This window comes from Onychostoma macrolepis, chromosome 22, assembly GCF_012432095.1.
Source record: "Onychostoma macrolepis isolate SWU-2019 chromosome 22, ASM1243209v1, whole genome shotgun sequence".
In the NCBI taxonomy this organism is placed as follows: domain Eukaryota; kingdom Metazoa; phylum Chordata; class Actinopteri; order Cypriniformes; family Cyprinidae; genus Onychostoma; species Onychostoma macrolepis.
In genome coordinates, this window is record NC_081176.1 from 27,763,103 (window position 1) to 27,826,858 (window position 63,756).

At 36.0% G+C, this 63,756-nt stretch overlaps 2 protein-coding genes and 1 long non-coding RNA gene across 4 annotated transcripts; all 3 read right to left on the reverse strand.

The window, feature by feature from the left end:
* Positions 1–6,459: 6,459 nt before the first annotated feature.
* Positions 6,460–8,245, reverse strand: lsm3 (LSM3 homolog, U6 small nuclear RNA and mRNA degradation associated). Its single transcript, XM_058761197.1, has 4 exons — positions 8,095–8,245; positions 7,790–7,900; positions 7,160–7,255; positions 6,460–6,772 (listed from the first exon to the last, which is right to left on the reverse strand). Exons 1-4 carry the CDS (start codon positions 8,113–8,115, stop codon positions 6,692–6,694), a joined length of 309 nt encoding a protein of 102 aa, XP_058617180.1. The 5' UTR covers positions 8,116–8,245; the 3' UTR covers positions 6,460–6,691.
* Positions 8,119–17,189, reverse strand: LOC131530758 (uncharacterized). 2 transcript variants are annotated; one of them, XM_058761195.1, is made up of 7 exons: positions 14,991–17,189; positions 14,585–14,917; positions 14,269–14,385; positions 14,002–14,096; positions 13,179–13,269; positions 10,036–10,153; positions 8,119–8,245 (listed from the first exon to the last, which is right to left on the reverse strand). In XM_058761195.1, exons 1-6 carry the CDS (start codon positions 15,013–15,015, stop codon positions 10,059–10,061), a joined length of 756 nt encoding a protein of 251 aa, XP_058617178.1. In that variant the 5' UTR covers positions 15,016–17,189; the 3' UTR covers positions 8,119–8,245; positions 10,036–10,058. The 2 variants fall into 2 exon arrangements, 1 of the variants encoding a protein (XP_058617178.1); XR_009268477.1 differs by having other exon boundaries at positions 8,151–8,245; positions 9,698–10,153.
* Positions 17,190–18,179: 990 nt separating this feature from the next.
* Positions 18,180–50,190, reverse strand: LOC131530760 (uncharacterized). Its single transcript, XR_009268478.1, has 3 exons — positions 50,047–50,190; positions 18,396–18,436; positions 18,180–18,277 (listed from the first exon to the last, which is right to left on the reverse strand). It is a non-coding gene; the product is annotated as an uncharacterized LOC131530760 (long non-coding RNA).
* Between the last annotated feature and the right edge of the window lie 13,566 nt (positions 50,191–63,756).

A 63,756-nucleotide genomic window follows, 5' to 3' on the forward strand; every position in this document is an offset into this window, starting at 1 on the left:
AAAACGATTATATGTCGAGGAATCCATTTCAATTAGTTTTTATTGAATTTTTTTGGAGGAGAGTAAAAAACAAGCAGACCACAGAAGCTACTGTTGTTTGACACAGCAGAGATGTAAATCTCTGACTTTATGGGAAAATAATTTGTTTACTCCATTTCTTTGGATGCAACACTGATACAAACACTGTCTGGATGCTTTAATGGTTCCACGCTGACAATTTACGAACATATTAATCAACAGATTCTGACAAGTGAATAACATATATGGAAGCAAAAGATACTCTGTAAAAGCAATCACGTGTGCGATATTTATATGAATATTAATAAACAATCAAAAATAAAATCTAAAAATTTAAATTTAAAAATCCCACTTAAAGAACGAACAAATGAATTGAACAAAAAAAGAACAAATGAATTGCTTTTGTTTTGTTTTGTTTTGCATGGTTGGTTGTTTGATTATTTTAGATTCTTGCTTTTCTTTTTTTTTTTTTTATCAATCATACTGAACAAAGAAATACAAACAAAAAGGCTGTGACCCTAGATTATTTGAGATAAAAGTGGGTTTAACTATTTAACCATAAATAATCTTAAAGTCTGAAATACTATAAGGTTACTATATCAAAAAGAGCAAAACATGTTTGGTTGCTTTGCTTTGAACACAAAAGGAGAATGTTGTGGTCCAAACAAAATTGTATCGCAAACGTTCATTGCTTGGACAAAAAACATTGAGACTTTTTTTCAAAATATCTTCTTTTGTGTTCCACAGAAGAAAGCAAGTCATAGAAGGACAAACAAAAACTTTATTATTATTTTTTTTTTTATATTTATATATTTTGTTTCTGTGCATATATACTCATATAGCCAAAATAGACAAATGGACTATGCGCTGACTTGCCAACATCTTTCTTTGCACATTAGTATAACATCTTACAGTCCATGTGTCTATGTTTAGCGCTGCTATTTCCAGCTTAGGAGGATTGCTGGACACTTCAGCCAATCTAAGATTAGAGCCGCAGGTCTTTGATGTCACGTCCCTCACGGCCGTAAGCCATTTTCAACAGCCCAAGACATGCTTTTCACATTAGTTCGAAGGAAAAAACTATCCTGAAAGGTGATGTGGATTCAAAGTTCTCAAGAGAAAGATATGTATTAAAGAACGATTGCAGGTTCAAAGAGTTAAAGTCAATCAGCAACACGTATAATGTTGAGTAATGGTCACTTAATTTCTTTGTTTTATTTCTTTGGGGTACAGTGAGGAAGTGAATGGAGCCCATTTGTAAATACTCACTCTTTTATTATATGGCTACAAAACATAACCAAATATGAGTGTTAACATGATTTTACTACGAAATTACTTTCTTTTATTTGTGTAAAGTAACATCCAATTTTACCCATGATTGCCATGATTTAAACAGCTTTACAGCTCAAATAACAGCCTACATAATAAATCAATTCAAATTGCTTTTATAAAATGATAAGCTTTATCCTTCAATAATTGGTCCAATTATAGCTTCCTCACCAATGGACAATAATGTTCTGGTTATTATGTGTTGCACTTCGTCGTCTCCCACTTTAAATGCTCAAGCTTTTCAAAGTCTGGTAGATTCTGATTGGCTGTCAATATTTGTATCATTCATCAGCTGGAAAAAAATATCCAATGATATCGTTCCTCTATATTGTTATCATTATAGTTGTGGTATGGACTTCCTTGTAGAATTAGAAAGATTTACAAAAAAAATGTAGCATTACATCACTTGCTCACTAATGCATCCTGAATGGGTGCCGTCAGAATGAGAGTCCAAACAGCTGATAAAAACATCACAATAATCCTGGAGTGGTGTGGGTTACTTGTGGATTATTGTGATGTTTTTATCAGCTGTTTGGACTCTCATTCTGACGGCACCCATTCACTGCAGAGCATCCATTAGTGAGCAAGTGATGTAATGCTACATTTCTCCAAATCTGATGAAGAAACAAACTCATCTACATCTTGTATGGCCTGAGGTTGAGTACATTTTCAGCTAATTTAATATTTTTTAATAAACTATTACTTTAAATCTTTATACATTTAGTTACTGTTACCATTCTTTGTAAGCACAACCCTTCAAGATTGAGTTTTTGAAACAAGGTATGATAAATTATTGTTTGTGGTAATCTAATCAAATGGTGTCGACTGAATTTCTGCAGCAATAGCGTTCACTTAGACAGTATACAGACAATAATATGCACACGGTCTTTATGACTTGTATATGTAATGATTTTTGTCATTTATGAGCATTCACCTGGAGGCCATTCTTATTGAATTGTTTCAGGTTCAGCTAACTGAATGTGCAGGGAACTGCTCCAGTGTTTATGTAATCAGTGCAAAGCCCAGGAACATGTTTGCAATATGAAAGAACACACTAATAGAGGAATGCAAACCGTCAGTCTTCCTTTCTCCCAGAAATCTGAGTTTACTTACAGGATTAAATGAAGGTGGCCAAACAGAGTGAATTGTCTAAGAGCAAAAATACACCACAAATTCCATTTTAAAAATGTATCCACAAAAAGTGATCCAGTGTTTCCAGTGCATATTCCAGCAAAATAAATTTAAGACGCATTTGGTAGAAGTAAAAAAAAATATATATATATATATTTACACAATCTAGAGGCCATGGTTATGATTTTATCCAAATATTTGAAAAATATATTTTATCCAGTATTCGGTGGAGGAACTTTCCTCAGTTCATCCACAGAAAAGCTGAAATAAACTCGTCGATTAGCACGTCATATGTTTTGCAATTTTTTTTTAAACGTACAAATAACATTATATCAGTAATATATAACATTTTATTGTTCAAAGATTTCTCTTTTTCTCCATTTTTGCACATGACCACCAGCCTGATGTTACAATAACACTATTCTGAGTTGCAGCCAGATTTTGTTACATTTGTCAGCTGTTCAGAACTGTGTTCCCTTTGGTCCGGTCCCAAAACTAGCTATATTTGGTTATCAACCACCTCCAGGAGGCTATTTTAGGCTGTGGGAAAAGTTAGGCCATCTTCATTGAGAACTCTGCGTCACTGTCCTGCTAATGGGAAAGACCCATATCATGGGAAAGTGTTATTTTGGTGCTCTTCTCCAAACAACTGCTCTATTTTTGGAGTTGCACTTTTAGATTTGACCCAAGAGACCGTTTAATATACATCATTGAAATGGTAACTGAAATGTGAATTTGATGTCAATTGGGGTGAACATTATTACAGGAGATAAAACGTTTCCATGCGGAGTCACACAGAACAACAGCGCCTCCCACCGGAACAACAGATCGTCGGGTTGAACGTAACATTGGCTCCATCTGCTGGTCATAACGGAGTATGGCACAATCAATAGGAAACCTACATGAATGAACCCTAAATATTTAATTTACTAAATGCTAAGCAGATTTGTTATTATTATTATCATTATCACATTTAGTTATTTATCAGACGCTTTTATCCAAAGTGACTTACAAATGAGGACAATGGAAGCAATCAAAATCAACAAAAGAGCGACAATATGCAAGTGCTATAACAAGTCTCAGTTAGCTTAACGCAGTACACATAGCAAGGTTTTTTTTAATTATATAATAAATAAAGCGAGAACTAAGATAGAATAGAAAAAGAATAGAGCAAGCTAGTGTTAGAGGCCTTTTTTGCTTTTGTTAATTGTATAATAAATAAAAAGCTTAAGCTTTTTTAAAGAAAACAATCAGCAAATTAATAGAGTGCGAGTCTAAAAGGGACAAGTTTTTATTTTTTTTAAGAATAGAATTAGAATAGAGAGAGTTAGAGGGTCAAATAAAGATCATACTGATCTCAAGATCATATCAAAGTGTTTTTAGCCGATTGGGATTGAGTTGGGCAGGTCATTGGGCAGGCCACCAGGTGGGAACATTTAATTTAAAAGTCCGTGAAAGTGATTTTGTGCCTCTTTGGGATGCAGCACAATAATGCGTCATTCACTTGCAGAACACAAGCTTCTAGAAGCACATAAGTCTGAAGTAATGAATTTAGCTTAAGGGGTGCAGAGCCAGAGATGGTTTTGTAGGCAAGCATTAATGCCTTGAATTTTATGTGAGCAGCTATTGGTAGCCAGTGCAAATTGATAAACAGAGGTGTGACGTGCGTTCTTTTTGGCTGATTAAAAATTAATCTTGCTGTGCGTTCTGGATTAATTGTAAAGGTTTGATAGAACTGGCTGGAAGCTCTGCCAAAAGAGCATTGCACTACTCCAGCCTGGACAGAGCTTGAACAAGGAGTTGTGAAGCATGTTCTGAAAGAAAGGGCCTGATCTTCTTGATGTTGAATAAACCAAATCTGCAGGACCGGGCAGTTTTAGTAATGTGGTCTGAGAAAGTCATCTGAACATCAATCATAACTCCAAGGTTTCTGGCTGTTTTTGAAGGAGTTATGGTTGATGTGCTTAACTGGATGGTGAAATTGTGATGAAACGATGGGTTTGCTGAAACTACAAGCAGTTCTGTCTTGGCAAGGTTGAGTTGAAGGTGATGGTCCTTCATCCAGCAAGAAATGACTGTTAGACATGCTGAGAGGCGAGTAGCTATCGTCGGATCATCAGGATGGAATGAGAGGTAGAGTTGAGTGTCATCAGCATAGCAGTGATATGAAAAGCCATGTTTCTGAATGACAGAACCTACTGATGCCATATAGACAGAGAAGAGAAGTGGTCCAAGTACTGAGCCCTGAGGCACCCCAGTAGTTACATGCTGCGACTTGGACACCTCAGCTCTCCAAGATACCTTTAAGGACCTATCTGAGAGGTAAGACTCAAACCTATTGTTGTTGTTGTTAATGCCTTGGGTATGTGATTAGCAACAACAACATTCATTTTGATGCATCATTTTTGTGCAGTGTCGGATTTAAAGTAGAGTATTTTCTCCATAGACCAAAGCTGACATCGTGCTATCAGGTGGGAAAATAAAAAAATATATACAGTAAAAGTTTTGAAGCTGAAAAACAATAGTGATCTTTTTCTTATCATTTATCGTGATTTAAGTTTAAATAAAATAATTGTGTCATTTAACTTATATGCACCATGTTTATGATTGGGGGGAGGGGGGTGTGAAATGAAATGAAAAACAACAACAACAACAAAAAAATATATATATATATACATATATATATATATTATTCCCTGGTATTTTCCAATCAATCAATCAATCAATCATTAAATAAAGTTTTATATGACATGAGAGTGGGAAAAATAGTGACTGATATTTCATTTTTGATGATGTTATGATACATCTTTAAAATAAAAATTGATTCTTGATCTGACGAGAGTAACTACAGCCTAAACGAGTTATCAATTATTTAATGATAAAAGTGCCACACAGACATATACATTTATAATAATAAATAAATAATAATAATAAATTAATTATAAAAAAATAATAATACATTAATAATGTAAACTAAAGAGAGGCCCTTAAAAAAATGTTATAAAAAACTATAGCACCTCTAGCAGGATCGTCTGATCAAACTACGGGTAACTGACCTGAACAACATGACTTAAGCAAAAAATTGTTCATAAATCAAGAGTTTACATTCACTTTTTATGTACCTTTACTACCAGCATGCTCTACAAATATAAACCATTCATATACTGCCCTCTACTGGCTATAGTTGCTAATCAACTACAAACTGCACACAGCTGCTGCAAGATTCTTCAGGAATCAGTTTATTTGCAACTAAAGTTCAAGTATGATTTATTATATCATCCTTAAGTGTTCAAATCAACCACAGCACAGCTCTAAATTGTTCTAGTATAGAATTAAGAAATTGGTCTATGTCAGTATGGGGGCTGTTTTGGTTAATGTGTGTTTGTCATATTATAAAATGTGTGTCCCTTACGAAAACAAAAAGCCGCAAATCTTTAGAACGCTTTATTCAGCAAGGATGCATTAAACCGATCAAAAGTGACAGTAAAAATTTTTATAAAGCTACTAAAGATTTAATTTCAGATTATTACTTTTCATTGAACTTTCTTTTCATCAAAGAATCACAAAAAATCCATATATGCAGCAAAAATTATGTTCAGAATTCATGAGAAACATTATACATATTTGCTCACTAACAATAATTGAAAATTAAGCACCAATTACAATGTAACGACTAATAATATTTCACAGTATTACTGTTCTTATTGAATTTTTTGATCAAATAAATGCAGCCTTGGTGAGAGGAGACTTTTCAAAAACATACTATAAAAAATACATGCATTTTGCAAAATATAATTACTCCTATAATATCCCATCATAACCTCAATCAGAATATCGTTCAAAAAAAATTCTGTTCTAATGTCTCAATGTTGAGTTAATGATGCACTTATTGTACATAAGGAGATATTTTGTAGAAAAGTTTCTGCATGACAAATCAAAGATTTTATTATATAAGGGAAACCAGCAGCCATTTGAAAAAGATTGAACTTCAAGAATTTTAATGACAGTCAAAAACATATTGCGCAAATGAAGTGCCAATACAGGTTTCCAAAACGTAAAACGAAAAGCCATCTTGAAAAATAAACAGATTTACAGCTCCGTGGTTCCAAAAAAAAAAAAAAAAAAAACGTCATCCACTTAAAAGTCCACCCACTTGAAGAATTTAGAGTCCAAAGCATAATTGTGTAGATAAGCTGTGTACAACTCAAGGAAGTTATCCGACCCTCAGCGGCGGAGCCACTAACACAACTCCATCCCCTCGAACAAACAGCATGGGGATGTTCCTCTTCGTCGACTGCAAAACAAAAGTGACAAGCATTTGAACACAACACTTGATGGCTTAGAATAAAATATAATTAAAAAAAATCTAATTAAGTGTCATTAATTTAAAAATAAATTGACAAAAAAAAATTTTCTTTCAGTATTAAGGATGAGTGCCCCAATCCTACAATTAGACTACTGTTTATTCTTATAGATTTTTATTTATTTATTTTATTTTTTTAGTTGCTGCTCTTAGATTGATTTATATTTGTCGCCAAAATAAGGTTTATCAGAAACCATCTAAACACAGATTTTTACAACAAAATGATGCAAAACCCCTTAGGATTTATTACTGACATTGTGTGACTAAGAAGAACACAAACACAAATTTTAAAAAAATGTGGATTACAACAGCAGTTACCTTATAAATCTCCTCATACGTCTCCTCATCGATTTCCACAGTCGTCACTGTCTCTTCAACATCTCCGAGGATCATGTTTAAGTGCTGGTCATAGGCCTAATGTGGAAATTTTTTTTTTTTTAAATAAATAAATTGTGTGTGTTTATGTAAAACGTTTGATTAAAATTAAAATTAAAGATAGGTACTTTGTTGTCTACATCCTGTTGACTAAAACAATAAAACTGAAATAGCAGCAAAATAAACTATTATAAAAACAAAATAAATTCTGCAGTACTAAAACTGCAGTAATATTAATTAATAATAATTAATGTCTCAATAATAATAATAATAATATTATTGAATTAATGATAGCTATTTTTTTTAAAGGCAAAACATAATATAAATAAAACAACTTACCTAAAAATCAATTCATATTATACTGATAATACTAAAATAATCGTTATGTAATTCAACTTTGAGCCATTATGATCTACTATACAGTGCATCTTCACTATTGGCACGTCGTTAGCGTTAGAAGATAAAAAGAGTTTAAATTCGTTTCGCAGTGTGTTGTTCTGCACTGGTAATGAAGTAAGTAAGCTGTCCATGATCAATAGACACACAGTCTGTGGAGGAGAGTGTGTTTCTCACATGCAGTCTGCCGCGCAGCTCTCGGTCGTTCCTCATCTTCACATAGATCCTCTCATCCAGACTCAGCCGGATCAGATCCAGAGGCTCTTCTACTGTGTTGGTGGTTTGTTGCTGCAAATTACATTACAGTCATATAAACTGATGAAAATATCCATATAAACGCTGTTTATTAACTGCCTCGAAATACTCGTGTGTTCGGTGAGACATACATGAAAACAACCGCTTTAATTCAGCTTCGCGATTATCAAACTAATAAAAATATTCTCTTACGTATATAAAACAAACAAACAAACAAAAAAGCATACCTGCTCAGCGTCGTCCGCCATCTTTCAGAATTACCCAAAATGCTTTTCGTTTGTCTCCCACAAATCGTTGGGCGGGAAATGTAACAGTTTCCTGTGTTCCTCCGGTGTTCCTCCAGGGGGCGCGCGACGGCCCACAAAACTGAATCCGCAACTGTGAGGCATTCAAACTTTAGTACGGATTTTGTCTTGTTGCAGGACACATTTGTACACCAAATGTGTACTTTTTTAACATTAATAAATTCTAAGGACAGTAACTGACACATAAGTGAAAATCAATCTTTAGGCTATAAAACCATATTCTTAAACAGCTTCATACAGTGATGGTATATGATTGGTCCATTCTGGCCAGCGGTGAGAAAAGTAACATCTTTGAAGGCCATTCTTCAGCAGTGATTCTGGTTATTGAAGTTTCTCAATATATTTTGATAACAGTGTTTTCACGTCTATTTTGCAAAGGCCGTTGTAATAATGTAGGCTAGCCTGCACTACACCTCTGATTTGGTTTTCTAATTTATTAGCAAAAGAAAGACGGTTAAAACGAGAAAAACAATATTCTTACAAACGAGTCTTTTCTTAGCCTACAAAAATTCAATACAACACACAAAGCACAATACACAGTAAAAATGCTAAACATCTTATTTTTCACAATGCATAAAACAAATGATTTACAATGACGCCATATAGAACACCTTGATTACTCAAAAAAATAAATAATAAATAAATAAATGAATTCATTAGGCCCTTCTCCTTGCTAGTTATTCCTTTCAAAAGTAATATTATGTTACTTATTACTTTCTGGCAACAGTATAATTAGTTACTCTACTACATTTCTTTTTCTTCTCACCCCACAGAAGTTGTAGCTGATTGTAAAAATCTTACCCAAAAAAATTCTTCTGAAATGTAACTAACAATATTTCTGCTTCATCGCTTGACCAAAATGCACATTGGATTGCAGTCAGAAGTTATTACAAACATTTAATAGTGATTGATAGTGACTTAAGTAAAAGTGTTGTATTAGGCTAACCTCATTAATTGTCATGTGTAGCTTGAAGCTAATTATATAATAATACTCATGTACATTTATATTTCATGATTATCAAAAGAAACAGCATAAGTTTGCAAGAATTTTTTATTTTCTAAACTTTATATCGGGATCAGAGGGATGTGGGTGGAAAAGTAATGCCAGAGTAGAGTAATGCCACAACTTATCGGTGTTCAGATCATCATTTCTCCTGACGAAATAAGTATAATATTTCTATGCGTTGAATGTAAGCCTTTCCATATTCCAAGCTTGCCTGCTGCTCTATGAAAATTATGAAAATAAATCTAGGAATTATTGGATTTCTGGACAGAAGGTGAAAGTAACTAGCGCTTTTATGGATGGTAGGCTAACTGTAATATTATTACTGAAATCTTATTGTAGTTACATTACTAGCTACTGCACAAATTAATATTATTACTGTAACTAGTTACTGTCCAACACTGGTTAGGTAACACTCTCTTGCAAAGGTGAGACTTTGTGGTTCATTACTCGTAACATAAGCAAGACCAGTGGAACATGTTTCACAAGCATCTCGAAACACTTAACATGAGGTAAACTTACTAAAAGAGGTGTTAGCCACAGGTGAGCAAAGCAGTGCAGATGTAGCTTGAGACCATGCTATGTTGCTGTAAGCTAAGTGAAGAAAGTTAGCGAAACACTGTGGTTTGTTACGTCACCTGATTTGAAATGAATAAACATTTTCAAAAAGGACATTTGACACTATACTTTTGAGGTGCTTTTTTTTTTCAAAAAGCTATGTTTTGGGATTGTATTGTTTGGATTTCAGCCCAGCTGTACATACAACATCTGTCTGAAAACCCAACATTTTTAATCAAGCTGAAATCAAATCTATATGTATTAAATGCACAATAATAGCAGCAGTCATTTCTGGCGAGTACCTGTAATTGTTCATTAAGGTCAGTTATGGTTTAGCGTTGTTGATTTCAGCAGATGTAGAAGTGCAGAAGTGCTGGACTGAAGCCTTGTACATGCTGTGGAAAGGTCCACCACAGGAAACTGAAAAAGCAACAGGAAACCAATATTGCACTGAAAACAAAATGCATTGCTGTTTAAATGGACCTTCTTTAAACTGTTTGTTGGACACAAAAGAAGATTTTTAAAACTATATCTCAGTTGTTTTTCTTTCTTTTTTTTTTTTTTGCCAGGGAAAGTCCAATGTTCCAATGTTGTTTTTAGGACAATGAATTGTCTTTCATTGTATAGACAAAAGTTGAAACATTCTTCAAAAATATCTCCTTTTGTGTTCTGCAGAAGAAAGTGACGGTTTGGATTGGCAAATTGTTATATTAATTATGCTTTCTCTTGGTTTACCTGCACTAACTCTTGAATTTGTTCAAGATCCATAACTTGAGGCTGCAGTAGATTTGTATTTTGTTTTGTATTTGGTTTCAAGCTGTCTCTGGTCCTCTTGCTTCCAAGAATAAACTCTTTGAAACTCCTTTAATGATCGAAATACCATTCAACTGAGCAGATATGAGGGTAAAAGTCTGGGTAAAAAACTTCACCACTGTATGATTCTGGATCTTCATATTCAGCACTGTGCAACAACATTTATTTCTAATTTTCTAAAATTAATGTAATATTTATGAACATATGATACTGGATATCTATGTCTAAATCCATTATTGTAGTAAAGAATGATAAATTGAGTAATATCAGATCTGGAGAATCTGCTGGTTTCAATAATAACATATTTACATTAAAACTACAGTTTATGGACACATTTTGACCCAGATCTGTTAACTAATCTGATACAGTCTCTGCTGCTCCACACTGTATGAGCAGATCTGAAGTACAACACAAACACACACACATATAATTTTCTATATATTTATGAAATAGTCCGAGAAGATGCTGCATGGACTTCAGGATGTTAAGACACTTCAGCATGATTCAGTCTGGTTTCTTTCACACGACTTTAGAGATGAAACTTTACCTCAGAACTTTCAAACTAAAAGGGTGATTCCCACAAGAGGAAGTTAAGTTGTGTCTATGTTCAAAACTCAACCATTAACATATGTATAATCTTCAGAAATTAAAAGTAAAAGTAAACAGCCATGTGACCCAATATAACACTAATTTGATATTCAACTAACCTTTAATTACGTTCTTGGCAGTCAGTAATTTGCATACAAAAATTGTAGTCGAGACAAACCATTTTTCCTCAAAGCGTATTTAAATTAGCCTGGATTGTATTTCTTTCACTTTGTGTAGTTACATTGTTTGACTCCAAAGAGAAAGAAATGTGAAAGAATGTGAAAATAATGTAGTTACAACATATACCAGCAGGTGCTAACAGGCCATGCTAACCATGCTAACAGTTTCTTGTTTCCTCCTGAAATATTTGTTTGGTTTGAGAAGATTTTTAGAATAGAATAGAACAGAACAGAAAGAAACTCAGGTGTATTTCAAATACATTTGTCTAAATTGTTTCCAGTCATGTCCGCGTGGTTAGTTTAAACCGCTTGATGCATGCAGGTGTTTATCATGTCCGGTGTCAGGTGTTTTTGCGGGCAGAGGCAAAGACACAAATGAGTTAGATAAGCTTTATTAAAGTCCAAAAACAAGACAAAAACAAAAACCTACCCCATAGGGGTGAGCGCAGCCATACAGTATAGAGCATATTTCATTTCTGACAGGTTATGAGGGATAGAAGCCTTCAATAAATTGTACCGTTGTATAACAAGCCAATTGTTTATCTGGTGAAATATTTGCATAAAATTTTTTTCAGTAGACAAAAAGTTTTAAATTGCATGTGATCTAGGACTTGTACAGTGCATGCCATTACAAAGACTGTATGTCTATGCCTTGCAGCTTTGCTTTCATACACTTAAAAGTGAGCATACATCTACCCTGGTCTAGAAATACACTCACTGAGAGAGCTGTCAGTCAAGTGGCCAAACTGTGGAGAAGTTCATTTGCAAAAAAAAACCACGCTGTTTGTTAACCACAACAAAAAGCTGTGCAGAAGTTGGACGTTTTAACACGTACAAAAATATTTAAAACTATTAATAAGAGAGTCAAAAAATCTATTTTTTTGAAAGTTGTTCCTGTGTAAGTGAAATCTCTATGAAACACAAACCATTAGCTGAGTGCTGAAAACAGAAAGTCTTAATGTAATCAGCTGAATAGTGAAATACAATGCAAAGAAGGAATTTTATTTTCAGAACTGCTAGCAGATGTGTTGTATGGTTCAAGATTAAGGATTATTCATTGCACAATGTTTCATGAAACTACTTGAGAAGCTGCTTCAGCTCCAAGAAACCTCACTGCCTTGTGGTTTACATGCAACTCACTGCTAGTCTGAAACAAGAGCTGTAAAAGCAAGATCTCTATTCAAAACTGGGACATTTCATAACAGACAAGAGCATTACATCTACCACAATGCTTATCTGCTTATAACAATTCACATAGCAGCAAACATATACATGGTAACAAACAAAAAACATACAAAATATTGTTGCAATGAGAACACAGTTCAGCCTCACAGTTAAGCCACAAGTCTAACACACCAATAAACTTTATATTTACAGAGAAACAACTCTTGCGACCACTTCCTTCTGTGCCAATTAGCCCCAGTGTCCGCTACATTAGCATTTTATTTTCGACCAGTAATAATATTAATTATACTTTTCATGAGGAACTTTGCAAGTTTAAGTAATGTGACAAATCACCTCAGAACTGATCGTTACTATGAACTGTCTGAATTCATACAAGCGCAAGTTTCCGTTGCACTGAATATTTATAAGATCTTAAATCCAGTAATCTTGTCAACAGATTTAATTCAACTTTGTTTCAAATCTGATCTCAATTCATCTTTCTGTTCAATGCTCTGCAACTTGCTATAAATATTAAACAACAGCAGTCAAACGTTTAGACACATTCACTTATTTTTACTATTTTAAACATTTTTGAATAACACGTCAAACTTTGAAATCCCACAAATGGAAGTACAGTAGTGTTAAACAAACTTTAATATATATTTTTATATTTAAATTATATTTAAAATATTACTTCGTACTTTTTATTGGCTGTAGAAGAGAGTAGATGCTCTGCTGCTCCTGGCAAGGCCTGTTTTCACTGGGCTGCATGGAAAAATCAACTGCAGCATACTGAAATATTAAGATATGAACAATGAATGTAAGGAATAGTGTACAGTCAGCCAGTCATGAGGGGTCTTGCATCATTCTGAATAGGTTTATTTTGCAATAATCACAGAACATATTACCAAATAAATGAATAAATGGACACGAAATAGCGATTTGACAAATGACTTACGATTATCTGACAAAGAGGGCACCAAATTATGAGAGACATGAAACTAGCTCCAGTGTTATTTTAGTATCATAAAGATACTATTGTAGCCTTTATTAATCGTTTGAACTAGTTTTTAATTTTGTATTTTCCATTTTAATTTTCATAATAGTTATTAATTCTTTATTATTTTTATTTTGTTTTTGTCATTAATAGTAGTAGTATTGTCTATACAGTTTTTATTCATTTTATTTTAGTTTTAGTTATTTTACATAAAGTTAAACTAAAATTAGAAATATTTCTACTAGCTGAAATAAAATAAGTTTAAGTTAAAGTAAAGGTTTTAGTTAGTTTTATTTTACTTTAATAACCCTGACTAGTGCATTGTACAACAGTCAAATATATACTGTATTTTAGTGGTCAATACATAAAATTATTTGTCACAACCCGACCAATTAGTATTGCGGAAAACCTCATAAGACAACATGTCGTGTGTGAATATTTTAGTGCAACACAATTCAGATAATTCAAATATTGGATCTTGAATATATTATTTGAAAAAGCTAATTAAGCTCATTAAAAACAATTACCTGTGAATCAACTGAGTATTGAGCTGCTGTAGTACTTTGAGGGTTCTCTGATATATTTTTAAGTCTTCTTGACTGAAGGTAGCGGTTTCCCAAACCTGAAATGACAGTAAATGAAGAATTACTGTATCATAACAACTTGTGAAAGTAAAAATAAATAAATATATAAACTAAGGAAGTACAGTTATATTTGTATAGATTTAGAGTTTGTCTACTTCTAGTAAGTTCAAAAAGACCTTCACTTAAACATAAGATTAAAAAATGACAAACCTATCAGTGCGATGATCAAAAGCACATTGAACAGGGCAGATGTGATGGTCAAGTTTCTCCACGGTATCGCCGGTTGTGGATCATCACATGATTCTGTCTGATTCCCATGGACTGAATCTGTAAAATTGATAGATTTTTAATTAAATTATTCTTTACACAATTTCAATCTTTAACAAAACATTGAAACTGTCAAATTATTAGTTATGAATGTATTTTTTTTTTTTTTTAATGATTATGTTTAACACAATATATATTTAATATAGAAAACAAATCCATCTTATGGATTTAAAATATTTGAAATGAGGAAATAACTCACCGCTGATGTAGATTTTGGTGCCGTTGCTGAATTTTTGTGGTTCACTAGTTTTGACACAATAATAAACTCCTAATTCATCAGTGCTGATATTTCTGATGAACAGCCAACTGTTAGTTTTCACCGAGTATTTGTCTTCAAAGATGCTGTTTTCATATTTAGCTTTTTCATACGTGCTATCATACGTGCGTAAGATAAGCACTGGAGGATCTGGTGATTTGTGTCTGTACCAGTAAATCTCCTCTATATCAAGATCACAGCTTATATTCACATCAGCTCCTAAAGTTACTGCTGTGTTTGTTACACTCTCTGTGGCTTGAGACCACATCAACAGATCTATGAGAGAAAGAAAAACACATTTATTAATCTTGATAACCAAGCTTAATCAAATATGACATGATAAACTCACAGATGTGAAGCTGTATGATCCTCATCGTCTGATCCAGATGAATATCTTCTATACTGTCATCATTCAAACATCTCGTACTGTGAGCGGAAACACTACTGAGCTTTAGATGAAAATCGACCACACAGACCAGAGGGGAAGTCAGAGATGAACATATGCTCACACAGCACTTTTATTTATTCATCCCTTTTTCTAGTTAAATTGACATCATATGGGGTCAGGTTGGAGTCAGTTGTATTTTAAAGGTATATTTAAAGGTTATCAAAATTTTTACATTTAAACTACAAGACAAACAAACAAAGTATGACATAAGAGCCTTTTGTTTTGCATACATTTTAATGATCTGTAAAACACCAATTAATTTGGGAATAGAACGATATTGCAGTGGTTTGAAGGAATTTGCACTTATGTATATAATTTAGCCAAAATCACAATATCACTTACCACATGTTCAAATAAGGAGTTGTGAGAAAATCTGTGCATTTGCAATTTGGGGATCCCACCAGTAGGTACTATCAATATGTCTAAAATGTTACAGTACAGCAACAAATAATGTACCTTACACATAATGTTACTAATAATATACATGACACACATTATCACAAAGAAAAAGACTGTTTCTTGTCAATTATAAAATCTTATAAAATTTCTGAAATTCATATTTGTTGGCTTTATACAGTCAATAGGTATTTTCTGCAGGATAGGTAACCAGTGAGAAAACCTCCAAATGCATGTAACAATAACACCTTTTCATTTAATGTTAAAATATATCAGTTTGCGCAGATCTGGATTGAGAACACCACAGAATTTTATATATATATATATATTTATTTTAATGTTTTAGCATATTGTTACAAAAATGAACACTTCAAAGATAACACAAAATAAACACAGATAAAATTACTTGTGTGTTCAATACTACTACTGGTATGCAACATGACCAACTTACTTCATGATATGTTACTTCATGATACTTCAAGATGGGTAAGTAGTTATTTGTACGAAATACAGAAATAAAAATAAAAAAATAAAAAATATATATAATCAAATGTAAACCAAACACTGCATAACCTGTGTTTTAACTCTTTGAAATCTGTTTTTTTTGGTTTGTTTGCTTTTACCCCCAAATACACTGAAAAAAAAAAAGATTAATTGAATTTACTAAAAAAAAAATAAGTGGTTGCAATCAATGTATTTTAGCTAAATTTAAATAAACTGCGTTTTAAATTTGTGCATAACCTGTGTTTTAACTCTTTGAAATCAGTTTTTTGGTTTGTTTGCTTTTACCCCCCAAATACACTGAAAAAAAAAATGATTCATTGAATTTACTAAAAAAAAAACAAGTGGTTGCAATCAATGTATTTTAGCTAAATATATATATATATATATATATGACCAATGAAATGCAAAAAGCTGTTAAAGAGCACTGAATTCTTGATTGTGTCTGAAAGTCTGCTTTCCGTGCATGCAGTTTGTGTGAGCATGTCAGTCAGTGCAGGTACAGCAAGTGCATTTTTCTTCATCGCTGTAATGTTTCAAAAACTACACTGACATTAATCTGCAATTAATTGCATATATTATAACTATGTTGTACTGAATTTGTAAATTTAACATTGCACTTGATACAGAGACAAAACAAGCAAACCAAACAAATGTAAACACAAATACAATATCAAATACAGATGGAAGTGGTGGTTAAAGGGCCAAGCACATTAACGGCAAAAACACTGATGAAAATGAAGACTTAAGAAACTGATATGACACAGTCGTGGTTAGGATTCAGCGTTTCAAGTTTGGTAAAACTACATGAATGACTCCTATGAAAATGTATCAACGACATCAAAAGTATTGGTAGATACTCAAAGCTGTGGTATTGGTATTGGACATGAAAAAGTGATAGAGAGCCATCCCTAGTTAAGGTTAGAACACTAACAGATACAATAGTGGTTCTTGGTCCCCAATAAAACATATCATATTATACCCTAATAATACACATCACCAACATGTCAACGGAACTCAAGTCAAGGCTGATAGCATGTGTGTGATCCAGTGGTCCAAACATAATGAGTACGAAACATATAACTTCTAAAACAACAATAAAATAACTGATTGAGATTGAGAATAAAACCTAAAGCATAGAGTGTCAACAGCAATCCCAGCTAGTCACTATCACTAAATGCTACCAAATGTAACAGGCACTGGAAGCAGATCTCAGATAAGGTGCAGAGTAAATACCAGTAGAGCAGTTAGGAAAGTCAGAATCTTCAGTGACTCCGTTTCCATACATGAGTTTTTTTGTTTTTGAGTTGGTATTTCAGGCTTTTCTGTTGGCTTATCAAGCTTTTCTGTAAGAAAAAAAAAAAAGGTATAATGTAGAAAGCATAGATTTTTTTTTTAAAAGATGGACAACACATCTCTACTTCCTTCCACTATAGAAATGTGAAGCCAAAACATCTCAGCATGGCCGAGTCTGCACAGTAGTGATTCATTTGGAGCCCGATACTGTGCAGTAGTGGTCGTGAGGTGGACCCACGGTATCAAAGTCCCACCCAAACTCCCGCAGACCTAATTGCAAGACCACAATCATGACAACGCACCACGCTTGTATAGCATCAAATAACTAATTAAAAGGAAACTTATTAGAAAAACAAACATACATTAGTGTGGCATGAACTACCTAAAATGATGGAATCCATCTTTGGGAAAACTTTATTTGAAGTATAATTAGATTATTTAGTTATTTAGCCTCATGTCCCATTCGTAGCGAGGTTAATGACCTATACTGCAGCCAGCCACCAGGGGGTGATCAAAATGTTTTGGCTTCAATTTTCAGGAAGTGTCTGGCACACTTGGTAGAGAGAAGCAATTTTGCTAATTTATTAGTGTTGTATAGATATAACATACTGCTATTACTGTGGTGTGCAATTTAAAATCATAATTTATCAAACAAGGATTCCATGTACCTTTGACAAAAAGCTGCATCTTCTTTTCCTCGTTTGACTTTTGTAAAAAACAAGTGTAGATTCCTGCATGAGTCAAATTTAGATCTTTCAGTTCAACCGAGTAGTTTCCCTTTGCATACTCTGAAGGGAAACTTTCTGTTCGATTCTTGAATAATCCATCCTGCTTTTCTGTTGAGGGTTTTCCATCTATAATATTCAACACTTTTATGCTTGCATTGAGCCGCCACATTACATCAGTACTTGGCTGTTGCTTCACATAGATGCATGGCAAGATGATGGAGTCTCCAACAACACGACTGAACTCAATTGCAGAGTCCTGCAGAGACACTGGGGAAAAGAGTAACAACTGAACTTTAGGAAGTAAATGGCAACAAAGCAAACTGCACCAAACATAAAATACATCAACAGATACCAAATAACTTAACTGAGGTCTGTGAATACTAACCTTTGCCTGTTAGATGCAGAAGTAAATAAATGACACAGCATCTGCACAAATGAGCAAAAGCAAAGTTAATACTGGTATTTGATAAACACAGCCTACTTGCAACAACAACATGTTTCTCATCTATATCCATGATGAGCTTAAAATATTACTAAAGACAACATTTCTGTTTTAGACAAACATTTGAGCTTTCAATGACAATTATGATCAAATCCATAAGTCATCTTTGTGGCAAAGATAATATTACACACACATCGTGCCCTCCAGAAATATTGGCACCCATGGTAAATATAAGGAAAACAGTCTGTGGAAAAGTGCCTTTGGTCATCATGAGACGATGAAATTAACCCCCGTCAAATGTTATAACCAACCATGGTGGGTAACATCAACGCACTAGCCAATTTGGTGGGTTATGATTCATAAATTATGTCCTTCGACCAGGAGACTCTAACATTAGCAAACCAAAGAGAGTCGCACACTGTTCAACCAGGCAATAAATGAGGACTGGAGAAAATTATTTCTTACACCATGTCTACATGCGTTGCGCCGCAACAGCTTTTTGTAGACAGTGTAGACAGTATCACTGATTATAATGGGTTCTATAAAAGTTATAGTTTGTCACGCCCCACTGCTCGTGTCCGGTGTAAACACGGTGTTAGTTTGGAGATTATTTACAATGCAGATTGTACACCACTACATACACACACAGATGGCGCCACTCGGCATCTGTCGGCGGCACCTACATCGACTTTGGAGGATGTATTAATCGTTTCGGACCAAGTTTTGTACATACTGACTTCACTAGGTTGGAAGATTATAATGTGCATTTTTCAGATTTCTGCAGCTACAGAATTCATAAAGAGTCAATAACAGTAAGAACAATTCCCACTTACTCTCTCTCTGCGTGACATGAATAAAAATTGTATCTCCCCTCAATTATTACACCACTGATCACTATTTTTTTCCCCTCACTGATTACATACTATGCATTTAAATGTGTCAAATGAGCACAGATTTGACTATTTCACATATTGTCTACTTTTGTAATGTTGTTTTTGCCTTTATAATTTAAAATAATAGGCCTACAGCCAATTATTCATTAGAATATTTCAAGTCTGGTGACTCGCTTGTACTGTGCAAAACATTTGGAAAAATGACAGACTAATGTAGGTCATGAATAAATGATTTGGTGAGATTGGAAATATTAAAAAAAACTTCCTTGTTACTGAAATGGGCCTGCCTTGTAATGTAACTTTTCGTACCTTTCAAAACTTTTGTACCTATATAAACTGGTCCACCCTTGCTCTCTTCAGAATGGACAGGACAGTAGTAGTAGTAGTAGTATACATTTAATAGAGGTGTGCAATTAAATCTAAATTCAGTTTCGATTTCGACCTCCAACGATTATGAAAACATAATCGAGATAAAACGATTATTGCGCCCAATTCCGCCCCCTTTCCAGCAGTGCGCTTTCACTCCTCCATAAAAGCCCATTTTAACGTGTAAATTAGTAAAATCATGTAACGTGACTTTTGCAAAATGGGACGTGCTTGAGTTATTAAAGTTGAATAGATTTATTAATGTTTTTAAAAGCGCGAAAGAGAACTTGCGCTGTTCCTCAGGGGGATATCTGTGTATGCGCTCAGAGACAGAGCAGAGCACGGACATGTAAAGTCATCTTTTAGCTGAACATAAGCGCCTAAACGGTCAAATACACACAAAAAAAATGTGTCAAAATGCGGTGCTTAGTGATTATTCACATTATATAAATGAATGTAAACAGATGAGAATGAAAACACGTGTGTAACAGTTAAATTGGATCTCTGCGGCTCTTAAAGTGACAGCGGGCTATTCCTGCTGCCGACTGTGTGCTTAATATTAATCAAACAACAAAAGACAAAGAGAAAATCACTCACTGCTCTTCACAGAAGGTCATTTGTAAGAAACAAAGAAAGTTTCATTCTTACAGTGAAGACTATGATGTTTTATTTTACATTTGATTACTCCGTTTCTACAGTAGGCTGTTTATTTATCTACTGAATATTTAGTAGAGGTCGACCGATTCATCGGTTTTGCCGATTAATCGGCACCGATAGTTGATTGCCCCGACTATCAGTTATCGGCAAAAATCCATGCCGATAGTTTTCTGGTTTTCAACCGTTGCTGGAGTGGCTGAGAAGGGTCCATTGGCATTATACAGTAGAGCTGGGAATCGATTCCAAAAAGAATCGATTCCTTAATTCCGAGGCGTTGGGAATCGAGAGTCGATTCCAAAGGTTGGAATCGATTCCATCAAGAGGAATCGACTCCTCATTCAGAGCTTTTTTCAGTTCAACAAAGCTTATCTATGGGAGCCTCTCAAACGGAAGACTGCATCCTACGAAGGCTGCACACATTTAAATTCACGAAAATAAACTGAAAGAAAACGAGTCGGTACTGCATCATCATAATTTGAGGATGCAGCCTTCCGTTTGAGAAGCACCATTCACCTCATGCTCGATAAAAGCGGTAATTACGAGAGTTGTGATAAAAGATTATTTTATATATATAAAAGATCTATTTCATTTTTATATTTACCCTTCGCCTCATGCTCGCTAAAAGTGATTAGAAGTTTCTTTCGGATAGTTTTAATGAACCAGTAAAAAAAAATAATAAAATAAAATTATATATATATATATATATATATATATATATATATATATATATATATATATATATATATATATATACATACAGGGTTATTTTACGGTGGAACTGGCTTATGTTGTCCACAATTTTGAGCTCTGCACGGCAGAATAGATCATGACGTGATTGAGGATCTTATTTCCATCTAAAATTCTATTTTTATTTTTATCAGCCAAAGATAATTCTAAAAGAAAATGTCACAAGCATAGATCAGTGGCCGAGCATCTGATTGACAGATAAACCACGAGCGCTATCAGTGTTATTGTTAATGTTCTGGTTATTTTGTTTCAATGTACAGTTTGTTAATTTTATCCAAAGCATACAGTCAAAGAAAACTTGATTCATTCAGCTGAACTGTGCACATTTATTTTAGCCACTTCATGTCTTGTTCAGTTTATGCGATAAATGCATGTCCTTGCTGAGCAGTGAGCTATGACTAATTTCACGGGCAAAGCAGACAAAATTGCAATTTAAGAATCAATCATAGCTATAGAAATTTATTGTAATTTTTTTTTTTACAAATAAAGCTTCATATTATGAGAAGGATACTTTCTACGACCTTTATATCTTGCAGTCATGGCGAGATTAGGTTCCTTCGATCTAAAAAACAACAAGTCCCATCGATTCCAGTACCAGGAATCGGAATCGGAATCGATTCCAAAAATTTCGGAATCTTACAGCCCTATTATACAGTACAAGAGCGGCCTCTAGAGGCGGAAATCACTAACAGCACGTGTTGTTTATTTTGACACGTGACACTGCGCGCTGCACAGAGCGGGAAACTCCAGACGCGCGTTTAAATACAGCCGACAGAAAAGCCTGCCGCTGAACAGAGCACCATTCACATGTTTTTTTCTATTAAATTACATTATATTTGTCCCAAATCGTTGGAATGTACATAATGACTTCACCCTAGGCTATAAATTATGTATTGTGCATTTTTCAGCAAAACATTTGTATTTTTGTGGCTCTAAAGTCTGGAAATATTAAAAAAAACTTCCTTGTTACTGAAATGGGCCTGCCTTGTAATGTAACTTTTCGTACCTTTCAAAACTTTTGTACCTATATAAACTGGTCCACCCTTGCTCTCTTCAGAAAAGTCTTGATTTGAACGCAAAGCGTCTGGTGTGTGTGTGTGTGTGTGTGTGTGTGTGATACCTCTGAGTTCTCCTAGACGCAGCGCTGCGCTTTTGCCCGGTGTGTGAATAACTTTTTTTTTTTTTTTTGGATTAGATAATTATCAAGTGTTAAAAAAATAGAAGCAAATAACCTAGCAATCGGTATTGGTAAAATCCACTATCGGTCGACCTCTAATATTTAGACTTCCATTAAAATTTTATTTTGGTTATATGGCCCACTAATAATAGTGTTAAATAATCGTGATTACAATATTGACCAAAATAATCGTGATTATGATTTTTGTCATAATCAAGCAGCCCTAAATTTATTTAATGCCATGTCAGCATCTTAGGCTATTTTCACGGCAAAAATTATTTAAAAAAAAATACATTGTATAACAAATACAATAAAAACCAGCAAACAAACAAACACAAGTTATACAGTTTTACAAAATATTTTTTACATTAACATATGATTAAAAAAAAACAGTTCTAAAACTTTTTCTGGCAAAATTTACTAAATAACTCTTTAAGTGAATTCACTTCATAAAAGAGTTTTCTACATACATTAAAAGCTGGACAGTCTAATAAAACATGTTTGACAGAAAGGGGAACCTTGCAAAACACGTATTGAGTAGGGTCTTCATCAAGAATGCATGAGTTAGTGACAGGACAGTAGACTAATACTCAAACAATGCACAATACGCTCCATGTCATAATACTAGGGGTGGGACAATAAATCGATATGGCGATATATCGCAATCCTTCTCCATTCGATATGAGAATCGATATCTGGCGCCAAATATCGATATTTTAATTAATACAATAAGGTGCTCTAAATAGATTTCCCTGTTCACAGCATCTAAAAATGCGTGGAAATCACGGCTGTGCCATTTCCAGCTTTCCAAAGCGCTCGGACTCTGAGCAAGTTCCATGAACCGCGTTCTCTATGAATATGGGGAAGCACAAGGAACCGAAGAATAAACAGATGTCCAGCCACTGTATTGGCTTTACTGCTATATACAGTGGGTACGGAAAGTATGCAGACCCCCTTAAATTTTTCAGTCTTTGTTATATTGCAGCCATTTGCTAAAATCATTTAAGTTAATTTTTTTTCCTCAATGTACACACAGCACCCCATATTGACAGAAAAACACAGAATTGTTGACATTTTTGCAGATTTATTAAAAAAGAAAAACTGAAACATCACATGGTCCTAAGTATTCAGACCCTTTGCTGTGACACTCATATATTTAACTCAGGTGCTGTCCATTTCTTCTGATCATCCTTGAGATGGTTCTACACCTTCATTTGAGTCCAGCTGTGTTTGATTATACTGATTGGACTTGATTAGGAAAGCCACACACCTGTCTATATAAGACCTTACAGCTCACAGTGCATGTCAGAGCAAATGAGAATCATGAGGTCAAAGGAACTGGCACAGATCTGGCCAAGGTTACAAAAACATTTCTGCTGCACTTAAGGTTCCTAAGAGCACAGTGGCCTCCATAATCCTTAAATGGAAGACGTTTGGGACGACCAGAACCCTTCCTAGAGCTGGCCGTCCGCCAAACTGAGCTATCGGGGAGAAGAGCCTTGGTGAGAGGTAAAGAAGAACCCAAAGATCACTGTGGCTGAGCTCCAGAGATGCAGTCGGGAGATGGGAGAAAGTTGTAGAAAGTCAACCATCACTGCAGCCCTCCACCAGTCGGGGCTTTGTGGCAGAGTGGCCCGACGGAAGCCTCTCCTCAGTGCAAGACACATGAAAACCCGCATGGAGTTTGCGGTATGTGTGGAGAAAACCAGGCACTGCTCATCACCTGTCCAATATAGTCCCAACAGTGAAGCATGGTGGTGGCAGCATCATGCTGTGGGGGTGTTTTTCAGCTGCAGGGACAGGACAGCTGGTTGTAATCGAGGGAAAGATGAATGCGGCCAAGTACAGGGATATCCTGGACGAAAACCTTCTACAGAGTGCTCAGGACCTCAGACTGGGCCGAAGGTTTACCTTCCAACAAGACAATGACCCTAAGCACACAGCTAAAATAACGAAGGAGTGACTTCACAACAACTCCGTGACTGTTCTTGAATGGCCCAGCCAGAGCCCTGACTTAAACCCAATTGAGCATCTCTGGAGAGACCTAAAAATGGCTGTCCACCAACGTTTACCATCCAACCTGACAGAACTGGAGAGGATCTGCAAGGAGGAATGGCAGAGGATCCCCAAATCCAGGTGTGAAAAACTTGTTGCATCTTTCCCAAAAAGGCTGTATTAGATCAAAAGGGTGCTTCTACTAAATACTGAGCAAAGGGTCTGAATACTTAGGACCATGTGATATTTCAGTTTGTCTTTTTTAATAAATCTGCAAAAATGTCAACAATTCTGTGTTTTTCTGTCAATATGGGGTGCTGTGTGTACATTGAGGAAAAAAATGAACTTAAATGATTTTAGCAAATGGCTGCAATATAACAAAGAGTGAAAAATTTAAGGGGGTCTGCATACTTTCCGTACCCACTGTATGTGTGATATATATATATATATATATATATATATATATGTGTGTATGTGTGTGTTATTATTGCAGAGCGCACATTCAGTTCATGAGTAGCCTAACCTCTCCCTCTCTCTCAGATATTACAAGTGCGCGTTATGCAGTGTGAACAGTGGGCACCGACCGGCAGAAACATAAATCTGTACATATGGCATGGGAGGACAAAACAAAACCTTGTCAGAGCCACAATGCGGCGCAGAAGTGTGCAGTGTGTGTGCTTGCCGCACATCTACATTTGAAATAACGAACCTGAGCTCGCAAAAGACGCGATGTGAACGGCTATTTCTTCGTGAGGTGCCCTGCGATTCCCAACCCTACGTAATACTGTAGTCTGTGGCTTGCGATCTGCGCATTATATCATTAGTAGGGTAGACCGAGTACAGCTGGAACACTTTTTACTTTTAGATTAACTAGTCTTTTTTTTTTTAAAGAAATTATGATCAAAAATACTTTTTAGTTGATATTTTCCACAGTTAGCTCATAGTTTTTTTTTATTCCATTTGTACCCATGTTAGGTACAGTTGAAACACTTATTTAATGTTCTGAAGTAACCATCTAAAGGCAATTTCACACTGTACCAACAGACACAACAAACAGTTTAATCAGTAGATTAAATGTGATACTTTGCAAATTGCAGCAGGACTAAATATGTACCCAGACACGCTACTCATGGATTTGTTTGGAACAATCCATGTAATTTTGCAACACGGAAGCTATTTTCTGTCTACGTGCGAGACTAAAATTCATCTTGCTTGAAGAAAAGGTAAAACTAGTGGTGACAGGTCATTCTTGAACGATCCATTCATTTTGAACGAATCTTTAATATGATTTAGGAACAACGAGTTGTCTCAGAGAGTGATTCGTTCATTTTGTGTTGACTGCACATTCGCAACATCTTATGGTTCAGTACAGGAAACATAAATGATTAGTTCATCTCTGGAGTCTTCAGGTCTGAGTCATTCATTCTTTTGTCACAAGATGTGACATTGTGACAGTCATGGATACAGAAATAATTTCATAATACCCAACCTTCCTTACAAACAAGTTTGTTTGTTTTTTTCACTCTTGCAGTTATTGGATGAGTTGCTAGTCTTAAATTGTAGCTTTATTTCTTACAATTTATAAATGTGTGAATTTGTCATCATGGTTCTTTTCCATAACATTGAATGTGGTAATGAAGAGTTGGCTAATGCTTTAAACTTTATCTGTTCACTTTGATAATTCCTAAATATAATAAAACATTACAAGATACTGATCTGGGAAGTGGTCACGTGACAAGAACAAAGGACTCCAACCCAAAGACTCGGGAGGCAGGGACGTGTCTACAGCATTTTAAATGGGGGGCCAGGTTGGGGCACAGCCTCAAAAGAGGGTGGCCTCAAGTGACCAAAATGAGCACGATGAGGGCAAAGAAAGAACACACTGAATTTATAGTACACAATTAAGAAGTGGTAACCTGCAAATGTTATGGGAGCTACCTGATCTAACTTTTAAATGTTATTTTATTACTGTAACCTAATGTATAATTTAATATTTTTTGGCTTAAATAAAATCAATTAAATTAGATGCTATCACATGAGAAACTGTACACATTCAATGGAGAAAAAAAACAAAGGTTGATTCAAATGAAAATCCTTTAATTATCATCATGACTAGACATGATGGTTTTGCCTCAAAGCTGCAACACCACATGTGCTATTCTTTATTACAACTGCATCACCTTGTCTTATCATTAAAGTACTGCATATTTATATTTTTGATCAGCACTCATAAATGAGCGATTTCAAAACCTTATCACTAGATTTAACACGTACTTTACAGAAATATGGGTTAGTGCATATTTATATAATGAACAATCATTTGAAGCATATTGTATGGTTTTATAAACAATAAAATAGGCATGTATTTGATCGAAATTCCAGAATCGACAACAAAGCTGAGTATTTTTTGGTGACGTGGCAGCCAGAAAATGCAGCTTCTGTAGGAGGCAGCCTTCTGTTTGAGAAGCACCAAGTTTATATGGCTGCCAACCAATGGGATGCAACATTTTATTCTTTCCGACAATAAAGCACTTGAATGTGACAAACTTGTAATCACAACTTCATAAGTGGGAAACGTTATCAAACTGCATGATGAATGTTGCTTTGAGCACTGAAATTATATTTGAATCGTTAAGTTTCACCAAATAAAGTTTGAAATTTAATTTGAATTTGAAAAAGTTGGAATTGAAATTGACCAAGACTTGGGAGATGAGGTGAGCTAACAGACTGCATGACCCGTGGCCTGTTGCATGAAGCTAACTGAATAAACTCAGAGTTTCAGAGTAGGTTTAGAGTTGACAAAACCAAACAAATCCAACCTGGTTCAGATCAGGGGGGCTTTACCAAATAAGCCAGGTTTATTTCAGTTTATTATCATTTGATTTGGTTCAAAATAAGTCAGACTAACTGAAATAAACCTGGCTTATTTGGTAAACTTGTTTTATGAAACAGCCCCCAGGTTCAGCAGGCTCACAAACTCTATATAAATGTTCTGTCAACTCAGAGTTTGAACCAGAGTTTGTGATTTAAGCCTCATTCAGACTGTCAGCCCAAATCCGATTTTATGCATATATCCGGACGGAATCTGATTTGAATAACTGACTTTCCACACAGCATATCGCAACTGTTCATATCCGATTTGTGCGTCCATAAACACTCTTTCGTTTTTACTTAATGTGCATTGGTTTCTATGGTAATGTCGTTGCGTTGTTATGCTTATGCTAAAAACAACAGTAACAGCAATACAGATGTTGTCGCGGTTGAGCTGTAGTATTATATTTCATCTTGTGAGGCAGTGGCAGAAACGCAGTAAGCTTGAATGCGCGGCTTTATTCCGTGCTGCCGTCTCCGCTACTTTGTTGTTGTTTTTTTTCAAAACACAAAGAGGTACGTATACTAGCAGTATATAGTTTTTTTTCCCCGCTTGACTTGCACTTCGCAACGACACAAGCTTGTTTCTGCAAAGGTGTTCAGCATGTTTTCTACAAAAACATCTGACGTGTTTACGTTTTACGTGGCGTGAGGACGTGAAAAAGCTACGCTAAATCCAATCTGACCGGTCAGACTGAAAAGGATTTCCAGAAATGCTATTTGATTAGGATTCCAAACCACATACGAATGTAGCTCAAAACAGATTTGCACAAATCGGATTTCATGTAGTTCGTTGCAGTTCACTATTTAAATATGATCGGATTTCAATCGGATTGGCACAAAAATCAGATTTGGGCTGACAGTCTGAACGAGGCTTAACTCTGGAGCGCGTGCACCTGAAAGTTTGACACGTGCAGCAAACGGATCCTTCGCTGCCTTTGATATCCCACAATCCTGTGCGTTCCATTCTGTGATGGTTGAGCTAAAAAATAAATATGGCGTCTCAAAGTTGCGTTTGGTGGTTAGTTTGTGTGTAAATGTATATTTCTGACTAACTTTTTGCACTTTTGATGTTGGTATTGGTATTGTAGTAATTAAATATTTGTTTAGTTATCACTAAAACTCGTTTAGACTAGTTTCCCATCATATGTTTCCACAGTGACTAAGCTTGATCTAGGCCTATGTTAAAATTGCTTTCTGGAACAAATAATTTGACAATGAGTCAGACTAAATTAAATAAGCCTGGCTTATTTGGTTAACTTGTTTTATGAAACAGGCCTCGAGGCTTTAAAAGTGATCACATTTTCTCCATTGCATCGAATCGAAATCGTAACGGGTGAATCGTATCGCATCACATTTGACGTGCTTCTTCATATGTATCTTTAATGTATCGTATCGTTGGCTATGCATCGAGATGCGTATCGTATCGGCTGAGTCATGAGATACACATCCCTACTGCCTAAGTTTTCGGATGCAGCCTTGGATTCACTTCTCATAAGTCAGCTCAATTCAACTGGCCCTAGCGGGAGTAGCATCTGCCTGCAAAACCGGAGGCTGCATTTTCAGGAACGCAGTCCTAGGACCACATTTCTAGGACCCTAGGTTTTTAGTGACAACGCCAGCTACCGAATTAGAGGACCAGCGAAGATGGATGACAATCAGAGTGCGAGTATCAAATGCGAATCAATTTTTATTTGTTTAACATTTGTTTAACATAAACAATTGTGATGCATTTCATTGGTAAGTTAACGTAGCCGAAGTGATTGTGATTTGCTAAATAGTCTTGAATGAATAGCCATCATATATTAGCCTCTAAATGCTGTAAAATGAATTGTTAGCACATTCATTTAACGAAATTGTTGCATGATAAGCCCGTGTTGATTTGACAGCACAATAAACTGTAGCACGTTCGTTGTGAAAGCTTGTTAATTACTCATTATTTTTCCATTTTAATTAAGTAAGTTAAAATAATCTTAATGTTTTCCCAGATAGCACACGTACGTCTGCAAGATGTCTGTTAAAGATCTCTTGATCTGGAAAGCATCTGCTGTCTACAAACGTCTGACAGATGTCTTTCAGATGTCAGTTTTACATACATTCTAAATCATAAACATCTTAAAGACAATAGACGTCTATTTGACATCTAAAAGGAAACGTCCTATAGACGTATTGCAGATGAGCAAACACCCTAAAAAATACGTCTTGCAGATGTAAATGCAGACGTCAAATAGACGTCTCCGAGATATACGTGTGCTATCAGGGTTAACTGTCCCGTGCTCACAGTCAGCCTGTTTAACGAATACCCCACAATACATGTTATGAGTAAGGCTGTACCCGAAATCGCCCCCTATTCCCTACATTAGTCCACTCATACAGTTGACTCGAAGGAGTGAATGAAAACGAGTGAGTGAATTCGGACACTGAGTGCACCAATCGAAGGACTGCCGCTTTTGCATATTTGCTTGCTGTTTAATAATCATTTGAAACGGGCAGCTCCAGTAGTAAGATTGAAGGATGTATCTTGAACTCTGTCACGAAATTATGTATAAACCCTAATAGTCAATTTACAATTCATTTGTACCCGTGTTGTATTACGCCGTGGACGAGCGCTTCTAAAATTATTGAATGGATGATTCAGCTGCTGGCGCCATCTTCTGGCGAGACGCGGGAATTCACTTGGCCCGCGACTCTCACAGTGCATTATGGGGATTCTCTAGCCGTTGAGTGTACATCAGTTGCACACTCGTTTTTGCGGTGCATTGTGGGATTGAATGAGTGCACTCGAGAATGTCCACTATGGTTTCGAACACCACTTAAAATTGCTGTCCCCTCAAATAGTGCACTATTTATTATTTATTTATATATAGGGTGCCCCCCTGTCAACAAGCTTGGCCCCCCCTTTGGCCCCCCAAAATTTGGAATCATATCACACCAAACAATGTTGGGTGAAATGCTCAGTTTGTCCTGTAAACTATATAAAAAGAAAAACAGCTGTTAATTCAAATCTGCGTTTGCTGGCTGGCACAGAGCCAGAGACACACACGTTTTTAAAGCACTGCGCATTATAACCAATCACATACGATTCTGTTGAGCTTATGAATGCAACAACCAATCAGAAGCGTTCAGATGAGTAATTGCAGAAGCGCCGCTATTTCGTAACCGCGCGCGCTTACGGACTGAATTCTCTCCTCAGAAACAACAAAGTGAAGATGTACTTGAATGTAAGCAAGATATTAATTTCACAGTGTAAACAGCTTTAGAGATTATTATGGGAGTTTGAGAGTGCTTGAACTCGCTGGACTGAAGTGAAAATGTTCTTTGATAATGTAAACTTTCTTTGCTCTTTTTGTACAATGAAAGTGTTATGGGCTAATTAGTAACTTACAATGTATTTTATGTGGATTTAATAAAAACAAAGTCAGTCGTATTATATGTTTATGGTATGACACTCATTTTATGGTAAGACATCTGGTACTTAAGTAAAAAGACGGATTTTTATGCAAAGTTAATATTACACTATTAGGCTACTTTGCCTATCACCCATTATAGATCAACTAACAATCTATAAAGGTGCAAAATGCATTTACGTACACATATTTGAGAATCAAGATATTTCATGATATATTTTGGGAATATTTTGAATAAAAAATAATAATACATAAGCCTATATCAGTTATACAGTGGTATTGTGGCTGCTGTGTGTCATATGACAAGCATGAGAGCCCCCTCAAAAATGATGCCCCTGACATACAAAATTATTTGTCAAACAAATGAAACACGATGAAATATTCATTTTAGTTGAAACTGATATAGATTACTTCTAGAGATTGCAATGATACATGACATGGTGAAAAATGATTTAATGAATAAATACTTAAAGTAGGTTAGGATGAATTTTAAAATTGTGCCCCCTAAAAGCAAAAGTGGCCCCTGTCTGGCCCCGCCCAGTTACTGTGGTCTAGAACCGCCCCTGTTTCGAAACCTTCGCAAATCATCATTAAACTGCCATTTTATGGGTACAATAAAAACATGTAACGTTTCGGCCATCATCAGAAAGTTAACCTATCTGTAAACCATAAATATAAATAAAGGATGTACCGAGCTTAAATACCGCTTTCAGTTTGTTAAACTGAAAGGAAAAACGAGCGGTGTTTCTCGTTATTTATTTACGAAGAGTAAATAAAAGGGTCAAAACGTACACGGACCTCGAGTACTATTTCCATTACACAACTTTTCTGCGCAAAGCGGTTTCAGTGTTCTTCCCTATGGCTGGGGCTAACTATAGTTTCATATTGAACGTTGCGGTTTCCCAGGCCACTGGTCACATGTGGCATTTGTTTTCTTGTAAACACACATGGCCTACCTCACGATCATCTTAGACGATATCTGCGGTTAATATTTCTTCTCGTTTCTTCTTCTTTTTCTCGTTTCTCCAATCTCCAAATGTTGGTTAAGGCTAGATATTGTATACCGATGCGGCTACTGGAGCATGCGCACTAGGGATGGGCGTATCGATCCAGGGCTGCGTACCACTAGACACGCGCTCGCGAGCTTTCACTTCCCCTCAGGGGAATCCCTGCTGCCATTTTGAAGTGCGTTTCACTTCGTGAAGTGGACGAGGGAAGTTTATATATGGACAGACCCTTGACACACCTCTATTTTGACCGAGGGAGCGAGTCTGCTTTATATGCACTCTTCAAGCCGCTCCATAGACCACAATGCAATGCGATTACATCCCCACCCAAAGAACTCCATAATTTGTTTTTTTTTTTGTTTGTTTTTTTACGTATAACAACATAAGCATACCTATATACATAGAATGCTGCAGCAAGTTTAAAAAAAAAAAATGGACTGGAACGCAGCCCTGATCGATATCATGCAATATCGAAAGTATCAATACTCAAACATAAAACATATACTAAGGTGTATAGACGAAATACTTCCAAGGCACTCACAGGGTGAAATAAAAAGCCTTTAATATATTGGGCTTAAAGCATTACAAATAATTAAAAGTAGATCTACGCGTTTCGGCACAAAGCCTTCTTCAGGACACACATCAATTGCTTACACAGGTGCTCTTAAACTAGTGTTAATTGCTGAATCATCCAAAACAGCTGGTTAATATGTAGGAGTGGCTAATACTGATATCTCAATCCAAAAAAGGCACAACCTTCATAAATACAACAATACAAATATCAAGTCACACATCATCAACAATACAAATTACAAAAATGGTAGAAAATCTATTTCTTCATTGACTCCTGGGGACTTAGTTGCCTGGAGCATGTGGATCCAAAAAGTCTCTCTTTGTAAAAGCTGTTTCTGTCTATTCCCACCTCTTATTGAACCTGGGATAGATTCAATTCCAATAACTTTAAGAGAACTCTCAGTAACATGGCCCACCTCATTATAATGCCTTGCCATAGGATATGCCATATTTTTCACACGAATAGCATATTTATGTTCAGCCACTCTTAAGCGCAATTTTCTCTTAGTTTGACCTACATAAAAGTATCCACACTCACACTCTAACATGTAGACTACATACGAGGAATTACAGTTAATAAAAGACTTAATTGGATATATTTTCCCAGAGAACACATCAGTAAAACTGTTAGTTCGCACCATATTATCACAATGTTTACACCTCCCACATCTAAAATTTCCTGCTAAAGAACCAAGCCACGTTCTCTTTTCAGGGGCAGGTAGATAGCTACGTACTACCTTATTTCGTATAGTTGGTGAATGTCTATAACTGACCATTGGTTTTTCTCTAAAAATTTCCCTAAGGGTGCTATCACTTTCGATAATGTTCCAATTGGAATTTATTATACGCTTAATTTGTATTGCTTCCGACTATAAGTCGTTGAAAAAAACACCCGATTATGATCATTAGAACATTGTTGCACTTTTTCCTTCTTACACAAGAGTTTTTTCCGATCTGTTTTATTTACCGGTGACTTTGTTTATTTAACATAAAATTTAATGCATACAATATGCACTGAATGTTAATGTTAGCGAATGTGGGATAGACTTATTTCCTGGTCATGTGAACACATGCAAATGTTTCAAGACAGAATCAATCAATCACAGAGAGCATTCCCCCACTTCTGACTCTTGAAACCAACACGGAAGTGACTAAAACTGCAATTCATTGACTGGCCGCTAGAGGCTGGCTCCAAAAGGGCTCCCCATGTTAAAATGCCCAACTTTACCATCTCAACTTTACAGCAGAAAACAATGTTTACAGCCTGATACAAAAAGTGGTTTTGGTCTAGCTAATTTTGCTCTTCGTAACAATTGTAAAGGAGGTGAATTTTTTAATAACTCATCCGTTTAAATTATATTAAGCCTTAAAGTTCTGCATAAGTAAGGGCGTGGCCACTTGAGTGACAGCCAGTTAACAGCCTGTAGAAACTGAGTAATTAAATGTAAGATAAAACAGCATAGTCTTCACTGTAAGAATTAAACTTCCTTTATTTCTTATTAAAGCTACACAAGCCTTACAAAAAACCTTCTGTGAAGAGCAGTGAGTGATTTTCTCTTTGTCTTTTGTTGTTTGATTAATATTAAGCACACAGTCGGCAGCAGGAATAGCCCGCTGTCACTTTAAGAGCCGCAGAGATCCAATTTAACTTTTACACACGTGTTTTCATTCTCATCTGTTTACATTAATTTATATAACCAATGAGCATTTACATGAGTAATTACTAAGCGCCGCATTTAGACACTTCTTTTTTTTTGCGTGTATTTGACCGTTTAGACGCATACGTTCAGCTAAAATATGACTTTACATGCCCATGCTCTGCTCTGTCTCTGAGTGCATACACAGATATCTATGAAGTGTTATTCATGCCATTTCTAAGCCTTAGCAGAAGAAGGAGAAGGAGCAGTCTTCCCTTCCGTTGCCGTCAGTCCGTGTCAAAGTTTGAATGGGATTGATAGGGAGGGCAGACGACAGACCCGCGGCGATGTCACTGTTGTAACGGCAGTGTACGTGAGAAATTTAGAAAAAAATTACGTCTGAACTATGTGCGTCGCCTAACAAGACGCATGATACACGTCGTCTCCATGTATGTCGCCTTAAACGAAATTTAAAGTTTGCATTAGAGTAGATCTATTTGTTATAGACTATTACTTTTATTTTGGCAATTATTACTATTATATTATACTATTATTTATTATGGCAAAACACCTGCAGTATATCACCCTGCAGCCCAAGACCAGTTGCTCATGGAAGCTAAGCAGGGCTGATCCTGGTCAGTACCTGGATGGGAGACCTAAAACTAGGTTGCTGTTGGTAGAGGTGTTATAGAGGCCAACAGCGGGTGCTCACCCTGTGGTCTGTGTGGGTCCTAATGCCCCAGTATATATAGTGACGTGGCCACTATACTGTCAAAAAGCACTGTCTTTCGGATGAGACGTTAAAGCGAGGTCCTGACTCTCTGTGGTCATTAAAAAATCCCATGACACTCATCGTAAAGAGGTCTATCACTCTCTTTCCTCTCCACCTGTAGCTGGTGTGTGGTGAGCGTACTGGTGCCGTTGTCCTGTGGATGCTGCACACTGGTAGTGGTTCAGGAGAGACCCCCTATATGATTGTAAAGCACTTTGGGTGTATTAATACACATTAAAGCGCTATATAAATACCTCATTCATTCATTATTTAGTTATTTCCCAAAAAGTAGGAATAATGCATAATAATTACTGCATAATAAAGTCTATTTTATGTTTGATAACTTCTGTTTAGCTGTTTAGCTGAAGTACAGCACATTAATGTTCAGTTTGCTTGGATGCTACAAAAAGTAGGGAAACCCTATGGATGATTTCTGCATGAATTATATTTCTTTCTTGTTTCCTTGTGATCTCGACATAAAAGAGTGTAATTTTAACAGAAATAAAGTTGTATTTATATTAGGTATTCATTAGACATTTGATCTTCAACATTAAATGACGTGGAGAACAGTCGTTCTGAGCAAACATAGTTTCATAAATTTGTAATATTTGGGACGCTAATCAGCCATTTAACTAAAAGATTATATTATTGTTGTCCATTAGAAGGAGCCACAGGATAAGGAATATTTTAAGCCTAATATTTTTCGATAGGTTTCCATCCTAATGAATTGACGCATTGATCTACTTCATTTGCATAACTATGTTGTGCGGACAGTATAGTTTTATATAATTAGAGTAGGCCTACATAGAAATCTTTGAAATGTATATTTATCATTATATTTTTTTATTTTATAGACCTCAAAAGATATAAAACATCTAGACAGGATTAAATGCAACCCCAAATCAGATTTTATTTTTCATTTTTTTAAATGCAATAACATTTTGTAAAATGCAATAAAATCAAGATCTTATAATAAAATCGTTATTCTATTTAATCTTTATTTGATTGACAAAAGTGCAAAGAAAAGATTTTCAATGTTTTCACTGACCAAATAAACAGTAATCTGTAAATATAAGCAAACTGGGACAGAGACACGTTTAACACTGTGTCACATCAACTTTCTTTTTAATTACAATGTTTAATTGTTTGTGAATCGAGGATACTAATTGTTAAAGTTTTGCGAGCAAAGTTTTGCCCAAACTCACTTTATACAAGACTTCAGCTGCTTCTCAGTCTGTGGTTATCATTGCCTGATTGCCCTTTTCACGACGGTCCATACATGTTCAATATAGAGTGAATTTGCTAGATCAGTCCAGATCTGTTCTCCTGTGTCTATGAAACCATGCTGTTGTAGCACATGCAGAATGAGACCTGGCGTTGTCTTGATCTAATAACCATGGACTTCTCATGAAAGACGTCATCTTGATGGCAGTATATGTCTCTGTACAATGCCAATATAATGCCTCCATGTCAGTGGTCCCCTCACACATGCCAGACACCCATGCCGTTTGCTCTGATAAACCCCCATACAATGACCAATTTTTGCGTTTGCATCTATCTCTGGTGAAAGTCTAGATGGTCCTGTTGGTCTTTGGGACTGAGAACTCGACATCCATTTTTCCCAGTGGACTTATCTGACCACAGCACACACTTCCACTGTCTCTTTGACTATCTGAGATGAGCTCTGGCCTAGAGAACCCGTGGCATCACTGCATAGAATTGATGTATAACTTTCTGATGAGCCAAACCTGATTACCTATTACCAATTTACCCTGCTTATAGATGTCACGAATCCAGTCTATGAACTTCCGTTCACTCACCACCAAAGGTCACTCGCTCACCACATGGACTCTTGCACTACATTACTGTTGCACTTCATCAGACTACAATTCCCATCATCCGTTGCACTGACGACACACAGCTGATTGCACTGATCACACGCTCACACCTGAGAACTATCACACAATCACACACCCTACATAACCATGGACTTCCTTTCACTGTTTGCCGAGTATTGATCTGCGTATAGTTCTCTTCAAGCGTTAGCTGCCTTATCGTGCCATTCTGTGTTTTTGTTCTGTTCTATTCCAGTATTGTCCTGCGTTTATTACTCCCCTAGTGTTAGCTGCGATACAGAACCTGTTTGTTGTTTTCTAGTCTGTGTTCCCTGTATGTACCTCTGTCTCACTGTTCGGACTCTGTTTATGCCTCGTCTGGATTATTGCTCTTGTACCTGGATTATCTCTCTTTGCCTTACCCTGTTGGATACTGTTTGCCAATCGTCGACCCACGCTTGTCCTAGGAATACTCTTTGTCTTGCCTGTGTAATACCTGTTTGCCACTGTTTGAACCATGCCTGTTATGACCACGTCTCTATCTAATAAAAGTCTGCAAATGGATCCGCATGCCTCATGTCTCGTCGGCTCCTTTACAATAGACTGTTTCAAAACAGTTTAATTTGGATATTCTATGACCCTTTCACTTTGCCTCTGTCCCAACTTTTTTTGGAGTGTGTTGCAGCCATCAAAATCTAAATTTGTTTATACTTACAAAACATATTTAAGTTGGTCTGTGAGAACTTTGGAAATCTTTTCTTTGTACTTTTGTCAGTTAAATAAATGTTAAAGCAAATGAACAAATCACAGATTCTTAATTTCATTGCAAAAAGTATACAAAACTTTCCAAACATTTATTTTTTTTTTTCCCCCGATTTGGGGTTGTATATCGCTGTCCATTTAAAATGAAGATACAATTTTATTTGCTTTTTGTATAATATAAAATACAGATATAATATTTCTATAAATACACACTTATTTACTGTTTAATCCCTTTAAAGAAAAAGACCAATTACCCCCATTTACCAATTAGAAATATAGGGAGGTAAAAAGAACCCACAAATATAGGGAAACAAAGAGAATATGTACTTTGATTGAAGAGAATTGAAGAGAGCACTTACAGAGGTAAAACAAACATCTCCAAGCAAAGATAATATATTTGATATTAAATAATTAAATATTTATCTGAAACATCACGTGTTGTTCTTGTTGTGATTTTTATTCATGTTGGAATATTTAATAACTTAAAAAAAAAAGTCATCAAAATAATTGGATCATAATATGAAAGTGTACTTTGATAGTTATTCTTAGTATTATTTTCATTGTATTTTGACAATCCAAAATGTCTCGGTTATGTACGTAAAGGAACTCAGGCAGTTCAGCACTGACTGGGCACGGTCCACCGAGAGGCGCGCCGTCATACTCACCGAGTCTAACTCCACACCAAGAAAAGAGATTCTCTGCACAGGGGAGAGCTTGCTCTTTTCCCAGTTGACCCGAAGCCCCAACTGGCTGAGGTGCCGGAGCACCCTGTCCCTGTGATCGCACAATTGTTCTCGCGACTGGGCCAGAATGAGCCAATCGTCGACATAATTGAGGATCCTGACGCCCACTTCCCTTAGCGGGCAAGGCGCCTCACGACCTTCGTGAAGACACGGGAGACAGGGAGAGCCGAAGGAGGACCCTGTACTGCCATGCCCGACCCTCGAACGCAAACCGTAGGAACGGTCTGTGTCGCGGAAGGATCGAAACATGAAAGTAAGCGTCCTTCAGGTCGATCGCTGCAAACCAATCCTGGGGCTGGACGCATTTTATAATGCACCTGTGCGTCAGCATCTTGAACGGGAGCCTGTGTAGGGCCCGGTTCAGGACTCGCAGGTCCAGGATTGGTCGAAGACCAACGCCTTTCTTGGGTACGATGAAGTAAGGGCTATAAAACCCTTGCCTCATCTCGGCTGGAGGGACCGGCTCGATTGCACCCTTTGCCAGGAGGACAGCAATCTCCTCGCGCAAGACAGGAGCATTCCGAGCTACCACTGAGGTCTCGAGAACGCCACTGAACTGCCGAGTCGAATCGTGCGCGTGAGCCAACGAGATGGGCTGGGCAGCGTGAGCCACGCCTCCAGACGCCATGCAAGTGGCTCCAACGGCACGATCGACGTACCTGTGGTGGTGCAGCGAAGGGGAGTAGAGCGGGATGGTACAGAAGGCTGTGCGTTCTGAGGCATCCTCGCAAAACTCCCTTGGTCCCAGAGGGGACTGGCTAGAGGTGCGTGGGGAGGCACTGCGTCCCCGAACTGCACTCTCTTGGCCACTGGCAAGATGGGTCGCGGGCGAGAGTGAGGAGGCAACGCGTCACACACTGTCGGCCCGTGGACCTGAAAACCCAGAGGGGAAGGAAATTGCCCTTGGGCCAGCGGCGGAACAGAAACAAAACGAAACAGAGGATTCTCCACCCGGCCCTCCTCCGGGGGAAGGAGCGACGCTATCCTCGTCGTCTCCTGGGAAAGAGCAAACTCCAACATCTCCGGGTGACGCCGCACTCCTGCGAGAGGCTCGACGCGCCGGCCTAGGTGCCGATTCAGCACGGGGCGGAGCAGCTCTGGAGGACGCAGGAGGGCGCCCACGGCGACGAGCAGACGGAGGCCTGGCCCCGGGGGCAGCGATTGACGGTTGTGCTGGATGGCCTCTGTCTGCTTCTGCACTGCCGAGAATCGCTGGGCAAAGCCCTCGACAGTGTCGCCGAACAACCCAGACTGGGAGATGGGGGCGTCGAGAAAGCGTACTTTGTCGACATCCTTCATCTCTGCCAGGTTGAGCCAGAGATGGCGTTCTTGGACCACCATGGCGGACATCGCCTTCCCGAGGGACTGCACTGTGACTTTCGTCGCTCGTAGAGCGAAGTCAGTCGCCGTGCGCAGCTCCTACATCAACCCCGGGTCGGTACTACCCTCGTGCATTTGTTTGAGTGCCTTGGCTTGGTGAACCTGCAGGATAGCCATGGCATGCAGGGCAGAGGCTGCCTGGCCCGCCGCACTATATACCGCGACTGCTCTCTCCATCTGGGGAATGCCCGTGTACCCCCTTGCAGCCCCGCCTTTGAGGGTAGTAAGGACGGAGGAGACGGACGAGCGGCTTCTGGCCGTAAAAGGGGCCATCCACGACTTCGTCAGCTCCTCATGCACCTCCGGGAAAAAAGGAACCGGAGTAGGGCGCGGTTGTGAGCCGCACCTCGCTCCGAGAAACCAATCATCCAGCCGAGAGGGCTCGGGACTGGGCGGTCTGTTGACCTCCAGCCCGATGCTCTCGGCTGCCCGGGCAAGCATGGCCGTCAACTCTGGGTCTGGAGTGGCGCAGGTATGCAAAATCCACTAGCCAATATTCATTGGCGTTTTCTCTTAAGTCAGAGATGATTGGGGCTCCCAAGTAAATCCCCTATGTCGTCACGACATAACTCGTAGTGACCGACAGATAGGGAACTTATGATTCAGTGAGTTATGATGGCTTTACGAACTTTAAGACCACTTCCCACAATATACAATAAAGCAGTGTCAATTTTTCATTCTTAGCTTTATTCCAAGCAAGCAGAGTACAACGAACAGTGCCTTCAAGTGATGACATTTGATAACAGCGAAATACTGAGTTAACATAAATTAAAATGGGAAAAAGGATGCAATAAAATAAATAGATAAACAACTAAACTGACAGAGTGGTTGTTAAAAAAAAAAAAGATAAATGTGATGTTTTATAAATATTACTAGTGTTGATAGTTTTTGTAAAATTCAGTTAAATGAACCATTGCACTTATCATAAGGAAGCCAAAAATCATAATCACTTTTATGTTCCACAGAAGAAAGATAATCAAACAGGTTTGGAACAACATGAAGATAAGTAAATGATTAGGCCTACTCAGTGATTACTTATGAAGTTCTTGATTTTGGTGAAGTAAAATACAAATACAAGACTATAAGCATCAAAATATACTTAATATATTTATTTGTATTACTTATTATATTACTGGATTATAAATAATCGTGTTCATCTTTAATTTTTATTATTGTATAATCCTTGGTAAAATTACAGCTCTGCTGATGATGTATTATTTCGATGACAAGTCTAACGCAGCGACATACTTAACGGCGTTGGTGTCACACGTCTTTTTATCATGGTTGTAGAAATGTTGTCTTTTTTAATCAAAACGGGCAACGTATCGGGCATCAACTTAGAAGGGAATCATTTTATTATCAGTCAATTTGATGATATGACTCTTGTTCTAAGAAATGAACAATAAATTCCCTCAGCACTGCAGTCTATAATGATTTTTTCAAAAGCTTCAGGTTTATGGTTGAATATGTCAAAATGCGAGCTATTGGCCATCCATGATCACCCTAGTATATCATTATATAATATCCCAGTAAAAAATGAAAGATTAGTAATGAACAATTGGTTGCAGAGAGACATAACAATCTTTGGTAGAATCGTATTAACAAAAGTAGAAAGTCTTTCTAGATTCATCCATCCATGTTTTTCTTTAGCAATGTCTGCTAGAAAGATAAAGGCGATAAATAAGTTAAATTTTGATTTCATATTGAAACTGAAAAGTCATTATATACCTAAATGTGATATGATTAAAGATTATGAAGTGGGTGGTCTTAAAACAATTGACTTTGATATTATGAATGGAGTCATCAAACTTAAGTGGTTACAGTCTTTCATAAATAATGAATCTTCATTTTGGTTTCAGATTCCTGATTCAAATATCTTATACAGGTGCTGGTCATATAAATAGAATTTCATCAAAAAGTTGATTTATTTCACTAATTCCATTCAAAAAGTGAAACTTGTATATTATATTCATTCATTACACACAGACTGATATATTTTAAATGTTTATTTCTTTTAATTTTGATGATTAGAGCTTACAGCTCATGAAAGTCAAAAATCAGTATCTCAAAATATTAGAATATTTACATTTGAGTTTGAATAAATGACCATCCCTACAGTATAAATTCTGGGTATCTCTTGTTCTTTGAAACCACAATAATGGGGAAGACTGCTGACTTGGCAATGATCCAGAAGACGAACATTGACACCCTCCACAAAGAGTGTTATTCACAGAAGGTCATTACTGAAAGGTGTGGCTGTTTACAGAGTGCTGTATCAAAGCATATTAAATGCAAAGTTGACTGGAAGGAAGAATTTGGGTAGGAAAAGGTGCACAAGCAACAGGGATGACCGCAAGCTTGAGAATACAGTCAAGCAAAGCCGATTCAAACACTTGTGAGAGCTTCACAAGGAGAGAACTGAAGCTGGAGTCAGTGCATCAAGAGTCACCACGCTCAGACGTCTTCAGGAAAAGGGCTACCAAGCCACTTCTGAACCAGAGACAACGTCAGAAGCATCTTACCTGGGCTGTGGAGAAAAAGAACTGGACTGTTGCTCAGTGGTCCAAAGACCTCTTTTCAGATGAAAGTCAATTTTACATTTCATTTGGAAATCAAGGTCCCAGAGTCTGGAGGAAGAGTGGAGAGGCACAGAATCCATGTTGCTTGAAGTCCAGTGTAAAGTTTCCACAGTCTGTGATGATTTGGGCTGCCATGTCATCTGCTGGTGTTGGTCCACTGTGTTTTCTGAAGTCCACAGTCAACACAGCCATCTACCAGGAAATTTTAGAGCACTTCATGCTTCCTTCTGTTGACAAGCTTTATGGAGATGCTGATTTCATTTTCCAGCAGGACTTGGCACCTGCCCACACTGCCAAAGGTACCAAAAGCTGGTTCAATGACCATAGTGTTACTGTGCTTGATTGGCCAGCAAACTCGCCTGACCTGAACCCCATAGAGAATCTATGGGGTATTGTCAAGAGGAAGATGAGAGACACCAGACCCAACAATGCAGATGACCTGAAGGCCACTATCAGAGCAACCTGGGCTCTCATAACACCTGAGCAGTGCCACAGACTGATCGACTCCATGCCACGCCGCATTGCTGCAGTAATTCAGGCAAAAGGAGCCCCAACTAAGTATTGAGTGCTGTACATGCTCATACTTTTCATTTTCATACTTTTCAGTTGGCCAAGATTTCTAAAAATCCTTTCTTTGTATTGGTCTTAAGTAATATTCTAATATTTTGAGATACTGATTTTTGACTTTCATGAGCTGTAAGCTCTAATCATCAAAATTAAAAGAAATAAACATTTGAAATATATCAGTCTGTGTGTAATGAATGAATATAATATACAAGTTTCACTTTTTGAATGGAATTAGTGAAATAAATCAACTTTTTGATGATATTCTAATTATATGACCAGCACCTATATATTTTGTCATTTTGATAAGAAAAAAAAAGTGTCTGAAATTAGAACCAATTTTCTTACATGCCCTGTTAACCCTTATCCTCACTGATAAAAAATTATTTTGTAGTGAAGCAAATACTACAGAAAAAACAAATGTAATTTCTACATTAAATAATTTAGTTCAGGCAAGAATTAAAAAAAAGAAGAAGAGTAAATTCAATATTAGTACTCAATTTAAGCTTGAAGAATTTAAAGTTTGAACTTATATTTTATTTGGAATTGTTTGTTATTTTTACAAAGATTGTTTAGGTAAATGATCCTGTTGTTCCCATCATGCACTTGGGCATGAATAATTAACAAGGTTTTTTGTTGTTGTTGTTGTTGCTGTTTTCGAGATGTATTTACACTGTTTTGTGGTTGCTTTTGTTGTTAGGTTAAGTAGCTTGTTGTTTTGTGACATCTGGAGTTCATTTTTTACTCAAAATGATCCATTCATACTCAAACACTATTCACTGATTGTCATGGTCATTGTGTATCATGTGCCAAGTATTCAAGTCTCTGTGTTCATTTGATTAATAACTATATTGAGTCAACATATTACCTTAAAATGAATAACGAGCAGTCTACTTGCTTACATGCATGCTTGTAGTGCTGTATGTAGGATTGACACCTAGCGGTTGAACTAGGTATTGCAGTCCAAATTCAAAATATTGGAGATGTTTTTTTTCACCCGGCCCCTCCTCCTCAGACTTGACGCACACGCAGGTTGCCAGATTAACGACACCAACAGAAACGAGCGCATATGACAATGAATTAAATTAAATACGCTGTGTTTTCCGCCAACTGGCAACCCGGGGCGCCGAAATACCAGGCGCGCAGATGGCACTAGGGACGGGGGGGACATGACCCCCCCAAATTCATAGTGACCCGATCCGTCCCCCGCCCTCACTATCCCTACGAAAGGCGACAAAAATCGGTAAAACAGAGGATTAAACAGTGTTTGCACTCTCTCTGAGTGACGCCGCCGGGGCGCGAATCTTTTTTTCCCAGGATGGTATGGGAAGGTCCCGCCTTTTTCGCCTCTGATTGGCTAGAAGGGTCTCCTCCTATTGGGTAGGTTTAGGGGTCGAGTTAGTGTAGCCAATCGGAGAGAGCCCTTCTAGCCAATCAGAGGCGATAAAGGCGGGACCTCGTGCCTGTATGAGCGGTAACCATAGTGATCATATACAATTTATGACTGAGCTGAGTCGGTGATTTTCTGAACTGAAAAAAATCGACTGCAAGTGCCACATAAAGGCAATGAAGAGACAAAAAACAATCACCTCGTTTTTTCAAAAAACAATCAATGTAAGTATCCTATGCCTGTTGACTTTCCCAGATGTGGCAGATTAGATTTGTTAAGGGGAATAACTAGTCTGACAATAATGGCAAGAATGCTTTTGCACTTAGCAAACACAGCAAAAACTATTTATCGTCAGGAAATAATGTTTTATCTTATCATTTAACCCATTGTACTGTATAAATTGACTGAGGTATGTTCACTGTCGTGAAAGCCACTATAAAAATAATTATAAGTAAATTTGTGTGGTGGAAGGTTTATGCAAACAACAAATAAAGGCCTACATAAACTTTTGACATCCTCTTATAGCAGGAAATCGGAGGATATAACGTTAGATTCTTAAATTATGGACTATGAAAAACATTTCATTTTTTTGTTCATAATGATAGACTTTGTATGCTGAGATAAGCAAATGTTTAAATAAAACATACTTTGCTGAAGACATGAAGTTTTGGTGGGTGATTGGCATACTAGTCAAATAACAGTCTGATCATGAATTGCTAGTGGTGATCAGGTAGGCCTTTATTTACCTTTGTTCATTGTTGTTTATCCATGATTTCAAATAAGAATCCCCCAATGGCTTTTTAGTGCAAATCATTAGCCCAAATTACGCAAAGCAACTACTTGAGCACTAGTTAAAGCCCAAATTACGCAAAATAACGAATTGAGTTTAAATAATTTGCTGACAGCTTGGTCCCCCCCAGTTAAAAAATCCTATCTGCGCCCCTGCGAAATACAATTGGGTAAACTGGAAGTGGGCGGGTTTCACAAACCATAACAAACACAGACATTCCGGGCCGGAATGCACATTTTCAAATGAGAATAACTGACTGTAGCATTGTTTTTCAGATAAACAAGTATGTTAACTTAGCATGTTTCTTGCATGTTTCTTAAATATCTGCAAACATATTATGGTATTTTTATGCTTTAGTAGAGTCAAAATCCTACATACAGCACATTTATAGGCATTTTTTTTCAGTGCTGTTTATTGAGTAAAGTTTACAAACCGTGAATGAGTGAAATGTACTTGAGTATTGCAGGGTAATTACTCATCATACTCTACCTGGCCACGTTAAATTTACTTATTTCCTTTGCTAATTTTAGATAACTTAGTTAGATTTTACATAATTCCGTATTTAAATTTTACTTAAAAAATATGCGTGCAAAAAATTATGTAACTGTAACTTGGAGATCGGTGGAGATCGAAATCGAATTTCGATTAATTGCACAGCCCTACCACACGGTACACTGGGACAATTAGGCTATTATATTAAATATTATATGTATAGTATTAGCCATTAATTTGTAATTGTAGAACTGCATATGTTTGATTCTCCGAGAATGCATTTTATCATTTATAAACAGATTAATAATTTTGCCATATTCTTTGGCCATAATCTCAGTATATTACAACTGATTCATATTAATTATTTTAAAATACACAATAACATGAATGCTCAATTAATCCAGGAGAATGCACCTAACAAAACTTCATAGTAAACTCCAAGACATTCACAACACAAAATCTTCCATAATTATCCAACTGTACAACAGAAAATCACCTACCAGACTGCCACATGAATCTGTTCAGCCCTAATTCCCAGATCACATAAAACTGTACACTAAAACAAAACAAGTTCAAATTATTCCACACACTCTTGGAAGAAGACAATATCCAATAACTTACAAGCTGTGGGTTTTCTTTTGGATCCGGTTTAGTTTTACTCTCATGTAAACTTGACTTGGATCCTTTACCATCATGCTTGAACACTTCAAACACTTTATGCCGTGTAACAGGTGTTTAACATGTCATTAATAGCCACAAGGCATCACTTTTATTGACATATACAATGGTTTGTGAAAGACAAAAGCAACCAATTGTTGATAGGTTATTTATAATTAATAAACTGATCAATCCAAGGACAATAAATTGTGTCACGCGTGGTTGCGTACACAAAGGAGACATCATGAGTTTCAACAAATAAATGGTCTTTATTAGCTAAACAACTACAAACTAAAGAGGGGGTACAGTATACACACAGGACTGAGTGAGTGAATCACAAAACAAAAAGAGCATCAGCAACACTTGTATCATTAAATAGACATTCACTAGGTTACAAAACTAACAGTATCTCACACGACCCCTAGAAGTGCATCAGAAAAGTCCACAATGTGACCACAATCAAACACTGAATTTTCACAATAACATACACTAAATGACAAACACTGCACTCAAAGGCAAACCATATATATGAGAAAGTAAACTGCCAATGCACTGTGTAACATTAACTACAGTAATTGAACCCAAACAGCACAATTAAACAAAATAAACAATAAAATGCCCCAAAATGAAATGCAACCTAAACATCACAAACAAATTCCTCTCTTCATAATGTCCACCATATTATTCATTTTACTAATTTCAGCAAAAAGATCTTAATTTATGGGGGGATGTTAACTTAAGGGCTCATTTTGTGTATGTTTTTGTGTGTGTGTGATCCATGATCCTGACAAAGAGAGGTATGTTGTCTGATTATTCTTATCTGAGTATGTTACACAACATTCAGTGGTGTAGCAAGTCAGCCCATATGCAAAAAATGTGTAAGGCCCTCTAAACGATATGGGCTCGGTTAACGGTTAACTTATTGTTGATTTTTCTGACGTAAATAACGTTACGTGACTATATATTCCTACCTGGTCTCATGGCATTTACCTACCTGGATGCACTTTTTAGCGTGACATGAAATACGTACCAATAAGTACATATCACTGCAGTTTCCAAAATAAATGAACACTTTCACACAAATTTACAGAGTTGCGATTAATAAAGCATATTTTTTTCACAATTACTTGAAGAATATCATGCTATGACTTCAAAACAATATTAATATGCTGGGAGATTTGAAAACTGATGCTTCTGAACGTTAGCATCGCACACATCCAGCTTCATATCTATGGGTTTTCATAGATGATAAGTTTGTTCAGTTGCTCACGGAGTACGGAGACGGACTTAGGAGACGAGAAGCACCAGTTCGAATCTTGTGTAACTACGGTTCGACAAAGCAGTTAAAATCTGCGTAAAAGGAAGTGGATCAGCTAATACGTTTTTATATCAGTTTTGCATTTGTTAACACTATCGGGTAGGTTTAGGGCTGGATTTGGTGTAGGGCATATTTCCAACACGATAGAGCATTGACCTTTAGCGACAGTCCCCGGATATTTGAATTCTGAACCGCCGCAATACATATTTGAAGCAACATAATAAAAAAACAGCAAAAATGTGCCAGGGTTCACATATTGAACCTGTGTTTTAACGCCACTCAGTGGACATTTCTATTTGAAACTGCGGTGAAACGTGCAGCAAGGTACGTAAAACGGTGTCGCACAAAAAGTGCGCAGAGGTACGTATTTTTATGAGACCAGATATATTCGGAAGCTGTTTTAATTACAGTATAAATGCTTGGAAATAATATTTAAAGTGCAATAATTGCATTAAGCTTTGTGCTTTGTTACTTTTATAAGCCTATAACACAAAGTCTCAGCCTTCTGTCAATTTTAAGAATAAATGTGTTTTACGCTCCTTTATTTATAGTGAGATAACTATATTCGCCTCAGTTCAAGCAGCATGTGAATCAATGATATTTTCCTCTAATATTTGCAGCACGAAATAAGCGTGAATAAATATCTGAATGCATTAAAAAAATATATAACAATTTAATACAAATTAATGTCTCATGAAATCGATCAATATGAGTTTCAAAAACATCAATAAGCCTACGTTTTATTGCTGTTTTTCATGTTAAATGTGAAGAATGACAGGTTGGATGTCACCTGTGTCATAGTTGTAATTTTCACATTAACTTCACACAATATAACATGCATCTTTACAGATTACGCAATGAAAGAGTTTTTCATTTTTGATTTAAATTATTTTGTTTTAAAGTAATAATTTATAGCATTATATAAATATATTTATTAAGTCAGTGAGGCAAGTATTTGCTGAGTTTTGGTTCAGTTTTTGTGAAGCTGAAAAAAAAAAATTCTTGAGTTTGTTCACATTTTTGAAAACTGTGCACCCTGATTGTTGAAGGGGCTGAAGACTAGCATGATTAGCATGTCTGAACTTGTACAAACATTTGGTTACAGTATCCATCTGTATAAACACAGAATTAGCGTTCAGCTTCTCCTGGCCATGCAGTGCAATTTATACAAATGCAAACAATTTCTGTCTCTGTACTGAAAAATACTGTAACTAATCTGTAAGGAAACTGTAAAGTTTCCTTCAGTTTCAGTCCTGTTCCAATACAACTGTCAGAAGACCATGAGGTTGGCAAAGGGATGAAAAGACACAGAACTGGGACTGTTAATGTTGATAAATAAAGGCGAGCAAGGATATTTACTTCTCCACTGACATGTAAAAGTGTTTATAAGAGAAAAAGAAAATAAAAACTTGTAAAATCTAGTTTAAACATGCTTTAATTTATCTTTGTCCTTTAACTTCTCTCTATTTTCAGTGTCTCTGTTGGACACCGTTGAGGGTGTTATCGGAGGTTCTGTTGTTTTACCTTGTTCTGCTAGAGAACCTCAGCTTACAACTGAAGACATTACAGTGCATTGGAGATATGGTGACAGATTGATTGTGTATGAGATTATTAATGGTCAAGGCTCTGTGGAAGGACAGGACCCAAAGTACAAGAACAGAGCTGACAGCTTCCATGAGGAGTATCTGAGAGGAAACTTCTCCCTCAAACTCAATAATCCTCAACTCACCAATGCAGGAAAATACCAGTGCTACATCATAGAGGAATCAACAATTCAAACAGTGGAGCTACACATCAAAGGTTTGTGAAAAAAAAGGTTGATTAATTTAAACTCATTTGCTTTTTCATGTGAATTTAGTGACTGCTTTCTGTTTTCATTCTGCTCTGTATTTATTGACCGAATAAGCAGTTTGTCTTGTCAATACAGTATCTATATCAGCTTATAGTGTGTTTCTCTGTGGTGGAATGAGTTTCCAACCTTAACCTGATCTGCTGAGACCCTCACAATCTTCAAAAAAAAATACTGCTGAAGACACTCCTCATCCATTCACCACCAATTGAAATGTGTCTAACATAATATTATACTATTTCAGTTTATAAGTGATTTTAGAAATGACAGTGGAACGATCTGTTTAATATTTCACAATCAGTTTAACTATTTTCATGGAAATCCCTATTAACCTTGACCTCTGTTCTTGTGAGCTGACTAACACTTTCAATTCCCCATTTACTTCTAAGAAATAACTTGTTTGCTGCATTAAAATAAAAATATTATGTATATACGTATGGGCATCAGTTGCATATTCCAAAACAACTTTCATTTGTTATTTCACATATTATTTACGGTTGCTAGTTATCATATCATACAATCATAAATCAGGATTGGAATATCAGAAATATCACAGAATATAAAATAAATAAACAACAAGAAGAAAGAATAAAAGCATTAGCAACACTTGTATCATTAAATAGACATTTGCTAGGTTACACAACTAAAAATATAGCACAACCCCAAGAAGTGTCCCAGGAAAGAACACAACACGACTACAATCACACACTGAAATTTCACAACAAAATACACTAAAAGGCAAAATAAACAACGCACTCAAAGGCAAAACCATATATATGAGAAAGTAAACTGCCATATGCACTGTGTAACATAAATTACATTCAATTAATCCAAAGAGCACAACAAAACAAAATAAACAATAAAATGTCCCAAATGAAATGCAGCCTGAACATCACAAACAAATTCTTCTCTTCAGAAATGTCTACAACACCAAAATAGGCTATAGACTATAAATGATTAATTAGACCTATTTCTGACCAATATACAAGAGCAAAGTTAAAGGCAGCATAAATACACTGCAACACTCAAAAGAGAGAAAAGGAGATGTGTAAAATATTGTCTGAATATGGTAGGAATCATTTCAAAACATAGTTTTTTGAATTCTTCAAAAACAACTAAACAGAATTACATACCGAACTGCCAGTGGAATCTGTTCCTACATGTCAGATCACGCGCACAAACCACTTGTAGGGAAAATGATATCCCCACAGCTAGTCCCTCCCTAGCAACTGTAGTAGGCTACCGTTTACATTCCATATCAGTGGACTTTAGATACATATTAGGGTGAACAAAAAGAAAGGAATATTATGCTTAAAGAAATTCTAATAATTTCTTATTGAAATAGTTATCGAATAAACATTGTGGTCTTTTGTACTATATTAATACTTTACTTTTTTTTTTTTTTTATAAATATGGAATATATATAGCTATTTTGGGATAGACACACATGGGGACACACTTAACTGTATGAATATATTTGCATTAAATGCAGAGGTGGGTAGTCCAGGGGCCAAAGAGTAAAAGTCCTGCCATATGTTTATTCCACCCATAAACTCAGCAGCTGATTACACCAGAGGAGGAAACAAGTCATTCCTTTCAAGTCACAAGCAAGTCTCAAGTCAAATCCCAAGTCCTCAAAGAGTTAAAGTTAATGAGATAATTAAGTGACTAATTAAATGATGATAGGAGGACGATTTAATGTTAATAAAATTAACAGCCTCCCTTCTGGTATATAACCAATCATCATAGAGACGTAAATTATGTGATATTAGTTTGAACGTCTCCTGCTGCGTTGATAATGTACCAAGTACTTATGACGAGTAGCAATATTGAATATTTGGATATAGGCTACAGCAGGCTTAATTAAATATCACAACAGGCAGTTAACACAGACTTAAGAAGGGATGGAAGTTTGCTTCAAGTGAAATTAAATCTTGCTGTATGTGTGTCGTTTTCTGACAAAAAGCAACCAAAAAGCCATTTTAGAGTGGTTAAGCAAATAATAATAATAATAATTGGCAGTGTGCCTCCTCTATTTTAAAACCCACGAGCCGCCACTGAGTCAGTTACTTTGTTTTTCCATTCACTGATGTTGAGAGAAATCAGGAGTAAGCGCAGAGGCGTTGTTTTTGCTGTGCAAATATGATTAATATAGTTCTAGACTAACATGTATTTACTCATCTCACTTGCACAAAAACAGATTCAGTTTTCCTCAAAATGAATAAAAACAGAGAAATTCAAACTCAGAATGACACAAACCTGCACTAATTAAATATGTTAAATAGCACAGATATCCTTTATGTTTTTAATCCCTTTTTATCCCAATTTAACCACACTAATAAGAAAAAGAAATGACCTTGGATAATCATAGTATTTGTGTTTCATTGCTGAAGTAAGAGTGCTGAACTTTCTTCACCTGTGCAATCTAGGTTTGTTTGGTTTGAGATGCGCCCTCTACTGTACACTTCCTTCAGCCGGAGGCTTATTCATTTCACTTTGGTGTGAAGGGCTTTTACATTTGCCAAAGAAAGAACTTTTTATATCAAAACCACACAAGCAAGCCCAGCTCAGATAAAAAAAAATAAAATAACACAAAAGTAATGTAAAAGCATTACTTTCCATAAAGTATAGTAGTGTAGAGTGGTGGGAAACACCCCCGCCTTAAGGACTGTGTACATTTTTTTCTGTAAAACAAAGGTTAAATGTGTTCAGAAAAGTTATCATAGTTTCAGTGACACTGACATAAATTATAAACCAAATATGAAAAACGTCCAGAGTTTTCATGTTATTAGATTTTTAACAAAAATTTAATTTGTACCAAGGGGGTGTTTTACCCCACCTATGGGGCAAAACACCCCCATGGGTGGGGTAAAATGCCCCCCAGTCAAACAAAGCAATTTGCTTTAAACATTTACAGAAAAATCAGAGTACATGAAGTTTTAGCTTATTATTATAATAATAATAATAATAATAATAATAAAAAATTATAATCAATAATTATGGATTACAAAATTATAATAGCCTATTTGAAAAAAAAAATGTTAGCTGATGCTAACTGGCTAGCTAACTAGCTACCTGATGCTAACTTGAGGTAATTTTTAAATATAAAGTCCAAATATTTTGATTCAACCAACTAGTTAGAATACATTTGATGGAAAAACAAAGGATTTGATGTTCAGAACAGAATAACTAGAGTAATTGCCCATTCCCCCCTGGGTTTTACCCCACTGACTATGTTTGAGAAAAAAAAATCATGTCATTCTGAAAATATAATTATCTATATTTTTATTAAATAACACATACTCTCTATCTACAGGTCCTACTGTTCTCATATCATATATAACTGTGATGTTCCCCCCACTCTACCCTATGGCAATTAGTTACTTTTTAGGGAGTAATGCAGTATTGTAATGCATTACTTTTAAAAGTAACTGTTCTTGATCACTGCTAATAACACAGAGAGTGGTGTGTAATGCAGCAGGTTTTCATCAATAATATAAAATATTGGGGTTATTAGCTTATTACTGACAAGTTCCAAATAAAAGGTCTTCTCAAATGGTTTTAAGACAGAAACAGAAACTTTACTCCATTGTAAGCTCTCAAAGCGCATTCGCACTTGCATTCAATTCAAACAGTGAAAATTCTGAGATGACGCATCTTTAAACATCATGTTTAAATACGAACAACTGTGTAAGACATTGTTTTTTTCCTCACCAACCTCACACAAAGTTTTCATATTGATTATCCCACTTCAGACTCGCCAAATAAATAAATGTGTTAACATGACATACTGTGTTTAAATTATTTTATTATGTGAGAAAAAAGAGACTACAGAGAGTTGAGAGACATTAAAGTAGCACAGCCGGAGCAACAGTCAATTACACTAAATGACATTCATTACACAAATGTATCTGACCATCAAATGGAAAGACAAGTTAGCTCAAATAAACATATCTAAAGCATCACAATAACATCTAGAGCTTAATGTGTGCTGCCTGAAGAGATATCTACATGAAAGATATCTCATACTTTATCAAACTGAGGTACATGGAGTCGGTGGATTTCCATTCTTGATTTCAGCAGCTGTAGAAGTGTATAGCTGCTGGACTGAAAACTTTTACATGGTGTGGAAATTCCACTGCAACATACTGAAAAGCAAAGGGAAACCAGCGATATCATTTAATGTGCATGAAAATGAGCTGCATTTTCTTTTTCTTTTTTTAATCGTTCAACAACTTGTCATTGAGGATCATGTGCCTCATCTACCCCTAAAGGTACATACCTTGTTTTAAATGTAACTTTTAAATAAAACTTGTTTTACCTGCACTTGGGTTGAGACTTGAGGTTGTTCAAGATTCATAACTTCAAGCTCTTGAAATTGTTTTACGCTGTTTCTGGTTCTCTTGCTTCCATAAATAAAAGACCTTAATAATCCTTAAAAGTGACAAAATTTATTTAGATTTAGTATTAATACTCTGTTTTTGTTTTTTTGTTTTTACAATTGAAACACACATGTATTTCTATCAAATAACTCACCTGTGATCACAATGATCAGAAAACCATTCAACAGAGCAGAGATGAGGATAATACGCCAGTGTGTCTGATTCTGCTCAATGCACTTCACCGCTGTATGATTCTGGATCTCTGCAGTTGGTTCTATGATATATAATACATGCACAGCTGTGATATTTGTTTTTTGTTAGTGTCTTAATAGCATGCATTGTATAAAATGATCAGTGAATATTCACTCACCAATGATATACAGTCTTGCACCGTTGTTGAAGTTTTGAGGAGGGTCTATTTTCATACAGTAATAAACTCCTAAATCATCAATAGTGACATTATTTATGAACAGATTGTGCTTACTTTGTACTGAATATTTTTGTTTAAATGTTTTCTTGAAGTAAAAAGGAGCTGTAGATGAGAAAGTGCGTAATATCAGAACCGGAGAATCTAGTTTCAGCAATAACCAAATAACATCATTTACATCAAGATCACAGTTTATAGTCACATTTTGACCCAAATCTGTTAAATGATCTGTTAAAGTCTCTGCAGCTCGACACCATATGAGCAGATCTGTGAAATAAAACACCACACACACACACACACACACACACGCTCACACACACACACACACACACACGTAAAACACTTTGGAATATAATTGTCATGAAACTAAACATCTATTGAATCATTTACAAAGCACATTAAAATTAGTACAATAAACTCACAGAGCTGTAGCTGCATGATCTTCAGGATGTTCAAACACTTCATGATTCAGTCTTGTCTCTTTCACACGACTTTAGAGAAGAAACTTTACCTCAGAGAGTTCAAGATAGCATGGTGATTTTAACCACAATCGGGAGGAAGTTAAAGGCAGGTTTGCTCTGACCACATGTAGAGCTTCTTTATGTGTTCGAAACGTATAATATTTTTAACTATTAATCTTTTATTTCATGACTGTAACAGGCTGTCCAGTTTACTGTCTTTCCATTGTTATACAAACACTAATATAATGTTTTCTTCAACTGTAGATCATTAATAACTAAACGTGTATTCTCAAGCAAGTGAGCCTATATTTACATTAGCCTGCGGTTGTATTTTGCATAGTTTTGTTCATGACTAACATGTCACGTTGCACCAGTTTTGTGTTGACAGTTTTGAGAATTTTTTTAGAATAGAACAGAATTGTAAACCAAAGTGTACATGTGTTTAATGACATTAAACTGATTAAGGCGAGACACTGCAGGTGAATAGGGTAAAAAAAATTAACTAATAGTTATCGCCTTACTTACCTAGTTGATTGATTACATTGATAATTGCAAACATTTTTGTATTACAAGTTTTCTAAAATGTTAGGTTTAAATATGCAAATGAGGCATTATTTAATGAAATATGCACTAATTTGCATACATTTCTAGTACAAAAATCTAAACACTGGATGAAGTCAGTTTCAAAAGTCTTGTTTAATTTTTTTGACATATTATAAACAAAAGTTTTTACAGAGGGAATTTTGGGTATCTCATTTTGTCACTCCATGATTCAGAAAATACTTAGAACAGACAGAAAACACTATATTTTGACAATTTTGGGGATTAAAATGTTGTATATAATCAAGCAAATTATATATGAACAAATCCTCTGTAAAACCTTCAGGATATAGACAGGAATAAAATGTAAAGTTTGGTGTGTGTAAGTGCTACTGAAGTGGAGATTTATGGCTCAGTGTAGGAGAAAAAACTCATTTTGAGAAAACGGCCTTTAAAAATATGTATTGTAATTGAAATCTATTGACAAGTGCTATAAAAGAAACACTTAACAGTGTCTTTTGGATGTTTTCGTTCTACTGGTCTGAAAAACACTTTATGAAAAACCAAAAAGCCCAAAATCTCAAAATTGACAGGTGCATAAAAAATCAGTGTTTTTGCCTGCAGTGTCTCCCCTTAAACAGACATTAAAATGCCACTGGGTGCATGCAGCTAGTGCATATAATGTGACCAAAGAGTAGAAAACTTGTTTGAAACCATGCTGTGTGTTAATCACAAATTAAACAGATTAAAAACAATTAACATGCATGCCAAAAAATGTCTTCCTTGATTCCTTGATTTCTAGCTGTATGTCAAATATCTATGAAACATAAATCATAAACTAGCTGAAAATTTCACAGTTTTATTAAATTTTTGCATGAATTGGGAAAAATGGTGCAAGGAATGAAATGTATGTTTAGAAATGCCCGCTGATGCATGATTTATGGTCAAGTATAATTTGTAGCATAAAGTTTCATGAAAGCTATTGTGAAGGGTAAAAGACTGCTTCAGCCCAAGACACTTCATTTACCCTGTAATTTACAACTTAGTGCTACTGTAAACTCTCAGCACACTCATAATAGATAAAAATGATTATATTATTATAAATAAGCAAGATCTCCACTCAAAACAGTACCAGAAAAAAAAAACAAACAAACAAACAATACATTGTTACAATATCTACCACACTGCATATTTAGATGCAAAGCAATGAACTTACAAAATGCAACATTTTTAACATTTATTTATAATGTATATTACATCATACATTGACTGTAGACAACCGTGCTCTGCTCTGGGCAAGATTTGCTGTTCCTGGGAAAATCCACTTCAGCACACTGAAAGAGGAAAATATTAAATATCAATGTACAGATGTGCAGTCAGTCGGTCATTAATAATAAATCCTCACAGGGGATTAAGAGGTTTATTTTGCAATAATAACAGGCTGAACGTGCATTATTATTTTAGTTGTCAATATACAGCATTTATATTTACTTGAGTATATAAGTATTTTATAAGTATTATAAGTATCTGAGTCGTATTTTTTAATCTCAGTTAAGTATTTCAGAGAATAATGTAACTGCACATAAATAATGTAATAATGTAACTACATCTTTAACATTTCAGTTCATTAAAATAATGAATCTTGTTCATGTCATTTGAAGGTGAAAGGAATTACTGGGTATTAAAGGAAAATAAGATGACATTTACTGAAATATCTTACCTGTAGATTATTGAAGTTTTTAGCTGCAGTGAAATTTTTAGATCTTCCAGCTACGTCAATGTAGCTATTCACAATCTAGCTATATATATATACAATGTAGCTATATATCAAAATCACAGTTTATAGACACATTTTGACCCAAATCTGTTAAACGATCTGTTAAAGTCTCTGCAGCTCGACACCATATGAGCAGATCTGTGAAATAACACACACACATACATACATACAAAACAAACTGGATTATAATTGTGTCATAAAACACTGAATGAAGTTATTAAATTATGAAACACATTAAAATATTCATAAAGTACAGTAAACTTACCGAGAAGAAGCTTCAGGATGTTAAAATACTTCAGCATGATGCAGTCTGGGAAAAAAAAAAAAAAAAACCCTCTCAAAATAACAGGGTGATTTTAACCACAATCAAGAGGAAGTTAAGGCAGGTTTGCTTTGACCACATATATAGTGTTTTCTTTCATTTGTCCAAAACTTAACTATTGATTATTGTTTTTATTAAAGACTCTCTAATTACCTGTAACAGGCAGCAATATGACTGAAGTAGCAATTAGCAATTAGTTGCTGTTTTTGTGTTACATAAACACAAATGTGATGTTTTCTTCAACTGTAGACTGTCATTTTAAGTAATCTCCAATCTCAACATTTAGGTGAGGTTTGGTTTGTTCCCTTGAGTCTCAATGGTTTCATTCTCTCATCAGCCACAATGTGTTTGCACAGAACACACTGTTGTTGACACAACCCATATTAAGCAATTGAGGATGTATTTTAATTAATTTAGGATGTGTTTTATAGTGTAGTTTAGTTCTTAGTTTTGTACTCTTTGCAGCCAGACGGTGTATTTACAACACATTACACCAGTTTCTTGTTTCCTACTGAAATGTTCAGTTTGACCGTTTTTAAGACATCGTTAGTATAGAACTGAGTAAGAAGTGTGAAACACAGTTGTAAAATAGGTTAAAGGTTTATAGCGTTTTGTGTTGCATGTTCATGGTCACATGGTAAAAGTGTAAACCACCCGCTGCGTGCAAGTGTATGTGACAGTGTTGTTCATCAAGTGACCAAACCAGTGGAAAAAGTTTGCATGAAACCATGCTGTGTGTTAACCACAAACAAGAGCTGTGCAGAAGATATAGAGGAGAGAACTGTTAGTTTTAATGGAAATCAAGTGTCAGAAGTTGAAATTTGAAGGTACGGTTGCCACCTTCAGCGAGGCAAAATAAGGGACACCCATTCACGACCCACGCCCCCATAATTTACCAACAGCCATAATTTACATATTAATTTACCCATAATTTACCTATTTATTCATTTATACGGGGCGTATAAATGAATAAATAGGGTCTAACATTAACTATAATCTATTAATTAATTTGATTATATTAATATTCTATTAATATTAATTCATCTGTCTAATAATGTCTAAAAAAATTCTAAAATAAATATTGATTATATTAATATTTTCCAGGGATGCGCTGACTTTGCTGACTAGCGATTGGCTCGATAGAGCGGCCATATTAAGTGTTGTATTTTTCTCCATTTAAAACTATACGAGTGACATGTCTTGGGTATTCTAGTCTTTGCTACACTGGATGCGGTGCGACACGACAAATTCCCGACAGTAAACTGATGCCTCGTTCTATTTATGATATACTGATACAAAGTTCAAATGATTTGCAGCGGTTGTTTTGTCGCATCCAGTGTGGACAGCCTCAAGCTGTTGGTTTATTTCAGTTATTTATTTACTTATTGGTTAGTAGAAGTTACGATTGGCTGGTAACTTAAAAATTTAGTAGCCAAATTGGCTGGTGAGTTAAAAAGTTAAATATATATATATATATATATATATATATATATATACACATTTGCTAGGCGACAAGAACTGTCCTCGGTAGGCTAGACCATCCCATTTAACAATGCTTGGTCCAAACTTCACAGCCTTCAAAGGATGCAGCCTTTGAATTGGGACCCTGAAATGGATTCAACCTGGTCTCATGATGAAAACGTACCTCTGGGAAGACATGAAATACGTACCACCGTGTAGGTTTTGTGACATATTCGATGTGAAATGCCATTTTATGCCATGGTCTGTCTGAATACTCGATTCTGATTGGCTGGCAGGTGTTGATTAAATTCGTTGAACTGAACAGGTAGTTCCAGGGGCCTGTACCATGAAGCTGGATTAGCTGGCTAGCCAGGTAAGTTTCAGTTTAGCTTGTGCCAACTCTGGGTTTTAGGTACCATGAAAGTAGCTTGGCTTTTAGCAGTGTTCATTGCCAACGTAACTTACACTCCACAGCTAACCTGCTCCGGGGCAGGTTATGTTCTGAGTTAGAGATCTCAAACTGAAATTGGACCAATCAGATGTGAGCAAACTGACACATGTCTGACACAAAAAAAGTCACTCTCCCAGTTTATCTTGCTCCAAATTAAAGGTCACTAGTACAAAAAAAAAAATTTGGTCTGGCCTTAATGATAATTACATTATTTTATATTATTTATTTAATTATATGATTTATATCATTATTAATCCATTACACACAAGCTATTTTAGTTTAACAGTTATTATAAATAATTTATTTTAAATGAATGTTAATAGATACAGATTGTATATAATATAAATAAGTTGTGGAATCAATAGATAATGCTTTAAAAATGACTGTGACCTTACATGTTCGAGTCTCTGTCGCTGTATATTTCCAACAATATAAACTAACTTAAGTTTCACTTGTGACTGCACTGATAAAGCAAGATAATTTATTTTATTTGTCCTCTTTCATGAACAAGTACTTTTTCATTGTAAATGCATTTAAATTAATCATATTTTTCAATCTTTTAACCAAGGCTTGTGATTGGCTGTTAACCACTGATGTCACACATTCATGTGCACATGCTCCACAAACTCAGGATCAAAGCCTGGGTTAACAAAGAAAGTTGATGATCAGCATCATGGTACCAACAAAGCCGGATTGGAGAGGTTTGGTTTTGTCAACTCGAAACTAATCCTGTAACTCTGAATTTGTTAATCTACCATCATGGTACAGGCCCCAGGTCAGTTTAATCACGTTCTATATTAATGCGCTTCCTATAAACATTGGTAACCATAGTAACATACAGTTACAGTTGAATAGTAATACAGACAAAAATAACCATCATTTTTATCGTTCCGGTCAAATATTGCAGCACAAATATTATTAGCATATTTAATATGATAATGCTGGGAAATGACCATGGCATAAACGGGATAATCAACGGCTAGCTGTGCATTAAACGATTTGAATGCACTTCGCGGAGGCTGCGCGTCGGGTGGTTCTTCGCCTCCACGTCGTGCATTCAAATCATAATTACATGGTTCCAGAGTGCCGAAGTCTCCTTTCCAAAAGGTTGAACAGACAATGCCCATTCAACTTGCAAAAATATAACTTTTGTTTTTTTCTGTAATGAAAAAACAAACAAACAAATAAACAAGCATAGCCCAGGTGACAAAAAGTAACACAAAAGTAACGTTACTTTTTAACGTGTTAACGTGTTACTTTTTATGGAGTAACGCAATATTGTAATGCATTACTTTTGAAAGTAACTTTTCCCAACACTACTAGTAATTTCTGAACTTGTGGGGACATTCTAAAATCATACAGAATTAGGCTTTTTATGAATCTAAAAGTAGGGTTAGGGAGATAAAAAAAAATTTTTAAAGTGTGTGTGTAATGTCAGTAAGCTGTGCATAATTTGTCACATGACCCCCATATAACAACATATACAGCTGTGATTTAGAGATGCACTTTCAAGCATTCTTTTTTATGCTCAAAACAGCTTTTGTTGTATGTTTTGGTGAACTGCCAATGTATGAAACAAAGACAATTATAGGATCATTCATTTATAGTAATTATAAAGTGAATCATTTGAAAATGGTAATGAATGTGTGAGGTAAGTGTGTCAGGCGTTTTGGGTTAAACCGTGCCAGTGTCCCAACTAGTGATTAGTTGCTTTCAAAATCAGTATATTAATCTACAACTACGTTCACAAACAAACAAAAAACAACATTAGACACAAGTCCTGTCATTTTTAAACTGTAATTTAACTGTATTTTTTAGTGTTGTTCTTGTAGAAAAACAGTGCTTCCCATTACTGAATGTAACATTGGTGCCCTCTGCTGGTCTTAACACATTAGCAAAAAGGAGAAATGTCAATACTCTGTATTAATCACACAATTAAACCATCTGTGAACTGTCAATATATACATTTACATTTACAATTACACAAAATAGACTGTCTTATTCAGCTCAAAGCTGATGCACAAGTCCCACAAATTAATTAATTAAGCAGCAGTCACCTTAAAAGATTATATATAACTAAATTAACTTATTAGCACAGACTGCATAGGAAAATATCCAATTTTGCAACTGCATAAAAACAGCAGAAGTGTGATTTACCAACCAAACACATGGCACACTGTCTGGCACATACACTTATAAGTGATTAGTGTGTTCCTGTAGCTCTAAACAGTGTTAGTTTGGATACATTTTATTATTTATATTCATCATTATTTTCCTCAGCTGTCTGCTACCTTAGCAAAATAGAAAAGTAAAAAATCTTGGGGTCCTACAACCTACAAGTTATATTGATATAAATGATGGTACACAAACACACACACACACACACACACACACACACACACACACAAACACTGATTACATGACCAAATAAAGACACATTATATTCACTGAACACAAACACTTACACAAGCTGATTAATCCAAAACATAAAGTAACAAAAAGTAAACAACAACTTGTAACTGTACAAAAGAAAATCACTGGAATCTGTGCAAACCTAAATGCCAGTTCACATAACAACAAATTTATATTAAAATCATTACACCCTAGAGAGAAGACAAAATCAAACCTGCTATTCTAAAGACAACTATTTCCTTATATTCTTACTACTTATAGTCCCTCCTTCATGAACATAAAGGACATACCGTTTAAATTGCATCTCAGTCAGGTGATTTTGGAGGAGACGGTGGAATCTGTATGTCCTCTTTGCAACAGCTTGATGTTGCTGTGGTTCACTGTGGTTCGCTTTTTTTTCTTTAGAGCTACATAACTAGATTTTTCCCATTTCATTTTAAGTTATTTTAATATTCCCTTGAGGTGTAGTGCATCACTAATGTTAATAAAAGTAATTAGTTTTAAAGACATCAAATTACAGTGTGATTAAACTTTATTAAATTTTACACCAACGCCTTAACTAAAATCTCACCATTAATTGGAGAAAAATATATCATGCCAATTGCACAATTAAGTCATTCAGAAATCATAAAACATTCCATGCATAAACACTATCAAACATGAACCAACAACTGGATTTTGCATTGAACAGGATCCTAAACCTGCTGTTCACACCCTAAAGGAGCACAGAAGATAATTTGCATGCCCTTAATTTCACATCAGGCAAATTATCCATGAGCTTTCAGACCTTTACTATATGTTCTTTCAAAATAATAATCATCATCATCATCTCAAAACAGCTATAAGGAAAGTTACAAACTTGGTTGTGATTTTAAGGTGAAACATTTCATTCACTTGATGGTGAGTTTAAATATGTGAGAACCCAAGTGCAGTTTATATATAACAAATACAAAAAAAGCTTGACATGACTAGTGAAACTGAACAAGAAACCTACCTAAACAGGGTTACATTTAAACCAACAACAAGAGACACATGGGGCTGTATTATTTTTGTATAGCTTCAGAAGTTAAGTCGTGACGTATTGTCAAGTATGGTGACCCATAAATGCTCTGCATTTAACCCATCCAAGTGCACACACACAGCAGTGAACAAGTGCACAAACACACAGAGCAGTGGGCAGCCTTGCTCCAGCGCCCGGGGGGCAATTAGGGGTTCGGTGCCTTGCTCAAGGGCACCTGCTGTTCATTCACAATCCCCACCTTCAATTCCTGCCGGCGCGAGAATCAAACCAGCAACCTTCAGGTTACAAGCCCAACTCCCTAACCATTAGGCCACAACTACCCACGACTAAGATGTGGAATACTCCCTGCGTTCCATTCGGAAGGGCTCATCCCTATGCCCTAATCCCATCAAAGGGTTTACCCTCCGGAGGAAGAGCTTCGAAGGGTTGAAGGGTGTAGGGGACCAAACAACTATTCCTTGAAGTGCCCTTCTGCGTCATCCTCCCGTGCCCACATGGAGGCGCCGTCATCATGCAAATCAGTTGTACCCTTCGAAATCCTTCATTCCGAAGGGCCCTTTGAAGTGGCCAGTTTTGAGCACTTCGGCTTGCAACAACACTTCAATATGGCGGCCATGATTGTTTTCACTCTGAAAGTGCCCTTCAGAGGGCGATATATCCCGTTTAGAATGCACCTATAGTGTTAACATTTTACTCGAGAGTCAGTAAGAGTAAGCCCTGATTCTCTAGCCCAACACTGTACCCTAATCCCTTAAAATTAGTTAGTTTCCATAGTTACTCATTAGTTCATAAGTTCAGCTCAGTATATATATATACTCCTTTGTTTCAGTGCTTGTTTATAAGTCGTTGTTGCCCTGTTGATGCTCCTGCTCTTGCTCTGTGTTCCTTTGTTATTTACCCATGTCTGTTTTCTCATTTTGTTAATAAACTACTTGCATTTGGATCCACCTCACCTCGTCTGTGTCCCAACATAACACCGTCACTGCATTTGGGAGGTGTGTCTGTGGTCACACAGTAATAAAGTCCTAAATTATCAACAGTGTCAGTGACATTATTTATTAACAGATGAGCTTTACTTTGCACTGGATATTTGTGTTTAAATGTACTTAAATTAGTGTTTAAGTTTAAAATTAGCGTTAACGCAGGTGATTTTTCCAGTTTACCGGCGTTAAAAAATATTTAATGCAATTAACGCAGGGGCAGAGCTATGTTTGGCCACCCCACTTAATTTCTGTATTTGTTTCCTACTTGCTGAAGGGCACAGGTAAATATGACATGTATGTGTAATTTAAGTCACAAATTGACTTAAATTAGAAGTTATTTATTAAAGTCTAAAAATTGTTAAAATTGATAGCTCTCAATTATATTGTAATGTTGAATGGCTATAGTCAATGTTTAAATATTAGGAAAAAATAATTTCCTAGAGACATCCGTATATTGGTATCAGTGATACTCACCTTCAGTCATAAAAAGATACCATTAAAAAGAATATTAAAAATATACTGTCTTTATGTTGTTTCTACATTAATTTGAAGATTTAATGTGAAATTATTGCAATATAAAAGTATATTTAAACACTTTAAGTTAAA

What these genes read in the sequence shown, in the direction of transcription:
- lsm3 (XM_058761197.1), bottom strand. Translation starts at nt 8,115, where the DNA reads ATGGCGGACGACGCTGAGCAG. An exon ending in TGGCGGACGACGCTGAGCAG is followed by an intron (nt 7,901 to 8,094) that starts GTATGCTTTTTT and finishes TGTAATTTGCAG; the next exon opens with CAACAAACCACCAACACAGT. An exon ending in CGTATGAGGAGATTTATAAG is followed by an intron (nt 6,773 to 7,159) that starts GTAACTGCTGTT and finishes TTTGTTTTGCAG; the next exon opens with TCGACGAAGAGGAACATCCC.
- LOC131530758 (XM_058761195.1), bottom strand. Translation starts at nt 15,015, where the DNA reads ATGAGGATCATACAGCTTCACATCT. An exon ending in CACCAAAATCTACATCAGCG is followed by an intron (nt 14,386 to 14,584) that starts GTGAGTTATTTC and finishes TCAATTTTACAG; the next exon opens with ATTCAGTCCATGGGAATCAG. An exon ending in TCTTCTACAGCCAATAAAAA is followed by an intron (nt 10,154 to 13,178) that starts GTACGAAGTAAT and finishes TTGCTTTTTCAG; the next exon opens with TTTCCTGTGGTGGACCTTTC.